General features: G+C 34.1%; 1 pseudogene; it reads right to left on the bottom strand.

Annotated features, from left to right (window-relative positions):
* Positions 1-59,922: 59,922 nt before the first annotated feature.
* Positions 59,923-66,425, bottom strand: LOC102520277 (annotated as a pseudogene).
* Positions 66,426-72,089: the final 5,664 nt, after the last annotated feature.

The following is a 72,089-nucleotide window of genomic DNA, read 5'->3' as shown; positions in this document are numbered from 1 at the left end:
TTGTATGAATACACACATTTTATTTATCTATACCTAATGATGAATATTTGGGTTGTTCTCTGTTTTTTTGGTGATTATGAAAGAATTGGCTAGAAATATTATTGTAAAATTTTTATATTGGTGTATGATTTCATTTCTCCTGGATAAGCACTTAGCATTGGAAAGGTTGAGTTATAAGAAAGATATATTTTTAACTTTATAATAAATTATCATACTGTTTTCTATAATGATTGTTTTACACTCTATGTAGGAGAATTCTGTTACATTCCTCAGCATCACTCAGATGGTTGTGTTGCACTATCTTGTTATGGATTTAATTGCATTTCACTGAAGATGTTGAATACTTTTTCATATTTACCTATTTTCCATTCTCCTTGGTGAAGTGTTTCTCCAGATCATTTTAATTGTTGTTGCTGTGGTTCATTTTCTAGTTTGTCTTTTTAACATTGGAGGTTTGTTTGTTTGCTTGTTTTTATTTTTTTGCTTTATGCACAATACATATTTTGGAATTCAGACATATGTATTATAAACATTTCTTCCACTCTATTGCTTGCCTATTCACTTTCTTTAAATGTATCTTTCAAAAAGCAGATGTTTCAATTCTGAGAAAGCCTGATTTTTCCCCCTCTGAAACAATAAAGTGCTCTTCTGTGACTCTGAGAATGGAGGAAAGAATGTCGTGGAGCTGTTTTGCATGAGAGGTGCAGGAGCTGGGGCCACCGTCTGCTGTCAAACCATGATCAGAGCAATTTGGCAGTTGGATAAATTTGAGGTGTTTGCAACATTTGGCGAGAGCTACAACAACATGTTTTCCTGTGGAGTAAAGGTCACCAATGCCCCTTCCTCCTCCACAGCTCCCAGAGTCTAAGGTGCTCATCCTTAGGTGCCCGGTCCTTCTCTGCCTCAACCCCAAGAGATTCAGTTCCTTCTGCCTGGACTGTTCTTTTTGCTTAATCTCCTTTGCAGTGACACCAAACTTAAACTCAAAGATCATTTACTCCAAAAAACTTTTCCTTGAGCTGCCCTCACTCCCCGAAAAAACATCCTCCCTAACCCCTACCACCATAATTTAGTCCTCTGGGCACTTTGTATTATCTTTAAAAAAAAATCTCTATTTCTTCTATTCTGTTTCAGAATCATGTTAGATTTGTCTTTCACTTTGTTTCAAAGCAAAGCAGCATTTCATTTTCATTCTTTTCTAATTTCATTTTTGTTTAAAAAAAATTCTTCTCAAACTCCATTTGCATAAATGTATTTTAGAGTTACTTCCTTTTAATTGAAAATATGGTATAGGGAAATATGTGATTTCAGCAAATAAAGGGCCAGACTAGAACCATAAAAAGCCATAACAGAATAGGTAAATAATTTACTTCTGCATTTTAGGGATCTAAATAAAAATGGAGGCAAATCAGTTATTATTTTATTGGATATATTTGTGAGTTTTTAATCATATGTCAAAATACACATACATTACAAGCTTTGAGAAATATTTCATTGTAGATTAAGTTTTTCTTAAATTGCTGAATTTATAATTATGCTGTTTAAAAAGAAGTACACATAAACACTCTTAACTTTACGTGCACACACACACCCTTTGAACAATATTTTCCTAAGATACTTTTCTGATTCCATAAAGTAGTGTTCACTGAATTAATTCAAATCAAATCTGAGGTAAATCAAAATAGTCATTAGATTTATCAACTTATACAATGAGAAACATGTTCGATTATCCCAAAGTTCCATTTGCCATAAAAGCAGGAAGATGGAAAATGGCACAAAATTCTCATTGTAAATGGAGAATCTGTAGAAAAAGATAATATATTACTTCTACCTCTAAAGCTACCAAACTCCAGTCTGTCATATAAAGAGCTTGGAAGTCATCACCCGCTCCTTACAACCAGAAAAAGCTAAACAAACTGAAAATCAACAGCTCTTAGATCCATCAGATAATTGAGGTCCCAGGGCAAACTTCTGCTGTAAAAATTGGAGAGACAGACCAGCACAGAGAACCAGAGCTTATGAGAGAAGCCCCCCACAGAAGCCCACAGCTGGAACGCTAAACTCTAAGTGATAAATTGCTGGAGGCTTAGTGCAAACCAGTTTGGGACTTAAAAGACTTCGAGGGGCCCAGCCTTAGGGAGGCCTCCAGAATTTCAGGCGTTAACCACCAGGAGGGCTACCAGACTCTCACTCTGAACACGCGAGACAAACCTCCTGGTTCCAGCAGAGATTGGAGAGGAAGGAGCCGATTTGAGATAGTATAATGCCCTCTGCTTTTCTTAACGAGACTTACCATTTAAGGAGAATGTTTTATGAGAGCCTGACCAACTGAGATTTTACCAAAGACGACCCAACCTGTGGGAAGAGAAAAATCCAACTCCAGCCTTTGACGTGGAGAAAGGGAGATACCCAACTCAGGTTCAGTAAGACACTTACCAAATTTTAGGGTTGTAGAGCACTCCCCTCTCCTAACACTTAAACCACCATATCAGTAAGTATCCTTTCTAACAACAGGGGATTACAGATTAAACAAACAAACAAACAAAGCCACATCTAAGTCTCCGACCCTATTTAAGGACTCTCTAGGAAAATCCAAAGAAAACAAGAGAGATACAAACAAAGATATTAGAGGAAGTTTTAGCCTCTGACACTGACGGGTAAAGCAAACAGTAAACACCTCCTAACCCCTAGCCAGATAAGCAGAAAAATCTCACATAAAAGACCTATCTACCTCAATTCTTTTACTGGATACATCAAGTCTGGCTTTGAGCAAAAAATAGCAAGGCAGGCTAAGATACAGGAATACAGTTTGAGGAAATGAAGCAGGCATCAGGATCCAAACTCGGATATGGCAAGAGTTTTTTCTTTGAATTATCAGAACAGGAATTTAAAATGACTGTGATTAATATGCTAAGAACATACCAAATTGGTAAAGCCTCTTTGGAATACAACTTGTACCAGTTTCTTATGAACCTAAACATAAGCTAAATATAGAATGTAGCAATCACTGTGGTAGGTATTTACCCAGATGAGTTGAAAATGCATGTCTTCCAAAAAACCTACGTATAAATTAATAAAAGCTTTATTGTTAATCGCCAAAAGTTGGAAGCAACCAAGATATCCTTCAATAGATGAATGGATAAATAAACTGTGGTACATTCATACAAAGCAATATTACTCAGCAACAAAGGGAAATGAGCTATTATGCCACAAACACACACACACACACACACATCCCACACAAATGGTGGAAACTTAAATGCTTCTTGCTAAGAGAAAGAGGCCACCCTGAAAAGGCTACGTAGTGAATAATTTCAAGCACGTGACATTCTGGAAAAGGCAAAACTGTAAAAGATGAGTGGTTGCCAGAGATTACAGGGAGGGAAAGAAGGATTAATAGGTATAGTATAGGGGATTTTTAGGGTTGTGAAACTTTTCTGTTTGACACTGTAATGGTGGATTCATGACATTTATGCATTTGGCAGACCTTACAGAATTCATCAGTATAAAAAGTGAATTCCAACATAAACTATGGACTTTAGTGAATAATAATACATTAGTGTTGGTTTTTCAGTTGTAACAAGCATACCACATCAGCGCAATATGTTAACAGTAGGTGGCACTGTGTTGGGGGGTATTGGGAGTATATGGGAACTATTTGGACTTCCTGTTAATTTTTCTGTAAACCTTAAACTTCTCTGGGAAGTAAAGTCTTAATTTTTCAAAAATGAAAAGAAGAGTGACTTTAGGATAAGCTGTGGAATGTTTGTTCTTCACTTCAAGTGCATAATGAAACCAACAGAAACTAGTTTGGCATTACTAAGACACAGGAATTGACTATTATCATGGCTCTCTTTCTCCCAGATTTCATAAAATTACATGGATAAACATACTTTTTTTTTCTAATCAGAAAGTCTTCTTTATCAAAGTTTTTAATCAAGGTTTAATCAAATCTATTTTATAATGTTAATTTCTGTTGTTAAATAAGTAAGAATAAAACAAGTGTCTTTATTAGGATGTATGAAAGTTTTCCGTGTGTTAAGTTTCCCTTTCAGTATTTATGAACAACAGTGCATAATAAAAATACAGCGGAAAATAAGTTGGTGATAGAGATTTAATTTTTAATTATTTTAATATAAATATATATATTTATGAATTTTAAGTTAATTATTTTAATATATAAAATATTTTAATACATATGCTAATGTATATGTATTAAATATATATGCATTTAATATTAAGGTGATATTTATTGCATTTTTATTAGAAAAATGATCTCTGTGCTATCTTAATTTTTTGAAGTTTGTAAAAATTAAACTTACAAATAGTGTTTATTCAATTTCTGTCAATTTTGTAAGTGTTTCTTCTTACAAGGTGGATAGACATACATCCACATGTTTAAGGTTATTAATTGTGCTAGTAAATATTTTAAATGATTAACTTTTTGCTTCTTTGTGGTGTAGGGTAAGGGTATCAAATGGGTGTACATACATATATAATCCATTACAAATTATTAAAACAAGCATTGTCTCCACTTTTCTATAATATCATCTTTTCATCATTCAAAGACTATATGTTATGGGTGGTTTCTGGGTTGTTTGTTTTATTTCAGTGATTGATTCTTTTCTTTCTCTTTCAGCTCCAGCAACACTCCACCTTAATTTTTGTAGCTTTATAATGTCTTGGTATCTCATAGAGAAATCTCTCATCCTCATTTTTCACTTCAATATTGTCTTTTCTATCCTTGACTATTGAATTTAATATAATTACTAATGTCAATTTCACAAAATTTTTTGTCTTTCAGATTATGTTAAAACTCAAGTTCAATTTGGTGATTTTTTTTTTTAATGAGAAAAATGACTGTGCATTCCTTCCTTTTCAGGTCTTACACCTATTGTTTCCCTTTTCATGACCTATCACTAGTTAAGATCTCCAACCCAATGTTGAATAGAAATGTTGATGGCGGATGTCCATATCTTGTTCACATCTCAAAATGAAAGTTTAAATATTTTATTAACAAGTATGATATTTTCTCTAGTTATGTTGTAGATCTAGTTTGTGGCTGCAATTGCTAGGCATTCAAAATTGTATCCTCTCTTCTAATTGGGCACAGAGCTATTGTACATGTACCAGTTTTACTTAACCTTGGGAGAAACTTACTTTGGTCTAAATGGTTATAGAGTAAGTGATGTGCTCCACTCTGTGGCTTAGCACATGAGAGCTAACATAATCATTTTGTTTCTTTGTTTCTTGAAATTGAAAGTAAAGAGCATAGAGTATGTTTGAGAAATATAATAAAATAGAACAGGGTTCCTAAATCCCCACTTTGAGAAGAGCCTCCCAGAAGAATCCTCTGATAAGGAGCCTGTATACTTAACTATTATACAAACAAGAAAAATTATATTCTTTAATCACTTAAATTTGGTGATAGTTTTCTAAAGGAGTTAACTTACCCTTACAAACAAATCTCTATCAATGCAAAAAAGTCCCCTTCTGTTACTGATTTGCTAGAAGGTCTAATTAAGTATGGAGGTTGAATTTCATCAATCACTTATTCTGCATCTATTGAGATTATCATATAACATTTCTCTTTTAACTGTTAATTTGATGGACTGCATAGACTGATTTTCTAAAGTTAATTGATGTTAAGTATTTCCTATAAGCTTAACTTGATCTTCATAATATTTATATGCTATAGATAGCATATTTTCTTGGACTAATTTTCTTGGTTTATTAATAATAAGTTCATGCTTTTTTTATTCCATGTTCATGAAGGAAACCACTATTTAATTTTCATTTCTTATACTGTTCTGATAATAAGATATGTTAAGTTATAAATGATTTGAGAGAAAATTGGGAACACATTGGATATATTTGGAGCTATTAATTAAAAGTTTATGTATAGTCACCAGAAACTCTATTTGTACCAGTTTTATATTTGAGAAATAAATCACTTGGTTGTTGACACAGATTGTTTGGTACATTAGAATATTTGTCTTTTCAGTTTCTTCTTATGTAATCTTTGGCATGTTTCATTGTTCTGTGGAGTTTTATCTTTCATATACATATTTAAAATTATATATATCACCTATATTTTATATTATTTGAAATATAATTATTGATGGTATCCACTTTTATTGTATTATTGAAGTAGTACTTAATGCACATATTTAACTATTGTGTATAAAAACTTGTACCATCACATAGATCAAAATATGTAATTTATTTGATATCTCAACAAGCTCTTTCATGGCCCTTACCAGGCAAATATCTTTAGATATCTAGCAATATAGATTTTCCACAGTTTTGAACTTCATACAGTGAACTCATACAACATGTGCCTTTTGAGTTTGTCTTCCTTTACTCAATATTATGCCTGTAAGATTCTTCATATTCTTGAGTATAGCAGTCATTCATCCTCTTTAAAATTTTTTTGAATAATTTTCCATAGAATAAATTTATCATAATATATGTTTAGAGACCTTACCTAAAACCTTTATTAACTGGATTGCTGTGGGACTCTTTCTATTGTCTTTTGTTTCACTTGACTTTTGCACACATTTTCTAGTTTCCTGTTCTTGCATGGTTATATCTGAGAGAGAGCCTAAGCAACTGTCTGAAATTTGTTCTCAGTTTGATGTTGAACTAAGTACCTACATTTCTTATTTTCTTCCTCTCTCACTTTCCTTGTTTTCTTTCCTTCCATTTTTTTTTGCAAGATTTCAAAATGCTGTTTGAAATAACTGACAAAATGTATACAATAGGATAGGATCGTAAACAAGTATGAACCTCAAAGAAAATAAAAGTAACAATTAAGGGCTACTACTCTACTCTGGCTTAGGTAATTTTCATGACTTCAGTATCCCATATGATGTTATGTACACATGTAGGATCTGGTATTTACAATTCCAATTATGCTTGAAAGATGTCATTTCTAGTTCCCCTCCATCTGTGACAGCAGGTTTTCGTATCAAAATGAGATACAGATTATGAGGTGTAGTATGTTATCTTTATATAAACATGGTATTCATTTAACAACATCAGGCTGTTAAATTAGCTAATAAATTATATAAATATAGATGTATATATCCTTAGAATATTGATCCTTATTTTAATATCTATTTCTTTGTTTTAATTTTTTAAATTAAAAATTCAATATATTTTTTTAAAAATAGTATTTCATGTTGTATATAAATACAAAAAACTTACATGAGATCACAATATTTAATTCTCCAATTTAGTTTTTTTTTTCCCCAAAATAAAGGAAATTATATCAGGTCATGCAAAAGCAGAGATTTGAGTCTGGTGAAACATGAGAGTTTATGCTTAGAAGATGCTTTAAAATACTGATATTCAGACTAAATAGACCTAAGTACAAAGCTCTGCTTTTTAATTTATTAATTGTATGACTTTAGCCAATGTTCTTTCTGACTCAGACTCCAAATATGGAAAATGATGATAAAATTCTCTATGTCATAGAACTGTGAGGAGAATTAAAGAGATAATATATGCAAAAAGCTTTGCCCAATGCCTGGGGTACCGAAGGCCTTAGTCAATGGTCTTTATTAATATTCACAAAATTACCTAGGTTTGGTATTACTTGTTGATTTCATTCATACAAGATCCTCCATTATCTAGGGGGAATTTTGAACTATGTGCTTTAGGACAATATTATAATTATTATTATGCTAAAAAAATTTTCACTGCTGTAAGTTGTAAATTTCAGAGACACATGGCATAATTTTCAATTATCTGGAAAAAAGTTGCTAAGTACAGTGAAAATTTAAGCAGTTGGAAATGGAGGCTGCAAGTAACCAGCTTTACCCAGCAAGATATACCAAGTTGGTTAGTACTGTTTCCTTTGACCTAGTGCCCTTGTGGTTCTTTTCCCTTCTCCTTCAAACAGGCAAACCCATTCACATTCAATATATTTTTCTGGGATTTATACATCATTATTTTAAAAATACTAGGTAAAATACATTAGAACAGAGAACTTAAAGAAAAGGCATAACTCCTGACAAAACTATAGAAAAGTAATGATAAACTATTGGGGAAAATATGTCAGATAAAGTTGATAGTCACCTCAGCATTCCCCAAAATATTATTATGTATATGGTTGATTGGCTCTGAGAACAAGTAACATGAGACTAAAAGACTCTTTTACAATGATATCCAAAATGTTTGCTTAATTGTATAAATATACATTAACCTACTTCCACCATAAAATGATTATAACTTAATTCTTTCATATTTAGTTTGTCTGGATTCTATACAGCTAATATTTTCCCTTTGGAGTCTTCAGTAGCAAGTGCTTAATATTCAACAATATTACTTTAAAAAAAGGTTGTCTTTGGTAAAAGTTCTTTCTCCCACATGCATTTAATTTGTCCATGTGACCGTAATTATTGCCTTTGTGAAATCAGGCAACTTTTATGAGAAATTCAAAGCAACCAATGCTCACACACCTTGAATATTTTGTTCTTTTATTTACCCTGATTTTAAAGTACGAAATGTGGCTACCTAGCCTCACTCATCAAGTGTGTACTTCATTTTTAATAACATATTTCAATAACACTTCTGTAGCAGAGGTTTTTATTACATTTCTTTCCTAATTACAACTGCATTTCTCTGCGTTTAGCAGAACATGTTGAAATTATTAAAAATGATGATGCTTATTCTGCCTGCATCTTCAGTCATGTGTGAAGACTGTCACAGGGGAATGAACAAATTACTTAATTAAACTTGTTTTATGTAAACCACTTTTATGAATGACTTTTAATTCCTGAAAATAATAAAAGTTGTACGTATTTGCAAAAATATTGCATGCTAAATTAACTTATAATGGTCTTGTCGGATCCTAGAGCACTGGAAATATTTTACAAAAGTTTAACAGGCGTGAGCGCATCTCAGGTCACTAATGGAGTCTACTTAATGTATGACTTGGGAAGGTTTTTTTTTACATTTTATGTAGATCAACCCCAAAATAGATATTTTTCTATATGATTAGTCATGCAGAGTGAATACAACTAAATTAAATGGATAAAACAAGTTACATTTACTCTCATATAATATTATCTATACATAAATATATATCAATATGTAGCAAAAAGTACTATATCTTTATTTTGTGAGGAAAAGATCATAAAAAGGCCGCCTCCATTCTCAACCTCGTTCCCTTCCTTATAGTTTATAAACTGGTTATTTTCAGAGTCAGAGGAATGTGAATTGAGCAATTAAATGTTGATGAGAAACCAGAATTTAAAGGTATAATACTGGATATGCAACTCTACAGAGTACAAGGAATAATTTATTAAACATCACTGTCTTTCTTATTTGGCAAGTTTCAATATATAAACAATATGGCAAGAAATATTGTCAAATAATAAGTTGCCATTTGGAGGACTATTTTTGCTTCATTTGTTAATGATTAATGTACTTATACACTAGTTAGATTGACTCAAGTTTGAAATAACATACAGATGATTCATATATCATACATTTTCTATTTTTACTTTGAAAGGATAGCACTTCTTTCATTCTATTCTGTTATATTGAGTCAAGGTAGATTTCACAGTCTTCTCAAAATAATACTTCCAGAAAATTTTGCCAATGCATTGGGATTGGAACATAAAATATAATTTACCTAGGAGAGTTTAAAGTAAATCAACTATTTATTTTATCCATTTCAAGGTGGAAAACAAATGCTTTTACTAATTATTTTATGAATTAACTACAGTAAAAAAATTTTTGAATTGGAAATTGTGTTTTAATAAACATTGTCACTATGTCTCCCATAAGATGTAGCTTGTTAATTATCAGGAGGTAGTGTAGAGAGGGAAGATATTTAAATCGCTGATTAATTAATTAATTTTATCATTTCCCCTAATATTACACATAGTATGTGAATTTTAATTTGTTTTGTGCAATGTAGATCCCATTAAGTTATTTAAGGTAGAGTTAGAAAACAGTATTAGAGTAATACATAATACTAAATTTATTAGATAAAAATTCAGGTGCTGCTTCACACAAAATGAATAAATATTTATTTATTGTGTGATAAATACTTAACAATGCCCTATATGATCGCTTAATGTGTCCCTGAATTCACAATTCAGGAACAATTATGAAAATGATAAATTGAATTATTATCATGCCCTTGGAAATTATTTCAGAGTAGAATCCTTTGCTATTTAGTCATTTTATAGTAAATTCACTTCCAGCAAAGTTTGACTCTTTTTATACATTCCATACTTGGCCAATTATCTAATATAAAATTATATGTACTATAGACATACCTGTACTGGATGTTCCATGAGGTAGGAATAAAAACCAGATGATTATTAAATGATATATGTTCTCTCACTGTCTTCATATTTCTTTGTGGAATGAAGTTTCAGAATATCAGCTTTTACTGTGAATATCAATAATTTTAAAAGTGTTTTACTTTTCAAAATATAATTATATTACCATTATAAAGTTAATATTACATAATTTTTAATATACTTGAACTTGAAGGCTCCTGTAAGATCATCTAGAAGTCCAACCAAAGGTCAAGATAGAATTGAAATGTTTTTCTTTGCAAATCATAATAAACTTCCATTAGGAAAATATTTCTTTTCAAACTTTCTTTCAATTTGAAATTTTATTGCTATTCACTTTTAAAATTCATCATCATGTAACAAAGTGGTGGGAGTTTAGAGAGTGGAAAAAAAAAATCAGCAGTGGAAAAAATAAAACACTCCAGTATTCTTTAAAGTGAAATGGCAGTGAGTGAATCTGAGGCAAAAGCAATAAGTCAGATAAAGCTCTCATTAGTATAAATATGTTTGCTGTAACTAAAAGAAAAAAGTCCTTGTTTAGCTTTAAAACCTCAGACGATGCCTGCAAAGACCTGTTCTTAAATCTTTGCACTTACATCAAATTAATTATTCATCACAATATAAATATGCCTAGAGTCATCAGCAGAAAGGTGTATGTTTATGTGTCAGAAAAACAGGAGATGTAGAAATGGAAGAGAAATAGGTAATTATTTTTTGAAAGTTTAGAGTCCAAAAGCTCAGCTTACATTTTCTTTTCTCTGACACCCAAGATTCTTTCATTCCACTCACCCTCCGTTATTCAATAGACAGAAAAGTATGAAATGAGTATTTTGATTTTGTGTGAGAAAACTCAGGCCTACAGGCCACCTGTAACTTAAAATCTAGCTCCTTTTAATTACCCTTCTTTTTGCTCTCTTTACTGGCCTTTTTATTACCCTTCTTTTTGCTCTTTTTACTGGAATCTCCATCCTTGATTAGCTAGAGGGGGCATATCGAAAAAGAGAAAAAATGTTTTCCAAACTTCATACTTCTGTATTAGCTTCTCATTTAAGGTAGATTTTTCATCTGCTTAGGTCAGCATGGAGTAAACTGTTTTTGAAATGAGTTTTCACATTATTAAGACATTATTTTCCCCTTCCCTATAACTGTAGCTACATTGAGTGGAAATAAAATCAGTTTTATAAGGAAATCTGTCCCTTTCTATCCACAAATATTGGTATACTGTAGTATCTTTAAAAAAAATTCTATCACTTGTATGAGCTTTACTCAAGTAACTGAAGTTCCTCCTTTGAATGTGAGAAGTAAAATTTGAAAAATAGAATGTGGAATTCAGTGATATGTGAAATTCAGCTCAAAAATCACTGATTTATGCCAAAAATGTAAGGAAAAAGGAGAATGAAAAAACCTTGTGGTTTGTGTTATCTTATAATGAAATTTACCAAAGTTTCAATTCCTTCCAAAAGTTACACCATGTTATTCAGCTGCTTATACAAAGCAAGGATATAATCCTTTCAAGAACTCTGAGCACATTAATTGCAAATGATATTCCGTAATCCTTCTAACATATAGTTCATTTACAGCATCTACAAATCTGGGCTCACACTAAAAGTGCTCAGCCTAGGTCTGGCAGCCACTTGATCTAATGCATTTCAGTAAGTAACTTTAGCATTCTGTTCTCATTTCCCTGGTTATAAAACAAGAATATTAAACTTTGCCTTGAGTTTTGTGAGAATTCATTATTTAATGTTTATAAAGTTCTTTCCAGCTCCAAAATAGAAAAGTCACAGAAGTATTTCTTATATTCACAATGGATGTTCTCATAAATGCAAATCATGGAGGAAGTCGTATTATTAGCTGTAATTAAAAAATAAAGGAATGTGAAATGGAGTCAAAGGTAAAGACGATGTAATGCATAGCGTATATTTTAATGGTTAGAGGACTGAGTTTCCATGTTTTGTCATTTTTACCTCCAGCTATGCTAAATAACACAAATGTAAAGACTGTGTCAAGATGGTCTAACATGGAGAAGATAACTGTACAATCAGCCCTCTGTATCCACCAGTTTCCCACGTGCAGATTCAACCAGCCCAGGATGGAAAATACTACCGATCCATATTGGTTGAATCTGTGGATGCCGGATGCTGAGGCTGCAGATGGGATAGGAAAGGCCAATTGGAGCACTGATGGATTTTAGTATCCCCGAGCCTCCTGGGACCTAGCCCCATGGATGCTGATAAGGAAGAGTAAGTGTACTTACTTCTGTGAAACTAAAACCACTCAATGAAAAATACATTAAATCAAAAGTCACAGAGTGTAACTTGACAATGGGCAGCTGTACAAATTAGAACCTGTAAAAGAGGGGCAACAGAGAGAAGGCTTAATTGGAAGGTGAATGCATGATTACCATGGTTCTTTTGCTGTCTAAATGCTATGCTGATCAATGGCAATATATTTGTTAGTTTGTTCCTTTGTTTTATTTGTCCATGTATGCTGACAAAGGAGAGGAATAAGGACAAGGTGAATTTTAAATACAAATTCACCTTAAAAAATATGTATTCTTCCCATTTTTTTGGTTTAAAATTCCCTATTCCCTTTTCATCCAGTTTATTGAGATGTACTTGACATATAACATTGTATAAATTTAAGTGTATAGCCTGATAATTTGATATACATACGTACATTGCAAAATTATTACAATAAGGCTGGTTAACTAATCTACTGCCCCACATATTTACCTTATTATTTTGTGTTTGTATGATGAGAACATTTAAGATCTACTCTCTCAACAACTTCAAGTACATAATACAGTATTTTTTTTGAAATATAATCAGTTACAATGTGTCAATTTCTGGTATATGGCATAATGTTTCAATCATTCATATACATACATATATTTGTCTTCATATTCTTTTTCATTATAAGTTACTACAAGGTATTGCATATAGTTCCCATGGCTATACAGAAGAAATTTGTATTTTTTAATCTATCTTATATATAGTGATTAATATTAGTAATTCTCAAACTCCCAATTTATCCCTTCCTACCTCCTTCCTCCTTTCCCCTCTGGTAACCTTAGGTTTGTTTACTATATCTGTGAATCTGTTTCTGTTTTGTAGATGAGTTCATTAGTCTCTTCTTTTTCCTTTCTTCTTTTTTTTTTTTATTAAATTCCACATATAAGTGATATCATATATTTTTCTTTCTCTTTCTTCTGGCTTACTTCACTTAGAATAATGATCTCCAGGTCCATCCATATTGCTGCAAGCAGTATTGTTTTATTCTTTTTTATGGCTGAGTAGTATTCCATTGTATAAATATATCACAGCTTCTTTATATAGTCGTCTGTTGATGCACATTTACATTGTTTCCATGTCTTGTGTAAATAGTGCTGCTATGAATATTAGGGTGATATGTATCTTTTCAAATTAGAAGTCCCTCTGGATATATGCCCAAGAATGAGATAGCTGGATCATATGGTGAGGTCTATTTTTAGTCTTTTGAGGAATCTCCATACTGTTTTCCATAATGGCTGAACCAAACTGTAATCCCATATTGTTAACTATAGTCACTGTGCTCTAAATTAGATCCTCAGAACTTGTTTGTCTTGTAACAAAATGTGTACCCTTTGACCAAGTCTCCCTGTTGCTTCTATCAAGCAATAGTACTATTGAACAGTAATATTTTGTTTGTACATTTTGATGTCTTTCACAAAAATTTAAAAGATGGTAACTTATGTTGATATTTTTCATTTTTTTCCAAAAATGTTTTTTGATATCCAAATGTTTGAAGAAGAACCTTGAAGTTGCATATATGTGTTCAAGGATTGTGTTTCATAATTTTTTTTTAACTTTTTAAATTTTTTATTGATTTATAATCATTTTACAATGTTGTGTCAAACATAATTCTTATATTACAAAAGATAGCACATTGCTGTTATGGTTAGAGAACATTAAAATTTTATTAATAATAATGAAAATACCTGGAGTTTTAGCTCTCCAGATTTTGCCTTGTATGTGTAAGTGGATGTAATAGAGAGAAAGGATAGCATAATTCATTTATCATGCTACTAATTCAAATTTTGGGGGGGAACATGGCTTAGAGGTTTAAAACTTAACTTTGTAAGATTAATTGTGAATATCTTATACTGATCAAAATAAAGTAGTATTGTGATGCTGTTTCTTACTACTACATTACATGGAGAAAAGTAAATACAATTAATCTAAAGAAAAAGAAAACTAAATACAATTTAAATTTTAATAGTTTTCTAATTTCAAAATATATTTGAAAATTTGAAAAACAATATATTGAATTAACATGCAATTTGGCTATGCCAAAATTTGGTGAGTTGATAAAAAGTGTTAACCTTTTTCCTTAACCTTTTGATCAGTGAAATAAGGTTATGTTATCACATTGAACTTTTGGAATCATAACTTTAAGAATAATCAATAATGTGAAGCCAGCAGTGCTAATCTCATTGTTCTTTCAGAATGATTGATAGAAAGGGCTGGCTTTAAAACACAAAGCTGTCCAGTTTTGTTCCATGACAAATAGCATCAGCATGATTATATCTGGAATAAAAAAATAAAATCACTCCCCAAAGCTTAAGGTCTGTACTAAATAAAACACTGGGAAACATTTAGCTTTTTGTGTTCCTAAATGACTAAAATTTATTCAAGCAAAGTTGATGAAAAAAGGGAATAATAGCAATTTTAAAAATCAGATTCAATTTAAAAGGCTTTTGATCAAATATACAGCTTTGAGCAGCAAGTATACCCCACTTGGTAACTTTGCCAGATATCTTGCTTTTTGTTTGGACACTGCAATATAAAAGTGCTCATGTTGGCAATAAAACTAAGGGGGATTAATTAAGTGGTATAAACTAATGTAAATATGGTATTGTATTGTTTCAAGAAAATCAAGTTTTCCTTTATTTTTCTCAACTAACTGTGGTCTCCAAAAATGCCTACTAGAAGAATGGATATTTTATATGAACTAAAAATTTAATAAACTCTTATTAACTAATGAGCCAGCTCTTTTTTCTTGTTGTTTAACCAAGTTATCTATTTGGAAACCAGTCTACTTGTCTCATCTGTATAAAGCCCAACAAGAAATCAGTAGAAGTATGTTTAAATTTTTAGATCTGAATGATAGAAACATAATTAAAACAACCTGAAGTTCCCTGAATGTAGTATACTCTTCCTTTGATTAAACTCTAACCAATACATGGGAGATTTTCTTTGGTAAAGTTTCTGTGTAAATATTAAATTAAATATTAAATATTTTGCCATTTTTATTGGTTTTTTTATATAGACTGTTAAAAGTTTTTTATACATTTGAAGTACAATTTATTTATCCAATATATACTTTGCAAACATTTTTTTCCAGTCAGTTCTTTTGACAGTGTCTTTCAAAGAGCAAACATTCTTAGTTTCTCTCTCTTTTAAAAATTTTTGTTGAAAAATGGATTGTGCTTTTGGTGTCTTGGCTAAGAAATCTTTGCATAACCCAAGATCACGAAGATTTTCTCCTGTGTTTTTTCTAGAAGTTTTGTAGCATTAGGTTTTACATTTAGATCTATGATCCATCTTGAGTTAATTTTGTAGTAGTATGAAATATGGATTAAATTTCAGATTTTTTACAAATTATTATCCAAATATTTGAGTGTTATTCATTGAAAAGACAAGCCTTGCTCAATGAATGGCCATTTTGCCTTTGACAAAAATCAATTGTCAAAAGTTTGAAAACAAAATCTGAAAAAAGCCTATTTTTAAGCACCCTATTCCATTAATTTGTTTATCTTAACCTCTGCACCACACTGTCTTGAGTACTATAGCTTTATAATATGTGTAAAAATTAGACTGTGCTACCCCTCCAACTATGTTCTATTTCAGTGTCATTTGGGCTATTTTAGAGATTTTAATTTTTACCAGATTTATACGGCAGTATTTTGTAGTTTTGATACTATTGTAAATCATATTTTTAAATTAAGTTTAAGAATTGTTATTACTTTAAAAAATAGAAAAATAAGTTTGGTTTAATTTTTATGTATTTCCTTGAAGACAGTGCCAGAAGATAGTGGTTATATAAGATACTAGAGCAAAGGATGTAATAATTTAACACATAAACATTGTAGGGAAGAAAAATATTTTCCCCTTCAAGCTCTGAGTTCTCAGCTGAGACCCTTTCTGATAAAAGGCAGATTAACAGGAGAAAAACAATCAGAAGTTTATTAGCATGTATACCTCATGTGTACATGGGAGATACCTAAAGAAAAATTGGTAACTTAAAGAGGTGGCTTAGAATTCAGGCTTAAACACCTTGTTGGGAAGGAGGAAGAGGATATAGGCCTCCTAGAGGAGAGTAAATGATTTTTAGGAAAGATGAACAGGCCCTTAGAAAAACAGATGGGAGATATGATAGTTTGTGACAAAGTTTGGGTGTGGTATCAAAGTTTAGTCTCCTCTCCTGTGATGAGTCAGTCTACCCTGGTTGATGAAACTCCCAGGAGGCAATTTATGACAACTTGAATGCCTTTTGGTCAATCTGTCTTTAGGCAGATAAGAAGAGTTCAGAAAAAAAACCCTCACCCAGTACTTGCTAGTTTTTAACTGCCTTCAGCGCAAAATAAGCAATATAACAAAGTGGCATATTTTGCTACCTTTCAACATCAGTGGGCTAAAATTTACCCTGAACTGGAAAGCAGTAGGGCATGTCTATGGTCACTTACGTTGGGGGAGTGGGGGAAGAATGCTGCTGCTCTGAGGCTGGCTGGGCAGTCGTGAATTCTCCAAATGAGCAGAGCCAAACTGGTGAGTAACAGCCTTAATACTGAAAGATCAGTGTTAAGATCATAAGCCAGGAATAGAAATTGGAAAACAGGGAAAAAATATCTGTGGTCAAATGTAAAATGAAAACAAAAGTATTAACTGGAAGTGACAATGTAAAAATGCATGTGGGATGAGTCTGAAAGGAAATGTGTGGAAAAATGAGTTATTTCACTGAGAATATAGCCATATATGATGTGATTGTTTTCTTAATTTTTAAATGTATCACAATATTATAAAAGTTTTATAATAATAACAGTAACACTGATAATATTGTAAAAGTGTTTTATTTTGCTACATAGTTTTACATGCTAGGAATGTTCACTTACAAAAAAAGATTCTGAATGTGATAGGAACTAATAAATATTGTCACTTATGAAATAATAGTTCTTCTGAAACGTGGATTATTTCACATAACTCTGCTGTAATTGAATACATATGTATTCAGAATAAAAAAGAAAAAAAGAGGATGGAAAGAGAGAAAAACAAAAAACAATCTACCAATTAGTACCAGCATCAAAATGATATTCTTAAGCAGATAGAACATCTGTGAATTCTTTTCCCTAAGAAATGATACTTAATCGCAATTTTATTTAGAGCAAAGGATACTTGTATAAACTTTAGTAAGTTTAGCTTCCATTTCTAACCTTGATTTTTACTTTTAACTTTGTGTATTCATGATAATATTTGAAGGTATAGTTTTTTTTTAAAACCCAAAGAGATTAAAAATCTTAAAGTCACAGCATTAGAATAAATGTCCTACAGTTTTAAATACTCTGGGTTTGCAATATTAGTATATTAAAACAATTCTGCTATAAAGTTAATGACATTACATCATATTTTATATAGGGAATGAAATTTTATTAGATAAAATCTTACCTAAGATTAAAAGTAACATGAAATTAACAATGACAATGGAAAATCAAATGATAAATATCTCAATATATGAATTTTAATACCATTTTCTACACATTTAAAATTTTTCTTGACATATTTCAATGTTGGTATGAAATAAGAGAAAAAATTTTCATGTGAAAATAAGTGTAAAATATACTTAAAACACACAATATGCAGAACATTTTCAGTAGTCATTTTACAAAGACTGACAGCAAACTGAAAAATGATAAGAGATTTTCTGAAAATATTCAGAATTTTTATAGTCAGTCAAGAGAAAAGCAAAAGTTGTTTTTTTTGGTGTCTATTGTATTTTCAAGAGTGCTACAAATAGAATAGTTAAAAAAAAAGAAGAATTTTAAGAAGTACGGTAAAATATAGAATTTTTTTTTCTTATTGCTAGAATGCTTGGAAGTTATAACCAAAAGAGCTCTTGACCTCATGAGCACCTCTATCTTTTATGAGAACAAAAATATCTCAAGTGGCACAGTGCTTCTTTTTCTACCCCTGGTTTCATTAATTTAGATATACTGTAAATGTTCTTTTTCAGTTTTCTTGTTTGGTCAAGTCAAAAGAGACTGTAATAGCTATGGGATCACAGGGAAAATGATGAAGGATTGATGAAAGTGAAGTTAATCGGTTTCGGTATTGGCCTGTCAACTGGGTTGAATCTAGGATACAGAAGCCTTTTCTTTTAATTTTTTTTTCAAAAATAAATAAATAAAAATAAATAAATTTATCCTTGAGGCAGCTACTTTCTCCACCTTACTATTGATCTTATTCATCATTAATATAGAATCACAGTTCAGAAAATTATAGAAACTAAGTGTACGTTTCAAATGTTTTAGTTAAATGTACTTGGCATTTATTGCAGTGGAAAAATCTGAATGCTTATTCACTTTCCTTTCCCTAAATTGCTGAAAATTTGGAAATGCCTTATTTAATAAGTAAAGTATGTCCTTCCAGACAAAAAAAATTATGTAAAATTAGATAGATACACAGCCACAATGAACTTACTAGTTTTAGGTAAAAGAAAATAGCAAGTAAAATAAACCTCCAGATTTTATTTTTAGCTTTAATTGGCTAAATGATCAAAGATACGTCTTTATTTCCTATAACTAGCTCTGCAGTTCTGTTGTCATTCTCTTTGGTTTCTGTTGTTAGCCCTAACCCAAGAAGGAGATTAAAAAAAAAAAGAAAATCTAAGTTCTTAACTTCTTAACAAAGTGTGTTATTCTCTCAAAACCAACCACCAGGTTCTGCTCAAATTAATACACTTAAAAGGACTTGTGGACTTTTGTCTTTCAGAAGGAAGCATTTTGAGAAAATATGCATCACAGAATAGTTTGAGTGATTTGTTCCTCAAAGAAATAAGTTTGTTGTACTTTGTCACTGACTTACAGCTTCCCTTACTTTAATTTTTCCCAGCTTTACTGAGGTATAACTGACAGGTAAACATGGTATATATTTAAGTGTACAACTTGATGATTCGATATGCATATGTAGTAAAATATTCACCACTAGAAAGCTAATTAACTTATCCATCACCTCATGTAGCTACTATTTCCCTATTTTTTGTGTGTATTTCAAGGATATAGTCACACTGTCATATATTTGATCTATAGAATTTATTATTCTGGCATAAATGAAACTTTGTAGCTTTGCTTACATTTTAATCTGTTTAAGAATTTTTAATTTTTCTGAAGCCAGGGGAGTAAGTTAGTTATATAAAATGGGAATTTTAAAACTGAACTCAGGCTTCATTGGCCTTTTATGTGCTAAAGATTTAACAAACAATGATCTTTACTAAAATGCTAACTACATGAAAAGTGGGAAGAGATTCATAATTAATCACACTGATAAAAATTCTGTTTTTGGCTTTATTTTACTTTAAAAGTCCAATTCTTAAGACAATTAAATTTCCCCATGTTTTACTTTAATATCTGAAGTTTTCCAAGTGTGTAACGATAGTGATCATTTGACATAAGGAAGGAAGAATACTGCTCCTGGGAGCTGTTCTAAAAAAGTACAAACCAATGTCTCAGACGAATAAAGAATCTGACAAGTAGTGAAGGGCCCTGCCCTGGTGAAACTGTGCTAATTGGTAATTACTTCACCCATCTAGTCATCTAGTGTGATCTTAATTCCAAAACACTGAAGCAGATTGAATCTAAAAAAAAAAAAAAGTGAATTGAGTAAGAATGTACTCACCACTCATTTTATCTCTATTGGATTTGGAGAATTGATTTATGGCAATTTTGAGCAATTGCCCAATTTAAGGGGAATTATTTCAGATGGTGTTCACTGTAATTTTAAAGTTCCTGTCTTTTCTTGAGGTTACTATATCATTGATAACTGAAATTTCTCTCAGAGCTGTTCCATTGCAAATAAACAATTTGAGCTTCACTTTATTATTTATAAGTCAGTGATGTCAGGAACAATGAAAGAGATATTCATCTACTTGGCAGATTTCATAGAAACATGCATTTATGAAATACTGATGTTATATCTGCACTGCATAATGGCAATATGTACTCAAGAGTAACCTGTTTGCAAGACTATTGTATTATAATCGCCATCCTCTTGGGGAGTCATTTAATCAAAATAGCTCTGCTTAAGTGCACTACAAAGAGGAGACATGACAAAAATGTCAGAGAATCAAGGAGAGACAAAGGACTAGAAATTGTAACACTGAAAGTAATTTAGTGCCTTGAGGAATGGTAATTTTTCTTTTCCCTTAAACTTGAGGTGGAAAAAGCTCAGATAAGTCAGGAATGTCAGAGCTACAACTGAGATCTCAGTGAATGGCTAAATAAATTCTCATATCCATAAACAACTAAACACGTAGATAAAACGTGTTAAGTGAAAATGGAAACGTAAGTCACACTGTGCTCCTTAATAATCAGTGTTAGTGAAACACTCATTGGTATCATATGATTATAAGCAATCAGCTTCTTAACTCCTTTTTGTGTAACATAACTTCAAGTAGTCTTTCCGGTAATTCTGTGAGCCAAATTCCAGCAATGCTCATGAGTTGCAATAAGGAGTTAAAGAACGTAATGTCCTTGCATAATAAATCAGGTATTAAGATATAGACTCTTACCTTACTCTGGAAATCTATGGTAATTACTTTATTAATGAATAGTATGTGTTTAACCAACATGCCTAATTATCTTAAACTTTGATTATTGAGGATAAAACAATACAAGAGGCACAGGATGTTAGAGAGAGTTTTACTTCTTCTATTTATTTACTTCTGTGTGTGAATTCATCATCACCTTTCTTCATTGTAAATGCATCAAATCAAAATTTCCTCCAAACTATCTTTACGGGCTTCTTCTCCTGTAATTTCCTCCTATAGTCCAATAACAGTGATTTTTCTTCCTCATTGGTAGTCACTACTTTGGCATTATACAGTTACTGATATTACCATATTAATCTTTTTTCAAAGCATTGCAGCTTATAGTACATGCCCACACGTGGCCACCTTTTTAAAATTCGTAATCTACTTCAAAGTAATCAAGGATGGTCCTTTGTTGACTTTCTCTGTCTCTGGCATTAACTGTTATTACTGAGCAATATATTTCTCCTAATACCTCAGGCTACTGTTGGTAGCAGGTGGGTTATAAAATATAAATTATGAATACAAATTTGATGCCGTATTTCTAGCAGAGCTTAGCTGCTTGGTGTTTGAGAATTCACTTGCTTCAATATGTTCCATGTACTCTCCCATTATTGCTCTGATTTCAAGAGCATTACACATCTTACATGCCAATCATGTACCAGTGTTTCAACCAAACATGGCTCAAAATTTATTTCTTACAAGATGATCCTACAACCGTGGATGGTCTTTCTGACAAAATCCACCTAAACACTGATCCAGTCCCTTTAGATATCATATACTTTCGTATTTCATTATTTTAAGGAAGACTTACCATTTAATTCAAAATGATTTTAAATGTCAGTGATAATTATATTAATAATGAGTAACATTTTTGAGGATTTACTATTTTTCAGACACTGGGTTAAGTGTGCCATATGAATTATTTAACGCAGTAAACTCTAAGAGGTAAGGGTAGCTCTATTAATTTTTCACAGATAATATAGTTCGACTGAAATAAAATGCTCAACCTGAAAGTTGAGAGTTATGTTTTATTCAGCAAACTTTCTGAGGACTCAGCCCAGGATGACAGCCTCTCAGATAGCTCTGAACTACCTTCAAATTGCTCTGAAGAGGTAAGGGAGGAGCCAGGATATATAGGATTTTTTTTTACAACAAAGACCAGGTAGTCAGAACATCAAAAGATTACTGTTAGTTAAAGAAAACCAGACATCTCAAGTTAAAGAATTTAGCACTTTTCTGTTTTAGGGAAGGTGCAAAGTTCCAGGCTCACTGAAATCATTCCTTTTATATGCACCTAGCTATCTAGGGTCAGTCTCCTGTTCTTTCACATCATGAGTTCCCTTAGGGTGCACCGCTGGGGGTGGCTGCAGAGGCTGGCTGCCTGCTTGTCTGCATTCTGAGCTCCTTCTGCTCACTATGGGGTGGCAGTAGCAGCTGATGACTTAATGGCCTCAGCATTCTTTGTTTACCGATATGGCTGGCAATATTTTTCATTCACACACAGAACTGGGATCTAAATCATGTTTTAGAATACCCTGGTTGTTGGCCTCCAGCAAAAAACCTAAACTCAGTTCAAATGCTATTCTCTCTCAAAGAGGCCCTCCCTAGCCACCCTATACAAACACCATCTCTCCCATTATCACAGCCAGTCTTCTTTTGGCACATGGTGGATACAACCTACCTACCTGTGGACAATGAAATGTGATTGAATTTTCTATTCATTATTTCCGAGTGGGAGAGTTTAAGAATCAGTGTGAGTTTGCTTAATCCCTGTTTCCTTGCCATATTGGCAGGCGATGTGTCTGATGATGGAGGCTCCATTAGCTGCAGGAGTGAGAAAACATGGATCAGATCCCCTAGATAATGTGATAAATAAAACTTTATTATAAGCCACTATAGTATTGGAAATTCTTTTTAGAAATCAGAGTCTGGTTGTACATTTTAATTCATGCATTCATTCATTCAACAAATATTTTTGTGCACCTGCTATGACTTAGGAACTGTTTCAAGCACTAAGAACTTTACACTAATTTTTTAAATGCCTTTTTGAGGCTTATTTTCAGGAAGAAAGACAGATAATAAGGGGAAAAAATGAAACACTTTTTAAAAAATTATCTGTTAATGGTGATAAAGTGCCATGGGAAAAAATGTGAAATTGTGATTTAGGGAGTGATGCATGTTAAGCTGGGTGGTTAAGGAGTGAGTTCTTGATGCAGTGATGTTTGACCAAAGGGCTGAAAGATAAAAGGAAGCCTGTCATGCAGTTGTACTGAAGCAGAACATTTCAGGAAAAAGGGACAACCTTCTGTCACTAAAAAACAGTAAGGAGGCTAAGATGGTAGAAGCAGAGTGACTGAAGGAGAGTACAATGAAGGGAAGGCCATAGAGACAGAGGAGGGTCTTGCGGGCTATTCATTTTTCATCTAGTGTTATTTGCTAATTATGGACAATGCACGGTTGTTGAATAAATGAACATTCTCCATAATGATAAGATTCAAGTATTCCACTTCATTCAACCACAAACCAAAAGAAAAAAAAATTCACAGCTGAACTCACCGGGTTCATATCAAACAAATGCAGGAATTATTAACAAGTATGTGCATAGGCTTGGGAGGTATACTCTAATGACATCTCTTATTGGTTCAAAATCTTAATGAAAAAAATTGAAAAAAATACTTATATCTATAAAAATGTGTTTCATTAGTTATACTTAGCCACTTATAATAAAGAACCATTGACTAATCAGAATGTAAAATGTTTTACATACAGGAACAGATATTTTTCCAAATAGCTTCTGGAAAGTATCTTTACAAAAATTGTCAGAAGAAGAATGAGATTATTGATAATCACTTTGTACCAAACAACCCATAACTATTCTTCAAAGTAGCCATCTGTGCTTGAGATATATTTTTTCCTGTGATTCTTAACTCTGTATTTTTTTTCAGCTACTAATGCTGTGTGACAAATCATTCAAACACTTAGTTTTTTACTCACCATATGTGAGTCAGCAACTTGAGCTGAATTCAGCTGAGAGTTTCTTCCACTTGTTTATAAGAGTCTGCAGATGGAACGGCTCCAGATTTCCCGCCATGCCCTTTCATCCTCGAGATGCTAGACTGGTCCTTTTTACATGAATGTAGAAGCATTCAGACATTGCTGCTGAGAGACAATCCTCCCTGAATCCCTGACACTGCTACATGGATGGCATTTATAGACAACTTAAGACCCTTTGTCTAAAGTGTAAGGGTAAGATAGTACTTTGCTCTCAGGGAAGACTTTCTTAAATCCCAAAGTAACAAATACAATGTCTCCTTTGGAGTGAAGTGTAGGCAAGTTTTGTAGCATCACCTGATGAGACTGTGGATTTCCAAAGCAGGAAACAGATTAGCCGTGTGTTCAGAATTCACCAAGGCCCCTGTTGAATCACCCCTGTGGGACTTAGGCTGTGAGAGCGTGAAGTTCAAGCTGCCTGCCGCTCTAGAAGTATGAACTGTCTAAAACCATTGGGTCCGGTTGTCTCCTTACTGACTAAGTCTGTGGAAGTGTGACAAGTTGACCTAACAGCAGCTTGCAGCTTAGAGACTACTTGATTGCAAGGCTTTCCAAATAGTAGACTTGAAAGTAAGCAGTGTCATTTTTGCCACATTCTGTTGGTCAAAGCATGTCCTAGGGACATACCAAATGCCTGCCGAGACAGACTAGACTCTATGCCTTGATGGGAGAAGTAACAAAGGCAGATTAGAATGGAGTATGTGTAATTGTAGAATTCTCACTTTCTTTTCAGTTTCTTGTAAGACTTCGTTCATAATTTTCTTTCTTTGAGTCCTTGTGCTATAAACTCAGAATTCCTTATATTTATATTTATTCTACTAATTTTCTCTTCAGCTCTGTCTAATCTTCTATAGACAATTTGTGGAGATTTCCAGCTTTTTACTGAAGTATCACAAGCATACAAGCATGTGCAAACATCACAAGTACATACAGCTTGACGGATCTTCACAAATTACCAACACCCTTGTAACTAGAATGCAGATCAAGAAAGAAAATATCACCAGGATTCTCAAAACGTCTCTAAAGCCTTCACCTCGTCCCTACATACTCCTCAAGGATAAGCAATAGTTTTGCTGGTTTTGGAACTTTCTATATGAGTGGAATCCTAGGTATGCATTCTCTGGTGCCTGTCTGACTTAGTTCTACATTATGTTTGTTAGAATCATCTATGTTATGATTCAGTCCATTAGAGTAGCATATTGTATATTTCCAAAGAACACATTTAATATGTTAAAAAAAAAGCCTCTTCTTAATTAGGTTGATTAGCCATAAGCAAGAAGTAAGAATTGAAGAAATAAAGTAATTCTGAAAATGTGTACTTTTTTAAAAATAAGATAAAAATATATTCAACTTAGGTTAAGTTAAAAAAGGTGTTGTGATATCTGTAGTTAACACTTAAAACGTTTTATAAACATTTTCTATTGCAGTTTTACTTAAAACCAAAGTACTGAGCAGTAGGAATGACCTTTTGAAATTCATTGTTGGGATGTGTTGCTGGGATACATTGTTATATATATGAAATATTTAATGTCTCAAGTAGCCAAAAGAAGTTTGAGAAATAGTATCTTTGTGGTCAAAGGTCAAAAGTTACCAAAGAAAAAATGTCTTTATAGCCCTGTCTAGGCATATAGTTGGCAGATCAAATAACCAAGATCTCAAGAAACTAAATTTTAGATGTCAAAAAATATACAGTTAGAAATTTGAGTTTGCTTACCACGAAAATCAAAATATAACATATGGCTTGATAATATAATTCACAGTGTTTATGAGTAGAATTAAAAATAAGTTCATAAGAATGTCCAACCTATCAAAGTGTTCATTGGTAATATAATATAAACAAAAGAAATAGGATATTTCTAATGATTTTTCTGTTAAACTGTGTATTTCATAAATTAACATAGATTACCTTATGCTCCTGCATAGACTCAGGATATCCTCACTGACAAAACTAGGGCTTTTCTAGGATCAGAACAAAGCTCCTCTTCTCCACTGGCTTTGATAATAGCTCGTAGGAACTTTACTTGCCAATCTCTAAATTTTCTCTGCTGAACACAGGCTTCACAGATGCTTCTCAGGTGAGCAGGAACAAAATGAAGATAAAGTTTTTTTGTTGTTTCTGTTTTGTTATATTCTAGACACTATCTTCTTCAAAGTACATTATCCCTGAGATTAAAAGTGGAGGTCGAATATATTTCCCGTGTGGATCAAGTGCGAATGTCTGTGCCTCACTACACCTGCCTCCCTTCATTTGTAAATGAGGACGGTGTCAGGCGGTACCATATACGTTTGCTCTGAACATCAGTGGGAATGTGAATGTGAAAAGTTTGGCACAATAGCTTAATAAACAGCAAATTATGAATAAAGTTCACTATTACAGATCATTCCCGGAGGACAAGCAGTTCTGTGGATATGTATCTCATTCATTATAAACTGATTTTTATAACTTTTTCATTTAAAAGATGACTTTTTATCTTCATTCCCATCACTCAATACGAGTGGTCTCATCGGAGCAATTGTTTCCTACACAAAAATTACATTTTCTATTCTATCAGAAGAGAACTAAATTGAACTGTACTAGTGGATTCATTTAATCAGCAAATATTTATTGTGCATTGAATGCATGATAGCTCTTAACCAGAGATTCCTCAGGTCCTGGGGACCAAAATAATACTAATTTTTCAGACTCTTCATTATCCACCCAACTAAGTGTTAAATGAGCAGCACGACTATAAGTTTATTCAAGACTGATCTAAAATGCGCCTTGTCCACACCTTCCTTGAACACCCCAGGCCTGGATTATTCCCCACTCCTCAGACTCTCAGAGCAGCTTCTCAATGTCACCATCATGACATGTCTCATTTGCTATGTGTGTACTGTCTCTTAAAAAAATTGTTTGGTATAGTTTTCAAAATATATGATGAGAGATTGCAGAGAAAATATGGCCTCAGTACTTTACTAGCACAAGTTTATGAAAGGAAAATTCAGAGCAAGAGAAATCATTTTGTCAGCTTCAAGTAAGAAGCTAATGGTGTGCTAAATACACTAATAAGAAATGCACAGACACTGGGAAGCAATAATGGTCTCAGCACCAAGATGAGAAGACTTCTTCCTGGAAAACAAAATGGAAGTACACACAACACCACTAGGTGTTACTGGGGAAGGAGAAGAAAGGAGAGAAGGTGGTTAAGGAAGAGTTAAGTTGGAACCTTACTGTAAGTACATTAATTATGGAAAGATGCAGAGCAGCTTTTGCAGGAAAGATAGCATGATATCAACAGTTCCCAAGAAGAGCAGACGTAGAAGGGGGAAGAGTCTGGCTTCAATAATTCTGAGAGCAGCTGTTGAGACGTGTCAAGCCAGAAGAACTCCAGCTGCCGGTCCTGTGAGCAGTGCCAAAGGTTTCACATGCTAAGTGTGTATCAGAGCTCCAGGAGAACACCACCATTTAAAGTATGTGCTGATGAGGAGCAGAAGTCAGAGTTAAGAGACAGAAAAAGATATTCGAGTCCTTTGAGAGGTATTTAAATTAGATATTTAGTTCTAAAATATGCCATGATTTTGTAACTTGGGATGCATCATGTGAAACTTACTGCTCTGTTCAGTGTTGTCTTTTACACAATAAGAAGAGTCATTACACAGGACTGCAGATTTACAGGTTGTCTGGGAGGATACTATAAAAACAGGTATTCTATAAAGTATAAATTCCTCTTCTAGGATTAATATTATTATCAATTTTACTCATTATTTTTTGCTTGTATGTTTAGAAGACAGGAATAAAGTGTTTTACATTGTAACTTTATTAAAGAAGAGTTTCTTTTTGGAAAACAATTTATGCTTTGAATCCTAAAATACCATGTTCTTAAAACTCACTTCATTGAAAGCATTTGGAATTTTTCTCCTACTGGGTTCATCTATTGCCTTTTGGAGACCCTAGTTTCCTTAGCTATTGTTAGAAGAGTTGGGATTTGGAATGGACTAAGTCTCCCAGTTCGGCAAAGTAGGATTTTTATGCACCATATAAGGAAATTGCTGGAATGAGGAGGTCTATGGCCCAGACGATGAATTCTGTTTTCAAAGATTTTGGATAGTGGTACTTTCCTCAGGAAAATTCTCAGACTTATTCAAAGTGCTAAAGTCATCCTCTTCCTTATCCTAACCTGGGAATAAGTCAAGTATAACCACTCTGATGTTGCTTGTGTGGTTTTTTTGATAAAAGGCGTCTGCTTAAACTCCCTGTCCTTTCCAGGCTCCAGCCATGGGCGTTGTACCACTCAAGTCTTGCCCATTGTATGCAGCTCAACACAGTAAGACCTGTGCTCTCTAATATGTGCCACACACTTACTAAGCGTGATGACCTGATGGTCTCCCATCCCCTCATTGTATGGAGGAGAAAATGCTTTTCATGATTTACTCAGCAGCAGAAACATCGTGGAAGCATCCATTTGTGTGTACATTATCATTTATCTCCAAAAGAGGCTCCTTCAAAACTACTCCTGGAGTTCTGTTTCTAAAAACACCAAACAAACAAAAAAGTGCAATCTTGTCATTCTCATTTGTCAATAAAGAACCTTCAAAAGAAATTCACAGAACCTTCTTGGCCTTATGGAATCTAACTCCACAGCATCCATCAAGCCATAGCTACATCACTCATTCATTCACTTAATATATATTGATTGAGAAGCAGGAGACCTTGAGATAGATGCTGGGAATAGAGTAAAATACAGAACAGTTCCCTGCCTTCAGGGCACTTAAAGTTTAGTGTTTGGTAAAGACATCACACAGATGGTCACAAATATATCATTACACAGATGACTCACTGGGCTTCTGACTTTTTCTCCCACCCACACCCCCTTAGTTTCTGCCCCACCACTCTTCCTACACAATTCCCCACCTTTCCTGATCAAGCCCACTTGTCTCACATGGCCTTGCATTTGTACATGCTGTGTCTTTTGTGTCTAGAATATGCTACTTTCTTTCCCTTACAAACTCCTATGCATTCGTTTTACTCAGTTATGACCTCTCTGAAAGCCTTCACCAGAGCTGATGGTTTTTCTGAGGCATCAGGGAACTGTTTGTACATCTTGTGTATTCTGTCATTAAATCATTTTTAATAGGTGTGTTTTGTTCACTGGTTGAGAGAAGGGTTCTAACGTGCACGGGTTTTAGTCTTGTCTCTGCTAATTTCTCACCGTGCCCTTGAGCAAATAATTTAACTTCTCTGATAATCAGTTTCTTTACTGTTAAATATGTTTATAATAGCATTTACCTCTCCATGTTGTTGGAACAAAGGAATGAGTTAGTAGTTATGGAACATTTCAACAGAGTTTAATAAATATTAAGTGGTTTATTAGTATCAGCTTTTGATATTAGTATCAAGACAGATATCCTGAGTTACAGTACTTCTCAGTAAATATGTATTGAAAATGTGAAAGTGTGAGTTTGCAATTAGGTTAAGTCTTGCTACTGGACTTTAAATAGATTTAAAAACAAAACAAAACTAGACACAAAAACTAAGCCTAGGACTGGCTTACCTGAATGTAAAAAAGTTCTAATGAAAATCAATATGTCTTTAATAAACAGACTTTCCAATTCTAACCATATTCAATGATGAAAAATGCTACAGATAATTTTTTTATTGTGTTCATTTGTCTCAGGTTGACTTAGATAGTTTTAACGAGGTAACCTCTTATTGTTAGTTTCAAATTATTTTTCCTTCACTGTTTGGTTAGGAGTCTAATGAAGCAGCACAACAGTGTTTCTCTTGTTTCTATTCCTCAAGGGACAACTCATTTAATCATCTGAACACTTGGAACTCCATTGTGGTACAAATAAACAATTATGTAGTCTAGCTTTCAAAAATCACTGAAAATCTAATGAAAAGAAAACATACAAAATGAATTTAAGAAAAGCAAGTATATTTTTCTGTAAAATTATATCATTCAACTTACTAAAATATTGCTGCATGTGTACCAAAAATAAATACATCAATAAATAAAAGGAAAGAAAAATAAATTAAGTTGCCATTCCAAAAATGCATATTTCTGGTCTGGCGGTCAAACAACTACAACAACAAAACCGTGACAGCAGCTTTACAACTGCATTAGGGCCACAAGGATCTCATTCTGGAGGGCAATTGGTATCTGAGAAAAGAAATGATTGCAATTTAAAATGTCACTATTCATATACAATGCTGTGGCCCCCTGAGGAACTACAATTTGCACATAATGAGACTGATAACTTCTTACTGTATCCAGCTGGAAATGACAACATCCACCTTGCACATTCTCCAACAAAGTCTGTTTTCAAGTTTCAAAGTCACATATTTATGGATTACATTCTTCAGGTTCTGTGTTACTATGGTATGGATCTGAAAGAGATAGAATACTGCCAGGCCTCAAATATTGATCTTTGCATCATTATATTTAAAAAATTAAAAAAAAAAACACATCTGAGCAATTTAATGAATTTTGTTAAAAGCCATATAAATAATGTTTGAATGAATCTAACAATTTATCAAGATGAAAAAACAAATTTGATGTAAGTGGACAGAATAACAGATTGTGAGAGCTTCATCAACAGCCTGAAAGAAAAAATGGATTACTTTAGGACTAGAGTAAGACATTAATTAACAGGGAGATTAAAAAAAAACAAAAAACGTTCAAGATTATAGTTACAGGAAATGATGGACGATCATGCAGGAAATGCCAGCCAGTATTAAGAACCTGGTGATTTTTTTTTCAAGAAAGTTATAAGCAGCTTAATAAAAAAACTTTTTTTTAAAGAAGTACCAGTCACCAGCAGCAAGGTCGACACACACAAAAATAATTCTGGATGAAGTGGAGCTAACCGCCACACCTGTCTCTGTCACCGAAGGCTGAAAGCTCGCTGCCTGTTAGACTGACATTAATGCTGAGGACCTAACTGCTGCCTCCCATGTGAAGTCACAGGAAAAATAATACCAATTATTGCAGTGTGTACAGCGTCCATCGTCATCTGTTCAATGTTCACTTGGTGGAAGTAATTCCAGTCAACATTATCATCGTGCGTTATCCCTGCATCAGCGCTGCCATAGTCAGCTTGGCGATATCACCGTGTCCTCATCCTAGCAAGAGTATCCTGGGTGAAATCTGTCTTCGCTCGGGCTGCTGTGACATAATACAGTAGGCCAGGTGCTTAAACAACAGACATGTGTTTTCTCACAGTTCTAGAGGCTGGAAGTCCAAGATCAGGGTGTCAGTGTGGTTGGGTTCTGGGGTTCTGGTGAGAACTCTCTCTCTCTGGTTTGCAGAGGGCCACTTTTTTGTGTGGTTATTTCCTCACATAGTGGAGAGAGAAAGAGAACCCTCTCTCTGGTGTCTCTTCTTATAAGGACACTAATCCCGTCACAGGGGTCCCATCCTCATGACCTTCTGTAAACCAAATTACCTCCCAAGGGCCCCATCCCCAAACACTATCACAATGGGGATTAGGGCTTCAATAGCATATATTTGAGGGCTTCATGAAGGTTTAATCCATAGGGTAATCCTAAATGCTCAAATTTGAGGTTTTTGTTTTCCACTCGTTAATGTTTCTATCAAAACATCACCATTACATTTTTTCTTTTTTTTTCTTGTTGAAGTATAGTTAATTTACAGCATTGTGTTTATTTCAGGTGTACAACAAAATGATTGTGTTTTATATATATATATGTATATATTCTTTTTTGTTTGTTTTCCATTGCAGTTTATTACAAGATATTGAATATAATTCCCTGTGCTGTGCAGTAAATCCTTGTTGTGGCTCTGTTTTATATAGGGTAGTGTGCATCTGTTAATCTTATACTCATCATTACATTTTTATATATGAAAACGACTGAACATAAACTGTGTGAATTAACACAGTTTATAAAGATCAGATTGTTAGAGAATTAGGAAATTAAGGAATTTACCCAGTATAGTTACTCACTAATAATAGCATTAATTGTGAACACTGACATAGGAGAGAGAGACAGAAGACCACCAACACAGAAACCCCAATATAGGCATGGGTTTTTCCTCACTCCTGATTCTGCTTCCCGACCAAAACCTGGTGTTCCTTCTGTAGACCTGGCTGGTGAGCCGTGTCTTTTGTTTCTATGGGAAACGGAAGTAACACTAAACTTCTCTTTCAATGGCGTCGACCTCTCTGTGTGGTCAGTCAGTCATCTTTATAAATTAAGATCTGGGCACAAAACACTAGAAGGTCTGACTCCAGCATGTTTACAAGGAGATGTACTTACCTGCCTTCTTTCCCTCCCAAGAATGTCTCCTGGTAAAGGAATGGAATGGTTTGATGTTCTGCTGCTAGACCTTTCCTGTCCACTTTATATAGTTTCCCGTGTATAGCATTTATAATGATTTTAAAGCCAAACTATAAATACAATTCTTGTATTGCTTTATTAGTGATTTTAGTTTTTTTCTTCTTTTAAGTCTAATGTTGTATTTCCTTCATGCTTACTTTTATTCTGCAAATTCTCTCTGTTGAGAGTTTATAGGTTAAGCAGAGATCCTAACTACACAAATGTTCTCAATGTTATCCACAGTGGAGTGCACCCAGCCCTTGGTTTCTGCACCAAAGCAAACCTGAGCGACTTACGAACCATGTGGTTCACCAACATACAGTGTTACATAATCTAAGAACATGGGCTCTGGAAAGAGATGCACCTTGCTTTTAATCCCATCCTTGCCAATAAAAATTTGGGGGATTTTACTATATTACTTCATTGCTTTAAGCCTTATTTCCTTCTTATATCAAATAGAAATACAACTTTTTATAGAGCTATGATTAAGTAAAATGATTCATATAATACACTTAACATCGTGCTTGAATCATAGGAAACAATCAATTAAGGTTTGTGATTCTGGCCCTAGTTGCTGTCTCCTGTTACCTTCCAAGAGCTTGGGAGTCTCTCATCTAAAAGTAGGACTCTTACAATGGGACTGGGACCTTTTCACTGTTACCTTTTATTTGATACCTTTTATTGGCAGTGTTTCTAGCAAAATACTTAGGTTAGAGAGCAAAACTCTTTTGCTCCACTGGGAGGTACAAAACACTTGAAAATGCATGATCACATAACATTTTTCAACTTGACTCTACTACACCTGGATCAGGGGTTTCAAGTTTTACTTCCTGAATTCACCTTTGCATCCAACCCCCGTTGAAGTTAACATCATCCTTTGGCTGCACTGACCACTGATAATACAAAGTCCATTCTGGCATTCTTCCCGAGTGTATCTATTACATTTCAAGGTCAAAACTGCACTCCTTAAAGCCACCTGACACTCTTAATAAAGCTTGTTTCTCTTTGCCTGGGTCTCTTGCCTAGAAACTCCCTTGAACTGCCTTCTTACTGGCCCAAAGCCCAGTCCAGTTCAAAAGGGGTTTCTTTTCTTTCATATCTCTCTTCTTGGGTTTTTTGTTGTTGTTGTTTGTATTTTTTTGGTACGGGAAGTTTCTTCTAAGTAGCTGCTTGCAGATTTCAAGTCATTGCGGTTGACATAAGGAGATAAGCTACCCTTTCAAACTGTGTAAAACATCCTTTTTTATTGTGACCTTTGAATCTAATTTCATTGACACATCCATATTCCAGAAGTTAGTAGGCCTGTTATGGCATCTACAAATTTAGCCAATTTTAATATTGTGTTTATATGTTATGTTTATATTACTGTAGTTTTATCTCATAGTTTCAAGGGGTCAAAACACTTCCAAGAAATTTTGTAATGTGAGTGAAAGATATAGATGACAACATGTGATTGAGGTGTGGGGATGATGTAAAAATAAATATAATTACCCAATCTTCTTTCTTATTAGCATTATTTTGAGTCTTCTAGGCACTGGAACACAAGGAAGTTCCCTGCTCCATCACCTCCTTTGCCTGTAAACATACAATGGACTATTTATGGGAGGACAAGTTCAAAAGAGAAACAATGTACAAAGCACTTAAAATTAACCACCCCCTTTCACTTGGTGTCTGTGGTACCAGAAAATCTTACAGAGATCCCAGCCCTCCCAATGATGGAATATTTCTAATGGAGATCTCTTGCATCACTCTTGGCTAGTGGCTAAATTGTGACAGCCCATTCACTGTAATATGGTGAACCACATCTCTCCTGTATATCGTGTTGTACAGAGTTAATCTCTTATCTCTTGTAAGTTGCGAAGTATCCTGTGTGTGCCTTGTCATTGGAACGCACCAATATTTCAATTGTTCCTCAATTACAATCTTCAGCTGACTATTTTTTCCTTCCAAATAGGATGCTAGAAACTAATATCAATGAAGTTTCTGAATCTGGAGGGAGAACATTATTATATTCTTCAAATGAAGACCTATCGTGATTTAGCATTGTCTTAAGTTCCTTCCTAGAACTAGGCAGTAAGGAAAGGAGTAGGGTCTCAATGTATTTTCTCTATTCTCTCTCTTTCTGAAATTTTAGGAGATAATAGCAAGAAGAATGATAAACGTTCTGCCTTTGTCAGCCATCTTATCCCTTTCTCATCTATCTTAAACATATTGGGGTTTAGTAGAAGATATAGTATCAGTCATAATATTTTTTTCTCCTGCCTTCCTTTCTAGAGTAGCCACAAGTGTGTTCATAAGGCCTTAGGTTTTAGTTTTAACTTTTAATTTCTATATTTGGTCCCAAGAACTATTCAGTGAAGTATTATGGTTGAGATAGGACTTGAAACACTCTGACATCAGCCATACCAATGAGCCTTGTTATAATTCAGAATCACTCTGCTCATATTCACATTCATGAGGACTAGAAACAAGCCTGGCATTCTATAAATTATTTAAATAAATGACTCCACCCTGCACATTTAATCCTGAAACAGAATTGTTCAATATCTGTATATTATAGCTTGGCATACCTTGGACATCTAGCAAGAAAAACATGGAATAAATGAGTCAAACAGACAATAAGATACCAGCTTTGGCATACACTAAATCAAAGAGGAAAGCACAAATTGCTAAGGCTATAGTGCATAAATTTAAAAATAAGAGATAAGATTTAAAGAACTTTTGAATATATTACGTATAAAATAGATTATCAGTTGCAGATGAGCCATCACAATCCTCATATAGATAAGCATGATCAGTTTCATCCATTTAAACATTTATTGAGCACCCATTACATGCCAGGCCCTGTGCTAAGAACTGGGGATACAGGAATAAGTGACAGATCTCTGACTTCAAGATAATCTCATCTTCACATTTAAGTTATGCCAATGTGTATTTGCAATAAAATACCAAGTATCATCTTAATGTTTCCTCCTTTAAAAGGGGAGGTGACAAAGACAGGAAACGGCTGTTTAAATCTGTATTTTGAATCCGGCCCTTGGATGACTGAAGCACGCCCACGTTGGGGTTTCTTTTACATGTTGCAGCTATATAACAGAATAGAAGTGCTCCAGAGATGTGTGATTCTATGCAACTATTCAAAATCAAAGGAGTTTGCGTTGGGCTATTTATATTTCTAATCAAATCTCTAGCTTTGATCCTGCTGAGTCTAATTTTATTTGGGATCCCTAAGAAGACTCCTTAGAATAGTTTATCTATGTCATGTAGTCATGAGTTCCTACTACATTATAAGTCATTTAAAATTGTAGATTCACATTCTAATGGGAAACTTTCAGCATAAAAGCCACAGCACTCAAATTATTGCTGTGAATACCAAATTATTCATATTACCATATTCATATCAATAAATTATCCTAGTTTTCTACCCAAATCATTTTCAATTAATCTCTCATCAGGGCAATCAGAACTGTTTTGTCATTCTAGAATTAGAGGATTTGCCAATGTACTCTCCATTTTGACTACCTTTTTATCATCCTTACATTTAATCTTTTTTTTTTTTTTTTTTTTGAAGTGTTTTAGCAACAGCAGAACAGATTCAGGAACAGTTGAGGAAATCAAGCAATGCTGATAAGAAATTGTCTGTCTAATTCAAGGAAAGAATTCCTCATGAACCAAATGCTCATTTATCATCATCTAATAAATGTTGTTCACTGATCCTGCTTATGTCTTGCAAGCAATTAAACAATGTCACACTTTGCTTTCTTTAAGCAGGGTTTCCCAACCATGGCACTACTACATTTTGGACCACATACATTTTGGGGTAGAGGGCAGTTCTATGCATTGTAGAATGTTTAGCAGCGTCCCTTGTCTTCACTAAATGACAGCAGCTCTTGCCCAGTTGTAACATTCCAAACTGTCTTCAGATATTACCAAATGTCCTCTAGGGGACAAAATCACCCCTGATCATATTCTAAAGAAATATAATAAAATCTAATACAAAGAAAATGAAAAAAAAAAAAAGAAGATTACTTAGCCATCCAGCATATTTTGAATGAATTTCCACTGTATGATGACCATTGAGGAGGATATTAAGATTTGGATGGTAAATTATCTATCCTCTTGATAGATGAGCTTCCCTCCAAAATTCAATATATTAATCATCATCCTCAAGCTACTTTCAGATACATTTTATTGAAATTTTCTATTTCTTCATAAATTTTTTACTAATTTCCTTTCCTAACATGCTTATTTTATGTCTGGAATGTCTTAATTAAGAAACCCAGAAATTTCTTGATATTATTATAAGTAAAGTCTACATAATTATCTCTATTTTGATTTTAAATTTTCTCATCCATGAAGAAAACGCTCAATGCAGTCCTAAAACTCCTATGGCATCTGTCTTACGGATATGGAGTTCCTATTTCCTCTGAAAGACAGCATTTAGCTTGAATTCTATTTAGAATCTTGGAACTTGGATTTAGGTCCATGGGGTGTTAAGTCCCTGACTCTTAGTTCCAGGGACACTTTAAATATAGTCAGCATGAGATCCAGAGTCCTTCTACAATCACACATCCATGCTATCACTGCTCAGTATTAGAATCAGGAGGGAGTGTTCAAAGACACTCAAGATTTTAATAGTATCACTTCATATCTTAATTTTTTGAGGAACTATATGAAAAGTCTAAATATAAATGAATACTACTGGTGCAAGACTTTTTTAAGTTGTATGACATTACCTCAAAATGTGGGGGTTTCAGCTCATATGGCTCAACAACAAGAACAATCACACACACAAAAAATTAAAAAATGGGCAGAAAACCTAAACAGGCTTTTCCCCAATGAAGACATACAGATTGCCAATAGGACATGAAAAAATACTCAATATCGCTAATTATCAGAGAAATGCAAATCGAAACTATGATGAGGTATCACCTCACACCAGTCAGAATGGCCATCATGCAAAAGTCCACAAATGACAAATGCTGGAGAGGCTGTGGAGAAAAGGGAACCCTCCTACACTGCTGGTGGGAATGTAGGCTGGTGCAGCCATTATAGAAAACAGTACGGAGATTCCCTAAAAAACTAAAAATAGACTTAGCCTATGATCCAGCAATCCATACTTGGGCATATATCTGGAGAAAACTATAATTCAAAAAGATACACATACCCTAATGTTCACAGCAGCACTATTTACAATAGCCAAGACATGGAAACAACCTAAATGTCCATCGACAGATGACTAGATAAAGAAGTTGTGGTCTATCTATCCATCTGTCTATCTCATCCAAAAAAAGAATGGAACAATGCAATTTGCAGCAACATGGATGGACGTGGAGATTATCATAGTAAGTGAAAGCCAGAAGGAGAAAGAAAAATGCCATATGATATCAATTATATGTAGAATCTTAAAAAAAATAATAAAATGATGCACATGAACTTATTTATGAAACAGAAACAGACTCAGAGACATAGAAAACAAACTTATGGTTACCAGCAGGTAAAGGGAGTGGGAAGGGATAAATTGGGGGTTCGGAATTTGCAGATACTAACTACTGTATATAAAATAGATAAACAAAAAAGTCCTACTGTTATAGCACAGGGAACTATATTCAGTGTCTTGTAATAATCTATAGTGCAAAAGAAAATGAAAAGGAATATATATATATATATGTAACTGAATCACTATGCTGTACACCAGAAACTAACACAACATGGTAAATAGACTATACTTCAATTAAAAAAAAAGTGAGCTTTTTTGGTTGTTATTTTATGGCACCATGATCTCTTTGGTTACTTAACATCATTTTTTACTGAAATGCCTATATATATCATATTAATTCATTTATTTATATAAAGTTTATTCTATATAAGAAAATTATACAATGTTTTTGGAGAATTTGTAAGAAGAATATTAATTTTTTTGAAACTTCATGAAGAAAAGCTATTTGTCCTTCTTTCTTACATACCTTTTTCTCAGAAAGTTGATTTTAATTTGTAAATATGTAGAATCATGCCTGGTTTTCAGGGTTATTTTGTAGAAGCAATTGCTTACTATAAAGAAAAAATAACAGTGATATCTAAGAAAATCAAGTAAAATATTAAAAAAATAACTATGCAATAATTTACAAGCATGCTTTCTAAATTAGGTCATTTCTAGCCTAATTTTATACTCATTGGCAATCACTGGAATGACATTAAAAGACTCCATTTTCTTGCAAATGCCTGCATTAAGCACAAGGAATGATACACATATAAGTTGTTCTCATGAAAATTTCTTCAGGCTGTGATGTGATTAGCTTGATTCTTTCAGTTGCCATGTTTCAAATGCAAGAGTTATAAATGTATTTTGTATTCATCTGTAATTGATATGGAACTCAAGTAACATATCTATATCTTGTTATTATGGAAAATCTTTGTTCTGATACAGCCTAAATAGACACCCTGGAAGCCAATGCATTTGAAGGATGACCCTTAATTTATTTGGTACTTGGCACTATATTGTCCACATTATCCAAATCATGAGTTTTAGAGACAGATTTTACTTTGGAGACGATCTACTTGATCCAAAACTCTTGTTGTATTGCCTAAGTTGGAGTGGCTATTGTATTAATTTTTTAAAACAGACATTTATGATCTCACAATTTCTGTGGAATAGGACTCCAGGCATGGCTTTGCTGGTCCTTTTGCTAAGGGACTCACAAGGCTACAGTCAAGGTGTTGGCTGGGGCTGCAGTCTTTCTAAGGCTCAGAGTCATCTTCTAAGTTCACATGGTTTTTGGCAGAACTCAGTTCCTTGTATCTGCAGAACTGAAGCCCTGAGCTCATAGAAGCTGCCCACAGTTCCCTGCCATGTGGCCTCCTCCACATCATGGAAGTTGGATTTTTCAAGGCAGAAGGGATAGTAGGAGGGCAAGTCTATGTCAGAAGGCTAAGTCAGAGTTTTACTTAATGTAACATAATTATGAGAGAATTTGCCTATCAATTTGGCATATCTACCAGTACTCAAGTGGAGAGATTACACAAGGGCCTTAGTCATTGGACATTACCTTTGAGTGTGTCTTTCACAGCACTTTTTCTGGTCCCCAATGATTCACATCCCTCCTAATACTCACCCCGCCCCAAGTTTCCCAAAGTTTCATACCCTTTCAGCATCTGCTCAATATGTATGATCACATAATGTAAATCAAGTACAGGTGTGCAGATGAGGCTTTAGGCTATAATCTATTAAGTACTGCTCCTGCACCAAAACCTCTCCTTCTGTGATCTGTGAAATTAAAGGGACAAGGTAACTGCCCCCAACAAACCTGACATACAGTGGTGGAACAGGTCTCGGAGAAAGGCATTCTAAATTCCAATTCAAAAGAAGGGGCAAAGAGGAGGTAAGAAAGGGTCACTAGTTATTGAAGCTCTGAAATCTAACCTGACAAAAGTTAGGGGTTGCTTGATTAAGTCCTGAGACCTCAGAGTAGTTCTCAGCGGTTCTCGGATCCTTCTTCTAGGATCTTGCTCCTACCTTCTCATTCATTGTTTCTCTTTCATGAAAGACAACACAGTTTTGCTGCTGAAGAATTGTAATCAACTTTCTTCTTGTCTGTAGAATTTTGGATACATTTTAATTGTACTCTTCCTGTCCTTTTGAGTCCAAACCGGCAGTGTTTCTGCTGAAACAATTTTCTGAAATGCTTTTTGGACCTTCCATGGATTTTACCAGTTTTTACTCCATTGGATCTTTACACTGGCCTTCTATTAGGATGGTTCAGGAACAGTACTCCCATGACTTCGAGATCCCCAAGGTTTGATTGATAGGTTCCAGGATGTATATCCTTAATCTCTTAAAAGAGCCCTTTGTGTGACTAAATATTTAGATTGTATAGTTACGCTTTTGACCTTTTCCCTTGAGCGTGGTATTGTGACAATAAGTCTCTTAATTTTAGCATCTTTTGCCATCTGGAGATGATTTTCAAATTGTCAAGTCCAGATTCCCTTTGGCTTATCAATTCTTTCCCAAATTTATGTCTCTGCTCCACCATTTTACTATTTCTTCCTTGAAAGAAATCATTATCTCCTATAGGTTCAGAATTAAGATGCTGAGGGCCAAACCCAGAATCACATTCAATGAGTGAGTTAATTGCTACACACATTTAGTATCTCACCTCTGAGGGTGTTTGCTGCTAAACTGAGAGCACTGATTAGAAAAGAATGAGATCCCCCAAAGTGGACTGGGGACACATTAGAAGATCCTTGTAAAACTGAGGACATTAAGCCTGCAATTCTGATGAATGTTTGCCAACAGAGATGGCTGTACTAATGAGGAGATTCACTCTACTATTTTGAGAGCGTTTTTGAGAGTCCATTTTGCACATTGAAATTTCTGATTAATTCTCAATATGGACCAAATCTTTAAAAAATAAAAACAGAATTTAAAAAGCTCTAAGGAAAAGTAAGAAAAACAAGTATAATAAATAAATAATGTTAAAGGTTTTCATAAATTCCAGGTTAATGGCTTGGCTGACAGGAAGAATGATCATTTAATTAATTAAAATAGAAAATCCATGAAGAGGTCAAAGTTAAGATTAAAGAGATAACCATTGTTTTCAAAATGTTAATTTTGATGTTATTAAGGCACATCCAGGTGGTAATCGCATATCCAGGTAGTAATTTGAGTAAGAAGCTGATGCCTCCTATATATACCTGGTTAATAGGAGGGTGTGAAAAATAAAATTTGTTTAAATGTGTACTGCTTATTTTAGCCAACTAACTGTTTTCTGTTCTTAGTTTTTCAAAAAACTTTTTTTTGTATGTTATGCAGTTACTATCAGCATTTCAATGTAAATTTGAATCTTTTATAATAAATCTGTCTTCAACTTGCTTTGTATCCATTGCTTTATCAATAAAACATGCAGTGGCAAAGCTGACATAAACACTGTAGCAAAAATGAACTGATCTAGATGTGAGAGATTCTCCTGGTCTTCCTAGGTGTTCTAATAAGTCCTAAAATTTGTTTACTTGATTATAAAATATCCTATGGGGTTTTGATAATGAAGTAAATCTGTAAGCCTAAGGGTGACATGCTGAGTTATTAAATTAGCCTCTAAATTAAATTTTGAGTATATCTTAGCTTGACTTTGGTACCACATAAGTTTATTCAGCTCAGAAGTACATTCAAGTACATTTTAAATGGTATAATATTTCTTTGAGAATAGTAAGAAATTTATGTGTAGGATTCCACCTCTTCTTTTAGAACTTGGAAATTGGTATCCACTTATGAAGTTTAACTGACTATGCTACCTATGTAAAATAAGAGGCAGAATCTTTAAAATTTGTGTGACTCATAGTCATGCAGAGTAGGAATCTCTTCATAGTTCGTATTTACTCTTACTTAGCTAAGGGTATAGATTGTTTGTTTTCAGGATTGTGTCATTTACCCCCTTTATTTAATCTCCTTTTCTGTTTTGACTTCTATTCCATTTTTCCCTCTTGAGTTTCTGCCTATTTTACTCTATTGTGTATTATACTTTTTCTTCCTTTTTATTTATCCCATTTCAATCTCACTTTGTAAGACAGTGAACTATCATTTATTGATTTCCCACTACTCTCTGGAACCATTTGGAAAAGTCATGTTTTAAACGTGTAAGATAAAAGTCCTTACTTTTTAACAACATATGAACTAGTTGTATGTAGAGACTGTGGGCTCCTCAGCCTTCTCCACATGCTCACAAAACAGAGTGCAAACAAGTGCAAATATGCAAAGTGAAAACCATACTCCTGAAGGCCAGAGGCAACAAGGGAGTGTGACAGTTAGAAACATCTGATTAAAAAAAAGAAAAAAATACTAGGAGAAATTTGAAAGGGAGCTGGCTCTTAAAGAGGAAGACAGAAGAATATCAAGTAAGTAAAAATCACATGCACAATGGTGTCTAGCGCGGTCTCTCAGACACCATCTGTTTGTTGAATTAGTCTCAGGTAGCAGTGAGCAAGTGATCGGGAGACAAGATCAGTCAAGTGAATCTGACTGGAGCAGGGAGTCTACCAGGAAAGCAGGAATTCAAAGCCAAGGTGAGGGAATTTGGAGACAATTACAAAATCTTAGAAAGATCTGTATGGATTTCGTGTTATCAAAGAATCCAATTTGGAATATGCTGAAAGTACTATTTAAAGTAGGTGTTTTGAAAAGCAGTGATTCTTGTGGTAATCTATATCTAAAATGCTGTAATTCTGAAGGAAAAGTACTATGAAAGCAGATAGTAACGATTTTATACTTGCATTAAAAAGTATTTGCATAAGTAGCAGGTTGGTTGGTAAGAGCAACAGAGGTTGAATTAAAAAGAATTCCAATTAAACACTATTATTGTCAAGAATGGGCACAAAGTTGTGTTTAAACAAAGTAGGACAAACAATAATCACATGAGTACAATCCTATTTTATGGTATTGTTTTTTTAAATTGCAATATTAGATGATGGTAAGATTAATGCTGTTTTCCTGACATTTCTGAAATATATTCAAGTGTTAAAATAATCATACAAGTACTGAAGGAAATGTCATGATTAAGCAGACTCAGGGCCATACCTCTTGAGTTCATATCCTTTTGAAACACTAGCATTGTGGACATCAGATGAGTTACTTAACTTCTCTGTGCCTCAGTTTCTTTATATACTAAAGGGAAATAATAGTAGATGTCTGATAGAATTTTTATGAAAATTAAATGAGTTAACATTTGGAATTTGGAAAAGCTTGTCACTAAGTAAGCCACCCCTAAATGTTAGCTACTATTGCTATCGATACTGCTATTAGACAAGATTAAAATAACACCTAAACTATAAAATAAAGCACCAAATTTACTCTTTACCTGATTAGAATCACCGCATTCTCCTTTCCAGAGTGGAGAAATAAGAATTTTGTTCTTTTCTTTACTTTGATTTTGAATTTACCTAAAATGATATATTTCTGCATGGTTATTTAGCCTTTTAATGCAAATTAAAATCATACTCTGTGTTTAGTTCTGTCTTCTTTTCCTATCTCCTGGTATGCCTGAAAATTCCAAGTTAGCAGTAAAGTTTAAAATAGCTCAAAATATCTACACAGTAGTTCATAATAATCATATGCAGTGGTTTATTCAATTTCCTTCAGCTCGTATTTAGGATATATATATTTTTTTCTATTATGAGCAATGTTGCAAAGAGTATTCTTTTGCAAACAACTTAGTATACATACGGTAGTAAAAACTTTTAACAAGCAGAGCAGGAACCAACAAATCAGAATAGTTGCTAGACGAAAGAGCGATAGTAAAAGACACAGAAACTAGCATCTTACAAAACAGATAAATAACCTCTGGTAAGTATTACTGTGGACAACATCCTAAGAAGTGAAATTTGTTGCTTAAAAAGTGTGGCCTTTTAAATTTTTAAAGATACCATCAAATCTGTCCTTCTAAAAGCATTTTCTTAAAAAAATTCAACTAAATCTAAGTTAATGTTTATAGACACTGAAACTATAGCGATGACAAAGAGTGGTAAGAAGTTATGGGTATTAAAAGAGTGACTAAAAAAAACAGTGACTGACTTGTTTTGAATTTATAAAATAACAATGTAGCAGAATCCATTAATGAAATCCCTTATTGAGGTAATGGTGGCAACATTAAAGGAACTGTTTAATACCTATTTAATACCTAATATATATGTATTTCACAGAACACTTGATTGTCTAGAAATCACACCTTAACATTTTTAGTTGTATATTAGAATCAGTGATCAAATAATTGCTAGAGTATGTGTTCAACAAAGAGTGGCCAGGAAGACTCTACTAACTCTTTGGATATTAGAACTACACCTTAAGCCAACAGGGTAGTAAGCTTTTTAGAGGAATTTTATATCTCTACGTATATTTAGTAAAACAAATTCAGCAGCTGCAATGGCCAGAGCTAACTAATGGTTTTTCAGTTTTGTGATTTGAATCAGCATTTGACAAATACTGACTGACCTTACTTTATGTCCCTGGTACCACTCTAGATTCTGTGGATTCAAAGGTGAGTAAGATACAGTGACTTCCCATGAGGACTTGAGGGCGGGCTAGACATATAGACAAATTAAATAGAGATCAATGTGCATAAGCAAAATGCTGTCAGGAGGAACTATGAGAAGCATATAACCAAGTATTAGGTGAAAAGTGAGCAGGTTTTAAGTAATGTTTTCTGGAAGAAGTAATTGCTTTTTAGAGTTTTAGAGAGAGATGGGGACTAAGCCAGTTGAAGAATCGAGGAAGAGACTATCCAGCCCTGAGTCTTACAAACACCAGGTGTCGGTTCAATTTTTGCAGGTGTGAATTAGCAGCATCCCAATATTGAAGAAAGAACTCTGCAGGTAAAGGGAAGAACACATAAAAATTTCTTGAGATGGAAATGTGCTTGGCATGCTTGAGAAGCAGGAAGAAGTCTCTAAGGTTTGAGTCACCTTATGGAAAAAACTTAGTTGGTGGAAAATTATGAGGCTTTATAGATGCCAAAGAGAATTTTAGATTTAAGTAAAACTATGATGAGAAGCCATTGGAGAGGCTACAGCAAGACAATGACAACAGTTGATTCATATTTTAAGGGATTGCTCAGCCTGCCTTACGGAAAATAACTTTGACTGGGTGGCAGAGCAAGGGAGAAGAGTTAAATGACCATTACAGAAGAAAGACTAGAATAAGTGGTTAGTCTAAGAATTTATTGTAAAAGTCGATGTGTTAATTTTCTATTACCGCTCTAAAAAATTATAAACTTCACAATTTAAAGCAACACAAATCTATAATCTCACAGTTGTAGGTCAGAGTTTGACATGAATCTCATTGGGCTACAATCAACAGGCCAGCAGAGATGAGCTCTTTACTGGAGACTTTAGGATCTACTTCTGTGCTCAAGTAGTTTGCTGGCAGAATTTAATTCATTGTGGATGTAGGACTGAGATCCCAGTTTTCTTACTGTCTGTCTGCCAGGCATTGTTCTTAGCTTCTAGAGGCCACCTGTATTTTTTCGTGCCTAGCTCCTTTGTCTTCAAACCTAGAGAAGGTGAGTTGAGTTCTTCCCATGCCTTTGTGTTCTGCTTTCTCTTTTGCCACTTCCCTCTCACTGACACTTGCATTTTTCCCCTCAGGTTTTAAGGGCCTGCATTCTTATATTGAGCCATACATAATTCAGGATAATCTTCTCATTTTAAGGTCAGATGATTAACAACTTTAATTCCATCTTCAAAGTCCTTTCGTTCTGTGAACTAACTCATTTACGCATTTACAGTAGTAACACCAATGGGTGAAGATCTTGGAACCAAAATATCCTTCCTTTCATATTTGATCTGATTGAAAGGATTTGCTGATATCTGAACTTTTTAACCTATAAAAATGACAATTTCATACAGTTTGACCTTATACTATTGTATAATAATCTTCAGAATATTGTTAAGCTCATTCTTTTTATATACATATATATGCTAAAGCTTCGACTTTTACTGATAGTAATAAAAAAGGAATAAAAGCAAAGAATCATAACCCATATGTGTAAAATTATTGCATAAACCCATTTAATTTTCACAACAACTCTATGAAGCTATAAATATTTCCCTTCCTTAAATATTTGTGTTTATGTGGAAAAGTAATACGCTCAAAGTTTTTTTTTTCAGAGTATATGTAATATGCTCTCAGTTCTTCCCAGAACAACACAAAGTACAACACTCCTTTCACACCCACGTCTGCCCTCTCACACATATCTCCTAAAAAAAATTACATATTTATTAACATCTTGCCCACCCCATCCATAGTGCAACAATATGATCTTGAAAGAGCTGCCCAGTTTGATTCTATATTTCTCAGCCTTTGGGTGTCAGTGGATCAGATGCAGTGTTATTGCCAATGAGACGAAAGATGATGTGAAATGAAACATTTCTAGGTTAAGGCACTTAATGATGTGTGATTTCACCTTGCTCTTTTTCTTGACAGATTGCTTGTGATGACAGTGGTGGATAAGATGTGACATAGAAGTAGCCTGTTTCCTCCAATCTTTTTGTAACTGAAAAACAACTACCGGCCAGGAACATCAGAAAAAAATAATCTTCCACTGATGTTTTCTTCATTGCAGAAACTAGGACTACACTAACTAACATAGAAATTGGTAATTTGAAAGGACATTGTCTGAAAAAAAATAACTTAAATTTGAGTGGCAATGGGTAGGTAGTTGAGAGGCAGGCAGCCAGGAATTAGGTGGTGCTACTGGGAATGATGAAGTAGACCTGTCGCCTCCATTACTTTGGCAGGTGGAACCAGTACCTGTTGAGTCTGTATCTTTGTGGTGGTGATTGGAAATCCAGCATGTTAGTGTACATTGTTTGCTCTTTACTACTGATAACACATTATTACATGGAACAGATTAGTTCAGATGGCATTTATTTACTTTGCTAGAAAAGACTGAAAGGAAATAGACTGCAGGATTTTAAGGTCTCAGGTTTTCCAACCATGAGGATCTCTTTGTACTCTATAGCAGGAAGGAATACTGAAATAGTTCTAAGCTGTAAGTTCCACTAAAATGTATCAATTATAAAAAAGGGATCCAGCTTTGAGGCAATAATGTTAAGGTGTAATCTTTCTATGAAACCCTACTGCTTAATATGCCTACAGTTTGAGAAAGAGGATCATGAAGAAAAGAAGCCAAGTAAGTTAGTAAATAAGTAAATAAAAAAGACAGACACAAGTACTGTGTCTGGGGAAGAATTATAGGTGCTTATTGACACATGGAATGGACTTTTCCTTCTGCCATTCTTTTGTTACTATTTTTGAACATAGTACTTTTAGGATTTGTGTAGGTGATAAAAACATCTTTTCATATTACATGTCTACAAAACAGCAGTGCCACTACTAGCACCATATTTACAAATTATGTGTCATGACATAAACATTCGAAAATAATTTCCGTTTTATTCAGAGTCAGCCTCTAATCATCTAAAAATGATTTAACTGGAAAAGTTCTGACCTCTTCCCTTTAGATTTTGATAGAGTTTCTAAAAATTAGAGTATCGGAGTATATCGTATTACCATATAGGATGGAGATGCCAAGTTCAGTATCCTGACCTCTCATAGAGCTGACTGCTTAGTACATCTAGGACAAGCTGACCAAAAGCTAGTTGTGTATACCAAAATTGACTGGAGAAATACATTCATAAAATCTGTCTCTAATACTAATTCACTGAAAATTGCATGCATAGTTTTGTCACCCCCTCCCCAGATAAACACAATATATAATTTGGGGTCATTTTGAGCTATGCAGTGGACTTCTGATTTATAAGAAAATTGTGTATCATGAAACATACAGTATTCTCCTCCAAATTGTCATTACATGTTCCCAAACTCAGATCCGTGGTTAAAATTAATGTCCAACAGAAACTGTCACTGTAGAAAGGACTCTCAGTAGTATAATCACAGAAAATGATGAAACCATAATCACAAAATATATAGCCAGAGGAAAAAGATGTGACAGAGCTGACAAGCAAATGGAATCCAGCATAACTCTCCCCTGTGAGTGGTGTCCTTCCAGGCAGGTAACAACAAAGGAGCAGCAATGTTACCACCTCCCTTGAGCAGTATCATTGTCTTGTGAGCAAGAATGACAGACGTTGACTGCGTTCATACTACGTGAAGCTGGAGTGTCCGCTATAGATTTTGAAAGGACACAAAGGTGTAACTGACAGCACAAGAGAGTGAGATATTTGACGTGCGGGGCAAAGGTTGACAAGCTTGAGAATATATTTGCCCCGCCGCCTGTAAGGCTGAAAGTGAGTAAAACCAGTGAAGACAAACAACGTGATCATTTACGGGAGGAAAAGTTATTTAAAACTCTCCTTTTCCTTGTGCTCATGCACAAGCTGCCGTGATCATGAACGAGTATTATCTAAAATGCATTGGCAACACTAGACAATCAGAGAATGACTTGCTCTGGAGACACAAGGAACATATATAATTGAGAGCAATTGCTCTCAATTATATATGTTCCGTGAATTAGGAGACCGGTTTCCATAAGTACCATAGGTGTTCTATTTTCTAAAATAAATTTACTATTCTAATGTGCCTATATGAAAATAGAAGTATGAAATAGAGGTAGATAAAATGAGAAAATAAATTTTAAAAAGTAGAAAACCATAAAGATTCTTTGAATTTTATACTTACACTTCACTAGAAAGAAAGTTCAAGAAGAATGCTTGAATGCTTTCTAAAATCTTTAAAAATTAGATTTAATTACAAAAATTCATTGGTGAATTTATATAGCTGCTTTGAAAATAATATTATTTTTCTAAAATAAAACCTGTAGGCAACAACAGCCTGTGTGTGTGTGTGTGTGTGTATAATTGTAATCATGGCACCCTTATATATGACATTATTGTTAAATCTATTGACATATTCAAAAATTAATTCAACAATTAATTCGTTAATTCATATTTAGACCTGAGTTAACTTATAAGAATCTTCATGTGAGTGTATGTTTCTTGTCACATTAATAAGAATCAGAGTAATTAGAAGTCTGAGTTTTGGTGTCAGGCAGCTCTCGGTTCAAATTCAGGCTGACTTAAACTCATTTTGTTTTACTGGATAGACTAGTTAATCATTTTGAATAGATGCATCCTCATTTATGAAATGTCTATAATATTTATTTAATAGACACATTGTGAGGATTAAATCAAATAATTTAGGGGAAAATTCTTAGCATGTTTCCTGTCATACAATTTACACCTCATAAAATATGTTTTGAATATGTATATAAAAGTGAAGATTCTTCAGCTGTAGTAGGTAAGATTTTGGCTCCTGTGACTTTCACCACCTGATGTTATGCACGTGAATATATTTTCCAAGGCTAAAGAGACTTGGTAGACAAAATCAATGTTACTACTGTACTTCTAACCTACAAAACTGAAATAATAAACAGTTTTCTGCAGCCACTAAATTTGTGGTAATTTGTTACAACAGCAATAGCAAACTAAAAAAATCCATGTTTAAATGCATACCTATGTATGTACAGATATATAACTCCATCAATATATTTTTGTTTAATTCAAGTACATAATAAATGGTATTTTAGAGGACTAAAAAAGCTAATTCCTCCTCAATTATTTCTTTCAGGGAGTATATTGCATATCAGTAGTGATTTAATTTAAATATTTCAGGCTACCTACAGCTTCATTGTTCCTCAAGGGTAACTGACTTCACATCTTTTGATGCCCATTTTGCTCCAGAGATGGTGACTTTGCATTATTCATGTTTGTCTGCATTTATCTACCCTATGACAATTTCAGTAGCTCTGATGCTGTATATGTGTGTGTGTATGTATGTGCGTGTGTGTGTGTGTCTGTGCACCTATCTGTATTTTAATGCTTTTCTCTGTTTAACTGTAGAGATTATTTTGGAAACAGAATGAATGAAACTGTTTTATAAACCTTTCCACTTACAGTGACTACCAGCTAAATTTGTGAAGTAGGAACCCAAGTTGCATTTTAAGTATATTCTTAGTAATATTGAGAATGTTCACTGATATCATGCTACAGCCAGAGAAGTAGTGAAGTAACAGAAAGAGAAAATGACACTTTTCAAATAAAGGGTCGTGGCTGAATTACCAAAAAAATTTAAAGAACAGTTACAGCACATGGGAGATGTTTAGCAGAGGATATATATAGAAAGATTGCCAGTAGATAAATACAAACAAAACTTTTAAATATATTTTATTCTAAAAATAGTGACTTCATTTACTGAACAATGCACTTCAAAGTATCATTATAATTTTAATTTATTTGCTAATGAGACAAATTGACAAATTTCATTGAACAATTAATTATGTGGTTCAATACTTTGAATGAAGTATTTCATTTAACCTCACAATATTTCTGTGAGGTGTTCTTTTCCTATTTTCCAGATATAAACGGGAATGTTAAGAATTCAAAGTGAAATAGCTAAAAATGGATAGTTTCAAGCCCTAACAGGCCGAATTTAGAGCCCACAGGGCTAACATTCACTAACAAATAGTGTATTGTGTAAGAATTTTGGAATAAAGAGGGTCATTTAGTAAGGCCATGATGCTTTTTAGCATAATTCTATGATATTTAATAAAGGAAAAATATACCATGTCTCAAGATGAATATGACAGAAAATAAGTACAAGTAGTTTATAAACAAACATTCATAAACTATGTAAACAATAAGATCATAAGTATTTGATCAAAGTATTAGAAAAAGTGTTATGACCATAAAAATTCTAATATAATAATATTATATGAACTATGACAGATTACAAAAATGTATACTCAATATATTTAAATTTTAGAAGCATAGAAGCATGCAAATATACATCCAGATAAATAAACGTAAGAGAAGAAGGAAATATACCAGATGTTAACAGTGTTTATCAAATGTTTATATTGGGAGGTGGGGTAACTATTGATTTTTTTCATTGTGTATTTCTGTGTTTTCCAGCAGAAGTTCTTAAAAGGAGAAAATGCTGTTTCTAAATAAACAAGTGCAAAGCAACTAGTAATGTCAAACTTCTATTTATTGAATGATTACTATGTGCCAGATGCTTTCCTAAACATTATACACAAACTTACTGAATCTCCACAATTCAGTTCCAGTTCTAGCAAACAACACAGTCTTTCCCAGAAAGGTCAGGGCTGGGGAAAATGACACATATGGGGGTGGGGATGGGGGGAGGTTGGTTGGATACTGAGAGAAGAATCTTAAACACAATACTGTAACAATGGAAATCACATAAAAATAATAAAATCATATATAGCAAGTTATAATCAGTATGTATGAAACGGTTTAATTCTTTATTTAAAATAACTTTCCTACTCAAATAATTTTAGCTTCTTCTGGTAACTATGATATCTACCATTGTTCAAAAAGTTTCATTTTCCCAGAAAGATTCTCTGATTTTAAATTCATGCCAATTTACAATCCAGACCTCAGGTTTCTACATGCCCTTATTTTAACCCTTTCCATTTCCTATATAGACAGTCAGACGTAAGTTTTCTGTTTTCTCCTCCTTCACCCCCTCCTGCTCTTCCCCCCTTGCCCTCCCCTCCCCTTTCCCCTCTCTCTCCCCCTCCTGCTCCTCCACCTTCTCCTCTTCCTTCTTCTTCTTCATTTTGAATATGTGTGTTTGAAATAAGTTGGAGTTAAGAAGAATGCAGGGAAAATTTTGAATACAATATGGAAAAAATTGTAAAACTGATAGAAGAAAATCTAAGCTACATCACTGTGGATGATGTCACGTAAATACTTCATTGGTGTGTGAAATTTCGTTCTGAGATTAGATCCCATGTGTGTTTATTGGGTTGAGCATCACGTCAACTATTTTTTTTTTTCTTAAATGGTTGAGAATAACTATGGATCTAGGGGCATATTTCTTGCCCTGGTACCTCCCAATTGCCTTTGCCTTTCAGTTATCTAAGTATATATCAGCCACTTGGGTGCTGCTTCATGGCTCCATCTTGAACTCTCACTAGGTCAGAGGTAAGCTGATTGCTTACTGTGGTGAAGGGGAATCAGACTTTGATAGAAGCTTAGTAGCATCCTAGAGAGGAAAGTGCACATTTATGATATTTGGTGGTCTGGCTTAAATTGAGTCTTTCAATCCAAGGGCTTGATTGGTTTTGGATAAAGATCATGATACAGTAGTTTAGGATAGGTTTGGGGACAAGGATTTTGGAGCATCTTGGTGTGTAAATAGTCATTTGATTCTCTGTCTCGAAAAGTTGATCAGTCTTAAATGATTTATCAGGAGTTCCTTAAACTAACCATTAAGGTATTTTTTTTTTTAATTGAAGTATAGTCAGTTACAACATGTCAATTTCTGGTGTACAGCATAACTTCCCAGTCATGCATATTATATACATATATTCATTTTCATATTTTTATTAAGGGTAAAGATATTGAATATAGTTCTCTGTGCTATACAGAAAAAATTTATTTTTTATCTATTTTGGGAGTTTGAGATTTGCTAAGGTTAATTACTATATATAAAAATAGATGAAAAACAATTAAGTTATCATCAATCATTACCATTCTGGTAAAGAGTTCCCTAAAATAGTAATACTATATATAGGAAGACAGTTGGCCAAGACAGTCATGGTACTAATCATGCGAATAATCAAGTCATATGATGAGTAAGGCCTGTGTGTATGTGTGTGTGTGTGTGTGTGTGTATGTGTTTGGTTTTCAAGGTGAATAACTAATTCTGAATTCCAAATGGATTTTTCCCTATAATTTGGCTTAAGCCAAATAAAATTAAAAGTGTACAGTTTAAGGTAACATAAAAAAAAAGATGATTTGGGGGATAAAAAACATGTTAATCATCCATGCTAATGGATGTATGTAATCTCAGAAAAGTGAAAGTTGACTGCACTTTTAATAGGCATTGTATAATTTTGTGACTAATTCTAAGGGCTTTCTTTACACTATTGAAGTTAGGAAGTATAACAACTGCTTAATATGCTTAAAGGATTAATGTACAAGGATGATGCATTGATCTTTTAATAGTGCATAATGACCATTATATATGTGCATGAGTGTGTATGCCTGTATACATATAAATATACCACACACAGGTATCTATTCTAGAAGAGTAGGACATGTGAAAAAATATGCTTACAATCACATGTTATCTGGAAAATATATACTCTGAATAGAAAATGTCATGTCCCTCTTCTCTGTGGTGTTAACTTTGCTCTTTTTTTAACCCTTCTCCTTTGCCACTACTGTGATAGAGTATGTTCTGACTCAGAACTAGAGCTTTTCACTTTCTGCTGTTCAGAGACAATTTAATTTTAATTGCTCCCCAAGCATAGGCCAATTCATGATGGCAAGAGCAGAGCAAGAATCCTTCACAGATCCTTTGAAGTTTGAAGAGCTGCTATTCACATCGCCTCAGGCTTCCGTCCCCACATTTGTATGAAAATGGAAGCAGCTGAACACGTCTGTCATACGTGCCCGATGTTACTGGGACTGAAAGTACCTCGTGCAGATTTGTTTCAGATTTTTCAGTTATCAATATAAAGTTTAAAACAAGGAGATTAAACAGATGTTGTTTTGCTATATGCATTTAAAATGGCATTAAAAATACATGATTATGAAAGAATAACAGTCCATGGAGTAATTAAGCTAAACAGAAAATACACGTTGAGCATTTTATGTGTGTGTATGTGTGTGTGTCTGTGAATTGAGGGGGTGGTTAAAGAATCGTAAGTCACCTCCCACACTGGAGAATAAAATCATTAACAGTACTTTACAACTGCACATTTAATAAATGCAAATGTATACTAAATAACCACTGATCTCTTGGTAAAAGGAGCAATAATTTCTTAAAGCATTCAATTTCATGGTTTTTGTATAAAGCAAAAAAAAGGTGAATTCATTTAGCAAAGTGTTTAAATGTGAAACTATGTAAACCACTTTCACCCTGTATTTGTGAAAGGTAGAAGCTGAAAGTAGGCAAATCTCTTCCAGAGCGTGTTGGAATCATGATTATTAATATTTTCCAAATCCATTTTGAAAGAATTCAGCAGAGGAATTTTAGACTGGGAGACATGTAAGAGGCAAGTCACTTGATAGATTCTTTATTAATTGTTTTATAAGTGATCATTTTTAAATGGGAGGGTATACTTGACATTTGAAGGCAAATTTTATTGGTATGTTGTCCGGAAAAAAGAGGCACAATATAAGAGCTGTGAGTTGAGTTTATTCAATGTCTTACTGAGGACTATAGCCCAAAGACAGCCTCAGAAATCTCTGAGAAACTCTTCCAAAGATGTTGGGGATCAGTGTATATATGATTTTAGTGAAGGGGTACATGTAATCAAGGGTACGAGGAAGAAATCTCTCAATGAATTATTTTAGTGCTTTCCTAAGTATAAGAGGATGCAAGAATTCAGGTTCATTAAAATTTCCCCTAAATACCTTACTATCTGAGGGCTAGTTCTGCCCGCTTTCCCAGAGCACACAGTGCCTCATCCTGATCTTCACCTCGAACTCCTTTCGGGGTGTACTGTATGTCAATGATTGTTGTGGCTAATGACTCGATTCTTGTAGAACTGGACGGTAGCAACATCCTTTGTTTTACAAGAGGATGACAAGAAACTTACCATAGTCATTAAAGATTTGCCCTTGACATCAAATTCTAAAATGCTTTCTTTGCCTTTTCATCTAAAAGAGTTAGGAAACTGGAAAACTGGGGGAAAAAAAATTATTCATATGTATATAAATTAGTCAAGTAAGGCTTATTAACTCTAAAATTGGAAGTTGATTATACTTCTAAGATACGTATAGATTCAGACGATTTTGTTTAAACCTTGTGTTATCACCTTCTGATAGTGTGAGTTATTCTCTTTCAGCAGGAAAGAATTAAAGAATTTTTTGTTTAGCCTTTTCCCTCAGTAGGATTTTCCCAGGTTATAGTTAAAGTTTTTGATTTAGAGATAGCTAAGACATATTTTCCTCTTTACAGACGATATTTCAATTGGATATTCTATTAAGTTGCTACTTTTAGTTTAAGGACTCAATGGAGCAGGCACTTGTACAATGTACCCTTAAGCTGCTTTGTATTTCTCTTCCTGATTCCTCACCTCTGCTCCTTGGGACATCACTGAAATTAACCACCTCAATTCAAGTCCTCTCCTTAGGTTGCTTTTGGCTAAACATGATCTAATAAAAGAGGCTTCCTCTCCAAACTCAGCAATTTAATTAAAAAATGCCATGTTTTCCTTTTTTTGATTTTGAAGGTATTTTTGATACTGTTTTCATTGATATTTTGTTGTGAATAAATGCAGCATAGCTAGAAATAAAATAACCACTTGTATCATTCTACTTGTCTGTTTTCTGAGAACACAGAAATGTTTCTTGTCTTCATACACTGTTCTTTCCTGTTGATGATCTTTTTCATCCAGTTCTTTATTGTGCAGTTGATTTCTTACACACTAAATTGAAAGTAGAGTCTTGCCACACTTTCCTCATTAATCATTCTTTACCTCTGGTCAAGCCTGTTAAAAGCAGCGATGGATTAAACACAGATATAGGTGCAAAAAATCAAATTAGCAGGTAATATATAGGAAAAACCATTAGAATAGCAAGGAAATACCTCTGCATACAAAAATGGACACTGTTTCTGCCCTGTGCTGGGTCTGCCTTTCAGATTTTACCACAAAGTTAGGATGAGGTGGAAGATGCTTAGATATCAAGCTTTAACCTGTAAGGGGATGAGCTGAGATTGGATTATTCAAACAAACAAATGAGCAAACAACAATTTACATGCAGCATTCTGTGATGTGATTTCAGTGATTCAGCCCAAGAAATGTGCTTATAAAGTGCCAAGTGAGAAAGAAATCTGTGTACAAAATCAATAGACTATTTAGGATATTAGGAGATACTGAGAACTATCAAACATTCCTGATAGTCATAAAATAATATCTGGATAAATAATGAGGCATTGCATTTAATATGGGAAGATTAACTGCAAAGATTAATGGCATTCTACCACAAGATTACAATAACTTGACAAAGAATATTGAAATGTAATTGGGAGAAAGGATGTAAAAAACCGTATTTTTGATAAATAAATGACGAACAGTGTTTTTTACTGGTATTAAAATATACAGGATTCTAGAGTTATAATAATTAAAGAATTAGATATAAATTAGTATAATACTGTTGGGAAACAACTGGTATTATCTCATGAAACCGAAGATAAATATACCCGGAAATTCCACTTGTACGTATAGTACCTACATGACTCCTGCACATACCCTTGAAGAGACATACACATCATTGAATGAAGGAGTAAACAAAGACAAAACAGAATAAAACCAGAAACATAAGTCACTTGTTCATAAAATGAAGACTGGGTAAAAAATTGTGGACTGTTTATCCAATGGAGTTTTATACAGTCTTGAAAAAAAGGTGAATACAACAACATGCATAAATTTTAGAAACACAAAGTTGAGTGAAAAACAAATTTCTGTGGACTATATGTATATGACACTATCTTTATGTTTTTTAATCTTAAACAATAGATTTCAGATTATATGCATAGATGATAATTCAGTTCAAAAAAGATGCAAAAGAATAAATAACAAAAATTCAAAGTGTAGAGGCAGAGGAATGAGATTTGGGGAAGAACATAGGTAGATTTGACTGTTTTGATTATTTTTTGTTTTTACTTTGTTCATTTTATTATTGTGATTCGTAGCTTATAGCTGTGTTAATAGATATTTTATTTTACATGTATAAAATATTATTAATATTAGAAATTCCAAATCCAAGCAAACAGTAAAGCTGAACTGCAATAAAAGAAAATGATCAGTTTCCTGTTTCACCTTCAGGTGAAAATTAATATCAGAATCTCACTAGATGAATTAAAAAGAATGATGGACAAAGCTGATGAGTGCATTGTGTGCTGAGAGCCAGTGTCATGACATTCTCTAAGAAGTGAGTGTAAAAGGCCAAAGAAATGTGAAGGGTGAGAGAAAGGTTATGAAAAAGAGAAGAGACTAGCTTTTCTCATGCATCTCAAAGACAATTCAGAAGAGAAAAAAATGGTAGAAAGGAATCCATTGTAATAATAAGTAATGGTAATAGTAATAATAAATTCTCAAAATTGCCTAGGGCTGGAGGGATAAAGTTTCAGACACCAAGTGCAAAAAAAAAAAAAAAAAAAGTTAAAATAATAATAAAAATGTAAGAGTTCAAAGAGGTTTCAGAAAGAAAAAGAAAGTTGTCTGAAATGTATGAATAATCAAATTAGCACCAGCTCTTTGTTTTAGTGACCAGGTGATAAATGATAAGTCAATATTCTCAAGGACACTCAAATAAACCAAGTACTTAAGTCAAAAGGCAAAATATATTTTCATCCAGGGAAAGATTCAGAAGTTTATCATGCACACAGAAGGAATTATTTACAACTGTGTTGTGATAAAAATGAAAAATTGATTGAAGAAAGAGAAAGATATAGAATATTTTTATAATGATGTTTTCACATCAGGAAATATATTTGTATAATTTATAATATTAAAATTTGATTATTATGTAATATGCACCAGATATTTGCCAGGTGTCCTCAAAATATTATACTAAATATAATATTTATTTCCAATATGCACTCTTAATTAATTAGTTATCAAAAGAAATTTCTCTAGTCTGATAAATAGTAGCTACTGGAGTCCTAAATAAAAATTCTAGTGAGGAAAAAAAATAGAAATACCTCCACTAATTCAACAGAAACTTAAAAACAGCCAAGAAAAAGGAAAGAATATATGTAATGTAAATATCAGGAATTGTTTTTTATCACTTTTAGGATGTTATTTCTATGGAGATAATGCAATTATTCATCTTAATAAAACAAGGGTGATCAACTTTAAATTATGAAAATTAATAAGATACATGTAGCATGTTGGTTGTAGAGGAAATCAACATAAAATACAAAAATTAATAAAATAACATAAGATGTTTATTATGGCAATAACAACTATTAAAAACAGGTATGAACAGGGATGGATTTATAAAAAAAGAAATATTATAAAAATTTTTAATAATATAAAAGTTTCTAATAAATTAAGAGACATATAACATTAAAATGGTGATATTGTAAAATTAAATTATAATATAATTAAATTGCAACAAGACTTTTCTAAAATATATAGAACATAGATAGGAGCATAGCCAACTTACTGAAATGTTCATCAGTAAAGAAAAATATAGCAGAAAAGCTAATAGTTTTTTGAATAGGAGAGCTAATGATAGATATTTGCCATACTGTACCATAAATCCACAGAAATTAAAAATAATGTATCACAGACATAAAGATAAGTAAATAATCAAATGTAAAAGATTTGAAACCTAATAGCAGATGTTAATATATAAATATATGTATATATCTCCTATATGCTATAAATGCAACATATGCACATATAAAAAAGTGGCATTATACACAATAAAGTTGATATTTTAATGTAGTGGGGAAAGGATGAGTTTTTAACATGTCTTAAAGATAATTGGCTACTTCTTGGGAAAAAATCAAATTAGATATTTAATGTACAGCAAGTATAAAAATACTTTTCAGATTTAAAATAAAAACATAATATATAAAATGTACATTTTTGGAAAAACCAGAAGATATTTCTATAATTTTAAGATGGTAAAAATTGTCTAGATTAGTGCGGAACAATGAAACTCCCTGAAATTATGAAGATGTTCTATATGAGTATCTTTTGGGGAATCTCTCATCATCCTCACACCCAATCTACCAATTTACCTTCATCTACATGCATATCCTCTGCTTTCAGCTCTGTTACTACAGATTCGTGCCCTGTTCTGGTCAACAACATCTGTTTTGCCTGAGCGCGGGATCACGTCTATTTTTGCCTTCTCAACTGATGCCCTCCGATTATTCTCTCTCATGCATTCTTGATTTCTTCCCTTCCATGCCATAATTTCCATCAGCGTACAAATATCTCCTAGAATCTCCAATTAAGATAAAAATATCTTCTGGTCTTACATTTCCCTTCAGCTATGACCCTATTTTTTCCATTCCACTTTGTAGCTAAAATTACTTAAATAGTTGTCCATAATCAGCATCCTCATTTCCCATATTCGATTTATGATTTATTCCAAAACTCTTCCACTGATGGCACTCCATTTAAACTGTCATGACAGTGAACCTCACCTTCATCCTTTAAGTACTTCCTTCTCTTGACTTCCTGACTCCTTATTCTCCTGTTTCTCTTTCTCTCTCATCAGCCACACTTAATACCTATTTTTGGTACTTATTCATCTGCTCAGCTCTGAATGTTACTATTTCGTCTTGGCTCAGTCTTGAACCTTCTATTTACCTCTATTTATGCATTTCCCTGAGTGAGTCTATCCAGTTGCCTAACGTTAAATGCTATCCATATGCTGATTCCTCAGACTGTATCTCCAACCCCAGTTTTTCCAGAAAAATACAAATGCAGAAATACTACTTCTCTGATATTGCAATTTTAAACCCCCGTTCAGAAGCTTTAAGGTAACTTGGCCATAGCAGAAATATTGATAATTCTCTTTACATTTGCTCTTACCAGGTCTTCCAGACTCATAAATTGGCTTCATACAAGCCAAACATCTTGGAGTTACGCTTGAACCATCTGATTTCCTCACATCAGTCTCTTTCTAACTATGCCATTGGTGATTCTTCTTAAAGCTACTGTTAGAAGAGATCGACTGCCAGAGGGAAGCTCTCTCTTCTCTCTGCCTTTCTTATCACCTTAGTCTGAGCCATCACCTGTTCTCACCCAAACTCTTGCAATTGTTTTCAGTGCTGTGGACTGAATTCTCTTTCTTCCCCTCACCCCACCCCCGCCCCCACCACAGTCATATGCTGACTTTCAGGGTAGAGGAGTTCTGCTCAACTCCCACAGCTTTGATGTCCTCTAACATGGATGTATCCCCAGAGAAAGTCAGGAGGGCTGAGGGTACTAGTCCCACTTTTGGAAGGCCAGGTTCTCCTCTTCCGATATCTTGTGCCCTCCCGAGGCCAGCCGCTGAGCAAGGCCTCCGGGAAGAACCAGCGCAGTACCGACCTGCCTTCCACTCTGCCACGGCTTAGAAAGTCCCCTGGAGGAGGAGCAGTTGGAGAAGCCAACACGCATCAGTGAGTAGGTGTATTTCGCATCTCTCTCTAGTGCCTCCTTCTGCACTCACCATGCTTGGCCCATCCACGACCTCAGACCTGAGCTTCTGAGCTAGCTTGATCTCCTCTGCAGTAAGTTTGAAGAAGTCAGGCCAGGGGCAAGGGCGGGAAGACCCCACGCTGTGGGTCAGGTGGCCTGCACTGGCTTGGCGCTCAGCAGCTGCTCCTGGTGCCTCTCCAGGCTCTGGGGCCGGACCCGGGCGACCTCTCTCAGCACATAGAATTCTTCGGGGGCGCTCCTGACTGGAAGCTGGAAGCATTGCCTTCTGGAAGCCAGTGGCCTCAGAAACCTGTGGTCCCTTCCAGGCAGTTAATGTGCTGCTGGAAAACCTTGTTCTTCTGGTACTTCTACTCAGGATGCAGAAGGATACTGCCCAGATGCTTGACAATGGTGTCCACACCCAGCTGCTCCCCATTACATTCACCCTGTTGAATGTGTGAATCTCCGTGACAGAAGCAATTACTGGGTGGTTGGAAAAGTGCCAGAGAGAGAATGATCCATCTGATGTGGGCATCCCTCTGATCCTTCCTCAGAGCGGCTCCTGCAAGTGGGAAGGTGAAGTTCACTCCAGGCACAGCTATGGGTGGAGCCTTCTCCTTTAGGCTCAAGCATCTCTTGGTGTTGGGAGCTCCAGGCTCCCACTCAGAGTTGCTTCTGCGGTGAGTTCTTTTCTCACCTGGCTCTGCATGGAGACCTGAGTTGTGGGGCCCCAGGGCCCTGAGTTGCTTCTGCTCCAGTCCACCAGGGCAGCTGCTGCCATGGTCAGTGCATCATCAGTGGATCCCAGGCTGGAGACGATAAAATAAATGTGTACTAATATATCATTATAGCATCTTTTGTACTTGTGAAAAACTGGAAACAAACAAAAAATTCAGCAAAAATAGAATGGTTAATGTGTCACAGTGCATAAAAGTCATTAAACCTATGACACAGCTGATCATAAGGTGTAACTTTATTTATTATAACACCAAGGGGAAAAGAAACCTGAGCCAATTACAAAATGCAATTAATTATAGGCTATATGTAAACTTCAGAGAAATAAAACACAAAAATATCTGTATCAGAAACAAAACTAGTTTACTGAGGTGTTTTAAAATAATGAACTGTTTCATATATATTGCAATAGTCCTAAAACAGTTGGATGTGTGCATGCATGTGTGTGTGTGTGTGTGCATATATGTATAACAAGTGGTGTGCTGGTAAGAGTCTGACAACTGGCTTTTCCCCTGCAATGAGCACCTGGCCAAACTCCTATTTATAACATTGGTCAATTTCAAAGTGTAGCTATTCCCACTATGCCTTGTTTCAAGCCACCAACATGACGTGACTGATGTGGATTTGGAAAAGATGCAGACAATTGGCTTCTGTAAGCCAATGAGAGCCGGCTCCAGCATACTACTGCATATTGTTGTAGGTATAATTCAGAGCCTTTCTCCCTCATTTTCTGTGGACATCTCTAAGTATCTATACGCATATATGTGTATATTTATATACATGTGTCTAATTATGTGCATGTATGTTTTTTAGAAAAAGGTCTATATGTGTGGTATGGAATTTGGTACAAATTTGAAGTCACTGTTTTCCTGACGGATCTCTGTTTAACAGGCACAGCACACTAGCTGATGTCTCCTTTTCATCCATTAAAATATATTGACCATGGTTGCCCAAGGCAGGCTGAAAATCAGTGATTAGTAGGTTACTCTCAGTTACGGTCATGACCTTCTCCTCCCACACAGAGTTGTGTGCTTAACAGCATTCTATTGTATTGTTCCCAAATCTGTTTAGACTGGTGGCACATTTATTTTTTATAATTGCCTCATTTACTTAACAATCAGACATGCTTATAAAATGTGAATGAAAAAGAAACACTATTGTTGTTTCTGTAAAAACAAAATTAAGTAATTTTATATAACCTAACGATGTCAAATTAAAAAAAAATATTGCTGTCATTTTGGGAGGAAGCAAAAAGTAAATAAAATTTGGGTATATATGTGTATATATGTGTACACATGTATAAAAATCTAAGAAGATTCTGCATTCAAATTATTTTTAAGGGATTCTTAAGTACTCACTCCCGTTACATCAGGTTTGGAAGTCAAAGAACATATGCTTTATTCCAGAAAGTGATGATGATGAGAACACACGAATAATCTCAAAGACCTTGATTGCATGTGGTGGCTTTGTGAAGTGTCAGCATTGCCAGCATGTACTCTAGGGGTCCTTTCCCTCATGTTTCTGCTTAGGCCATAAGAGACATTTTTGCACTAGGTATAGAGGACTGAAATAGAGCAGCAGCTTTTTTACGCTCAGGAGGTCAGGTCAGGGTCATCAGGAACTTTTGTAGCTGACTCACATTGCCAGTCATTTGATGACTTACCTTGTTGGCATGGGGTTGCTGCTGATCCAGAGCTTCTCCAACTGCTCTTTGATCCTCCTTCAGACTCCTGACTCCTGGGTCAAGTGTGGGGTTAGCTCCAAGATGAAGGATGTCAGCTTCTGTAGAACACCCACATCATCGAGGTTAAAGTTAGTGAAAACTGGCATGGCCTCCGATCCTCAGGTGGGCTCCTGCATAGGCTTGTGGGGTTCCTATTGTTCACACTTACCTTCCCTTTCCAACAGCCTGTCTTGAAGAAGTCAAGCCCCAGCATTAGACATGAAGACAGCTGGTATACTGTGTTTCAAAATTTGATGTAACAATATATTTTGAATTAAATTCAATTCATTTACCTACATTCTCACTTTAACTGTTTTTTTGTTCTATTTAATTAAAGCCCACTGATCATTATGGTATCAGATAATAGGACTTTTATATATGCTCTAATACTCAGTAACGACCATGTCAACTGGGGGAAAAAAGCTTCACTATTACAAAGCTGAAGATTGTACAAATATTTTAAGGAAAAAAAAAACTTTTATAACACCAATTTGGCAGGATATATCTTATCTTCAGTCTTCAAAAAAATGTATCTAAAATCTAACACATTTCCACTATTTAGCCTAAAAGGATAGGACCTCACCCAAAGGTGTGTGGATTAAGATGTTCATTACATTATCCTCAATTAAAGAACATAGTAACATTTATATTTCTGGTAAAACAGGAAAATTGTTAAGTGAAGTGGGATAAACCTGTATGATGAAATATTTAGAAATTATTAAAAATATCTAAGCTGTAGGAAAATATCAGTGATACAATTTAAAGGGTTAATTTAATATTTTGTGTCAGTACTATAATTGATAATTTAAAGCAAGATATCAAACTGCATTTATAATAACAATTTGTGTATATATGTGCATTTCTGGGTTTAAGTTTGCAAATGGATAAAAGGTTAAAAGAAAATATTTCATGATATCAAGATACTTTTTCTCTGTGAATGTGGAGATAATAGGTTAATTGTTGTATTTAAATTCTTCATTTTGCAATTTTAAAAATTCTCCAATTTTGTATCTCTATTGATTTTTTAATGATAAAATATGTTAAACTATATTTCAAAATAAATATATTAGAATTAGAAAAGATACAGCATAGAGATACTTTTTTTGTTTTTTATAACAAACAACTATCATGTATGACACAAAATTTTTTATTATTATTTCTTTAGGCCCACAGAGTATTACAAAATGTGAATATTTTAGCATTTATACAGCCTCATTATTTTTTATACATACATAGAACTATTGTCCTAGAAGTATACGTCTTCTCTGTAAATTCACAAGGAAAATAAAATATCCTCAATCTATTAATCTACATACTTTTTTTAAAACTCTGGGATTGGTCTTCCTTCCATAGCGTTTTGGCATATCTCTCTAATCTCTGATTATCCCTGCCTTAACCCCCTAAAAAATCTATGCCTCATATAATACCACATCACTGAAGTGTTGCTGGTACTTGTAACTGGTGTCCAGATTCTAGTCCCATCCCAGAAAAAATTCAGAAACAAGTTGCAGAGGTTAAGAAAGTAAAGTGAGGATTTATTAAGGGATAGCTAGTATGCTCTCAAGGGGAGAGCGGGTAGACTCAAGTGAGCGGCTATGCTGAGTTTCTTTGGCAGGTTCATTATACAGACTAAAAATGAATGGGCGGAATATCCATTAGGGAGGGAAGGGTTTGAGGTCTTAGTCCCTGATTTTTAGCCCAACTCCACCTTCCGAGAGGGAGGAGGGATTTTTGTCCTTATTTAGTCTGGATCAGAAGTGTCATGGAGTCAGTGCATGATGGGTATTTCTAATCTGCAAGGCTAATTTTATTGAAATGAGGGCATAATAAGCAAAAGGTTACATTCGGATACTGGAGATCCCTGTTTTTTCCTACCTTTCTTGTTGACCTTCAGGCTGCTTGTCACCCCAAAATGTGTGACTGCTTATCAGCCCCAAGGTTCCTGCTTTTTTCCTCTGCCCAGGGACCCCTGGTGCTTACATGATGTATGGTTTTCTGCATTTGGCCCACTCCCCTGCTTTCTGCCCGGTTCCTGCCATTTGGCCTGCATTCCCCTTTCTCTCCTCACATCTAGCTGTCTACTTGCCTGCGCTAACAGAAGTGTGCTTCCTTTCTTCATAATCATGCACTGGAATGGCTAAGCCATGCACCTGAAACTCTAAACACAGACTTCCAAATTGCATTTTCCAGTCATATTCTCTTTTTCTTATGTTCTGAATCCAAATAGATCAGATATTAGGTCCCACCATTTTCTCCTAGTCTGCTAAGACCTTTTGGTTTTATACATTTTCTTATCTACAATAGATCCCACGATTCATGACTTCAATATCTGTTGGCAATATCCAGAAATAGCTTGGCCCCTCTTCTAGAGTCTTCAACTCAAACTATAGGTCAAGTAAATCATCTTTTCTCTCTGAAACTGCACCTAAATCGTTCATCCTGATGCCTCTATCCTACCCATCCTGCAATACAAATATACTAGTGTTAATTTCTGTCTTGCCATCAGCATTTTTTGATAATTCTTTCTCTTGTCTCTGGTTTGATCATTCCCAAATTCCGTTCGAGTTTAATTTACTCAGTGTCAAACCCATGGTTCTATCTTTATCTCCTTTTTTGTCAAGAAAATATAATCAACAAAGTATGTTCTCAAACTACCTCAAAATGAATCATAATCCACTTTCCTTTTCATCTCTGGAAAGTAATATCACGTCTCTTAATCAAGATCAGTCTGACCGACAATACTCTTGCTTCTCCTATAAACTCATCGCTACACAAATTTGTTTCTAAATGTCCATCTCTCCTTCTCTACCAGTAATTTATTTATTACTCCAAAGCTTAACAATTTAAAACAACACACTTTTACAATCTCAGTTTTCACGGGTCAGAAACCCAGTGTGACTTAATGAGGTGCCTCTTGCTCAGAGTGTCCCAGAAGATTGAAATCCAGCTGCAGGGGAGCCCTAGTCACCTCAAGGCGGGACTGAGTGAGGATTGGTTTCCAAGTTCGCTCTGCTTTCCGGGTTCTCGGTTCTGCTCTCAGAGACATTTTTTCCTCTCTTACAAAAAGATGCATTTGAAGCTGAGTGGTTTTCCCAGCCTACTTTCTCACTGCAGAGGTTTGGGGGGCCCAAATGCCTTTTTCAGTTCAATTGGGTGGTGATGTTTCTGTATATAGATAAGTGTTTAAAGGACTTTGTGGGTCTTTTATAAGTCTTCTTGGGGTTCACTTTTTCAGACTATCTCTTAGATAGAAGTCTGTCTCTACTTTTGGCTCCTGTCAAGAAGGCTGGAGGGCAACCCTCTTAGACTTCACACAGACCCTATTGTTTGATTGAGAGGATCTTTGGAGCACACCCTTAATCTCTTTAAAGGGCCTTTTATGTGACTACACAGCGCTCTGAGGCACCACCTTTGATCTTTCTGAGATCCTAATAAAAGGTTTTACAGGCACACCTCTAGCTTCAGCTTTATACCATATTTTCCTGGTAGTGCCTTGGATTTGATCTTTGCTGGAGCCTTTTTTTTTCTTTTTTTTTAAATTTTAGCACCTAATTTTAGCACTTTTTCTCCCCAAGCCATCAAGTTCTGGCTTCTTTTTTTAGTAGTCTTCCATCAATTTATTTTTTTCCCCTCTACGTTTTACCCTCGATAACAAGAATAAACCAAGCAGCACCTTCAACACTGGGCTTTGAAACCTCCTTTGGTAGGTGGTCTAGCTCATCAGACACATGTTCTGATTTCTGCATAACTGCCAATAACATTTAATTTCTTCTGCTACATAACAATGATTTCCTTTTCTTCAGTTTTCAGGAATATGCTCCTTGCTCATCCACAGGCTCCTCAGCATCCTGAATTCTATGAACAATGTGTTTGTTGCCCTTTAAGCCTTCACAGTCACTCCCTCAACGTTCACTGCCTGGTTCCAATGCCAGTTCTCCATAGAGGTTAGGAGAGTATCCAATCTCTAAGAAACAAAATCTGTATTAATTTTTTATGGCTGTGTAAAAATCACTCTGATCTTACTCTTTAAAAAAAATATTTGTTACTTCATAGTTTCTGTTGATCAGGAATCTGGGTGCATTTGAGCTGGGTGGTTATGTCTCTGATCTCTCAAGAGTCTACCGTTAAGCTATTGGCTGGGGCTGCAAGTTTCTCAAGAACTCCTGGGCTAGATTCTGCCTCCAAGCTCAATCACTAGACCAACAGTTTACAGACCAGCAGGTGGGTGGCCATGAAGAGAGAGTCTCTAAAAAGGAAGCCACAGTCTTTTTTTGCAATATGATCTCATAACTGACATCCTATCCCTTCAACCAAATTCTGTTCATTAAAACCCAGTCCATAAAGCCAGCTCACAGGAGGAGAGCATTACACAAGGGTGGGGCTCTCTGAGGGCCATTTCACAGATCGCCTACTATGCCCTAAACACTAGCTTATCTCTCTCCTTTAAGACAGAAAGAAGTCTATTCTCCTCCTCACCTGCCAATCACTCAATCTTTGGGGATCTGTATTTTGATCTGTTATTTCACAAAAAGTGTTTGCATTGTGAACCAGTAACTCTCCAATTGCCAAATGCACTGGCCCTTTTTTAGGCTGTCACTTAGTGAAAGGAGTAATCTTATTAGGATTATCTTCCCTTCCCGTTGCAACAAATTATATGACACTATTCTAATCTCAATTATCCCAATTTCCTTTTAGAGACTTTCTTCTTCGCTTCCTTCATTGCTCCTTCTTCTAACTTCTCTTTGAATATTCGAAATCCATTTCCTCTTGCTGTACACTTTCTTCAGGAAATTTTAATTTATTCCCATGACTATCTCTTCTGACATTTCTCAAATTTATATTTCCATTATATGCTCTCTACTGTATTCATATTTATATTTCTGATTTCTACACCTACCTTGTAACTAATCTACTCTAAGCAGCTCAAATTTAACATGTTCTATATTATATACATGATTTTGCATTACCTAGGAATTGTGTTAAATATAGATTTTGATTCAACAGATCGTGAGAAAATCGAAATTGGGACTCCTAACAAACTCCCAAGTGATGCCAAGCTGTCGGTCCTTAGAGCTCTCTCTGAGAAGGAAGATTCTAAGTTACACTCATGTCTTATCCTCAATAACAGCTTCTCCTTCTGTAGTTCCTGATCACTTAGTGAGAGCATCTTTTGTCTATATGCCCAACCTGGTATCTGGGAGATTCCATCAGAGTTTTCGTTTACACTTATGCCTTCTCTGATTTGTCACAAAAGCATTTATGTCTAATTTCTAGAGATTATTTGGGGAGTGGGAGGAGGTCATTAAATTTATTTACCTTTTAGTGGAGGTACTGGGATTCAAACCCAGGACCCTGTGCATGCTAAGCATGCACTCTACCACTGAGCTATACCCTCCCCCCTTTCTAGAGATTATTTGAATCTGCTCTCTGTTCTTCATTCACAGTCATTAATTCAGTACTGCCTATAGTAAAACGTCATCTGGATTATTACAGAAAACTCCTAATCAGTCACTTGACTTCTCCATCTTGCTGCAAGAATAATTTCCCTATATATTGTAAACCTATATATTGTCACATATATTGTGTATATATGTGACTATTCTTTGCATCCAAGATAAATTTCAAAGTCACACTTGGAATATAAGACATTTCATGATCTATGCTTTGTCTACCTCCCAAGTCACTCTTTCCAAAAATTTACTTGTCATAATCAGTCTTAATTTTCAGAATTTTCCTATGCAATGGTACACTAACCAGAGGTAAATCTCCTGAAAAATGACTGTCAATTCCACAAGGTCAAGAGCTCTGATAATGTTGGTTCTTTCCTCATATTTTCATTTTTTCTCATATACACTCAATAAATATATATTCCATGAACCCCTGTGGAATTAAACTTTTAAGGTAGGGATCTTATACTATTTACAACAAAATATTAAATCTTCAGTGTGTGTAATTATTGATACAGATACAAAAAATATATATGTATTTATTTTTTCTCTCTTCTTAATGTCTTTGTTTTGATTATATTATAAGTGTCTTTATTTATTTATTTTTTTCTTTACTTTAGGGATGTATTCTGTTCTGGTGTATAATTGTTTGGCCACCTGCTGCAACACTGGCTCACATTATAAAGATATTTGGTCATTAGTCCATTCAGTTATTTCACGCATGAGAATTATCATTTTTAATTTGGCAGTGGTGAGCTAACACCCCAGCGTGTGTTCAAAACTGCCACCTCCAAAGAGCAATAAACAGAGTTGACTAAGTTGATTAAGACAATAAAACTATCAGAACTGCTTCAGGGCTAACAAAAATGCTTACATCAACTCATACTGTTTATAATTGCTGCTATTTTTTTTTCTATTTTTCTTAATGACAATAGTACAAGCTACTAATTCAGGTTGTAAATTACAATGTACATAAAATGATAATGTAGTAATAAATTTAAGAAATCACCCATTGAAACTTTAATTATCAAGATATTTCAATGTAAAATGCACCATGATAAGATATTGAGCTAAATATATGCAAGTAACAGGCATTCAGTCTTCATATTCAGAATACTACGACTATTAGGAATGAAAATGTAAATGAACTGAAAATGTAATTGGCAAAAAAAAAATACACAAGTTCTAAAAGTACATTTTGCCTCTTCTCTTCAAAGACATATAAAACTACACTCTCTTTTGGTAGCATTTCATAGTACAGAGTCAAGTAGGAAGTTTGTGTTATCTAGTAAATGGAGGCTATATAAAGAAACTACTCAGTTCAAGGGGAAAATTGGCATTTCTCATTATAATTGTGCTTAATAGTAAGATTAGTACAAATTTGGTTGACTATGTTTATTCATTATATTTGCAAATTTCACTTCTTGTTATTTTTATTTCTGATAAAGAAAATATTAATATAGCAATATAAAGTTTAGAAGCTTAATAAGTAAGTATAAAAATTGGATAAAATATTTTGCTCCATATATAACCTAAATATATTAGGAACTTTTTGTAAACTGAAATAATTGTATAATCAACATAATAGTAACAATATTAAAATTAAAAGAAGCAACCAGTATACAATTTTATGGAAATTTTCAGTCAAAAAAATCAAAGCATGATAATTTTATTGAATAGACACATGACACAGTTTGCAAAGGAATGAATATTAGAATAATTTGCTTTGCTTTAGTTGGTCTTAATTCTAAACCAGTCTCACCACTGACTATGAATTAGAATCACCTGGGAGGTTTTTACTCCCTTTTTTCAGCTTTACTGGGATATAATTGACAAACTGGAATTGCATATATTTAAGGTACACCTCTTGATGTTTTGATATATGCATACATTGTGAAATGATCACCACAATCAAGCTAATTAACATACCTACCGTACCACATAGTTACTATTTTATTTCCTTTTCTTGTCGTCATTGTGAGAACACTTAAGACCTATCCTCTTAGCAGATTCAAGTCAATAGCACAGCACTGTTAACTGTAGTTACCATGCTGCACATTAGATCCCTAGAACTTATTCTTCCTTGCACAACTGAAACTGCCATTGGACCTGGGAGTATTTTAAATCCATGAATACTTGTTTCACTAAGACCAATCAAATCAGAATCTCTGAAGGTAAATCCCAGACATCAATAGAATGTCTATCAGAAGCTTCAGAATGTCTTTAGACATCATTAGAAGCAATAAGATGATTTTAAAAGCTTCCCAGATGACTCTAATGAGAAGCTAGCTACAGAGAGAATTTTCTGCAGAGGCTCTTCATTTTTTTCAATATCCTGCCATCCCTGTATTTATAAATTATATATAAGCTTATTTTTATATTAGATAATGTGAAATTGTTTAGTTACTTTATATACTTTATTTTAGTTTGTTTTTATCTTATCCAAAATTTCTTTTGATTTTTATTTTTAAAATGATTGACTTACCATGTACACATTCCATAGTTCAGCTTTAATGTTTGTAATTTGCATATTTTGTTGTTTTCAAGAGCAGAACAAACACTCTAAGATATTTACATAAGTGATGTGAACAGATATTTATGAAATCAAATATTCTGATATCCACATCAAAATTTTTCAAATGTCCTTTAAGTTGTAAGAAACCTTTGAAGTATCTGAGGCTTTGGGAGATATACCTGTCAAATCGTAGAAATGTTTGCTTAACAGAGAGAAAAGCAGTTTCTGTCCACACAAGTGAGTTTAAGTGAAAATTTAGTTTCCTTTATTTATTTGAAGTGCTAGTTTCTCCCAGGTTACTAGGACTGAATCCAGCTGAGCCTGGGTGAATTCAAAAGCCACACTCAGCAGAGGCCACAGTTTCTGCTAGAATTATAACTTAAAAGATGAAATACAGTTATGTAAAACTTTCATTTTGAGGACAGAGATGATGTAAAATATTTCTACTTCATGATTTGCACTGTAGTTTGGAAGCAGGTGCACAATGTTTAGAATATTCCTGCTTCTGATTCTTCTTATTAATTTTAATTAGGCATAATGCAACATTTAGAAAGATGAACACTTCTTTAAATAGGAATTAATTTATTGTGAAAGTTTTTTTTTAACACAAATAATATAGTTCATGTTTGTCTAGGTATATTCCATAATTGATATAATTTTTTTAAGTTAGTGATTGGAAAGAGAAGCAAACATAGCTGAAGTATTAAAACCTATGATTTTAGAAGAGAATAAGAATACAAATGCATTCATCCAAAATATAAAGTGTACACTATGTTGTAATAAATCACAGTTCCTAATGGGATAAATAAAAAGTAGTCATTGTCCGAAGAGTTTTTATTCTTTAGTTGGCACAGAAAGATGAATAAATAGGTCTAGGGCATAACACGCTAACTGATGCTAGAGAATTAGAATGTTTATTGCTATTGGGACACACATATTTTAGTTTTAAATATATGTGTAGCCATATTAAGTGACTGGGCTTTTATATATATATTTGCAATTATTTATCTGGCTAAGGACTGGCAAAAATACAAAGAATGTGACAACCATGCTGATATTTATTTTTCCTAATTGTGATCATTGATAATACTTATTTTTTCTACCCTGATCTCTATTATACAGTGGATGGAGGTAGGCTACAAAAGTAAGTGCAGACATATAGGGATCTTAGAAACTGAGTGAAATAAATGAAGTTGTTTGTTCAGGTAATTGTTGACTTGGTAGTAGACATTTAAGTTTCATTCAGGTTAAAATATATCACATTTTATTTATAATCTAAAAGATTTGGACAGACTTTTTTGTAGTGTTTTACATTATCAGCCTGATATCATTACCTTACCCTCATCGCCTGGACAAAAGACAAAAAAGCATACTGTTGGTGTATTTTTGAATGAATAGATACTGCATGTATTAATTTGACTCCATAACTCCTCTCTCCCAACAAATTA

This window comes from Camelus ferus, chromosome 2, assembly GCF_009834535.1.
Source record: "Camelus ferus isolate YT-003-E chromosome 2, BCGSAC_Cfer_1.0, whole genome shotgun sequence".
NCBI classification, from domain to species: Eukaryota; Metazoa; Chordata; class Mammalia; order Artiodactyla; family Camelidae; genus Camelus; species Camelus ferus.
This window is presented reverse-complemented; position numbering and strand designations above follow the sequence as displayed.